Here is a 60,948-nt window from a genome sequence, read left to right on the forward strand (position 1 = left end):
TAGAGGTTCACAGACTCCACCTAAGGGAACTTAGAGCCTCTTTAAATGAAATGTTGAGGAATGCTAGGACACAGAAAAATCCTAGAGTCTTGTTTGATATGATTAACACTCTTGTTTCACCTGTTGTCCCCCAAATTCCTGTGTATTGTAAAGAAAATGAATTACTTCATTTCTTTGTGGAAAAGATCAGAGACATCAGGGGGAATATTTCACCACTGTCTTCTCTCTGTCTGTGTAATGTCCTCACCTTGCACTTGGTCCTCTTTTAACCCTGTGTCCTTTCAGGACATCACTGCTCTGCTCCTAAAAATGAAACCCTCCTCGTCTCCCACTCATGTTCTCGCTACTAAGCTGCTTAAAACAGTTTTTAATTCTATTGGCCCCTCTATTGTGAACTTGATAAATCTATCACTTTCAGCTGGTGTGGTTCCCAGCTTTTTTAAACATGCAGTTGTTGAACCAGCACTTAAAAAGCCTAATCTGGACCCATCACAAGCAAAAAACTATAGGCCAGTTTCCAAACTTCCATTCTTGTCCAAGATCTTAGAAAAAATAGCGGCAGAGGAACTTACAATGTTCTTGAAGGTAAATAATGTCTTGGATAAATTTCAGTCAGGTTTTCACAGAAATCATTCTACTGAAACTGCTTTGATCAGAGTTTCCAGTGACATTATGATGGCAGCTGACTCTGGTGAATACACGGTTCTGGTTTTATTGGACCTTTCTTCTGCTTTTCATACTGTTGATCACAGTGTTATGATGAACAGACTTAAAGAGTTAGGGTTGTCTGGTGCTGTTTTAAAATGGTTTGATTCTTACCTCACTGAAAGAAGTTTTAATGTGTTTATAAATCAGATTTTCTCTGAAACAACACACCTGACATGAGGGGTACCACAGGGCTCGGTTTTAGGGCCGATTCTGGTTTTATTCTACATTCTTCCTCTGGGACAGATAATTGGTCAGTTTAGGAATGTTTCCTATCATCTATATGCAGATGATATCCAGTTGTACTGCTCTTTCAAGGACTCAGAGTTATATAAACTGTCTTCCTTAATCAGCTGTCTGACTAGCATCAAACAGTGGTTAAGCGCAAATTTTTCTTCAGTTAAACAGATTAGAAAAAATCAGATCTCCCTTATTAGGCATCACATGGGTACTTCAGGCTCGTCCATCCAGTCGAGTCTTCAGAATCTGGGTGTTGTTTTCGACTCAGCTATGTCTCTCAAGCATCACACCAAAGAATTGGTTAGAAACTGCTTTTTTCAGCTGAGGAACATCTCTAAGCTGAGAACCCTGCTGTCAAAGGCGGAACTTGAGATGATCATTCATGCTTTTATTTCTTCCCGCTCAGATTACTGTAACAGCCTTTTTACTTGTCTGACTCAGAAAGAACTTCATCGCCTCCAGGCTGTTCAGAACTCTGCTGCAAGACTTTTAACTCACACCAGTAAAAGACACTGGTTTAAGCAGAACTACACTGGCTCCCAATTCATCTCAGGATTCATTTCAAAGTTTTAGTTCTTACTTTTGGAGCTTTAAACGGTCAAGCTCCTGCTTACATTTCTGAGATATTAAAATTGTATAATCCCAAATGTTCTCTTAGATCCTCGAGTCAATGCCTGCTGGTCATCCCCCACACTCATTTTAAAACTAGAGGGGATCAAGCCTTTCAAGCAGTGGCCCCCAGACTTTGGAATGCTTTGCCACTGTCTCTTCACACTTTAAATTCTGTTGAGTCTTTTAAAAAGCAGCTGAAGACCCTGTTGTTTAGACAGGCCTTTAGTTAGGTCTGGGTTCAAGTTCAGGTTCAAGTTAAGCATTCAGGTTATACAAGAATCTTGTTTGTTGCTAGATCACTAATCAGTCCCTCCAGGATGTTGTGATCTCTTTTGAGATGTTGCAGCAGGAAATGTCTCATTTCACTGGAACTTTCCTAAAAATTGTGTTACAATATTTTCGGATGTTTTTTTTTGTGCAGTGAAATTGCAAGGGAAGGCAAAATCGCAACAATGGTTATGATGCTGTCTCAGATTCAGAGTCTACGAGCATTTAATATGTACCAGCTGTTGCTGCAACTTGAAGCAATTTGATTTTTGAGCCGCTCTCCTCCTGCTCTCTCTGCCTGGTAAACATGAGCTAACACAGCAGCAGTGTTTAACATCCAACATTGAGCCGTTAAACTGTCCCAACATTCTCACTCTGACACCAACACGGCCTCACTCTGTCATTAAACCAGAGCTTGAAGAACCCTCCTGTGAACACTTGGCTGTATGTTTGTTTATTGTTCAGGTACATTTTGCTCCAAACATTGTAACATGGTGACATTTATACAGCGCTTCTATCCAAAGTGCTTTACACAGTGTTTACTGCTTATTCACACACTGAGACAGTGATGGCAGAGGAGGTGGGGATGGAACCACCAACCCTGTTATCAGTGGACGACCCGCTCTACCTCCTGAACCACAGCCGCCCCGGTCCAGATTTGGATTTACAATAAATCTTTCAAATCATCTGTGTTATTTAATAATTCAACAACAAAAGGAAATGATAAAAGACTTTGTGGAAAACAATTTTCTGAGTCTAGAAACTACTGATGAAGTTTAGTTAAAGGTCCTTTGACAGATCATATCAGCAGACACAACACAGGTTAGCTGTTTATCCACTGATGTAAATCAGATTTAAAAGCTCTTTAATGGGTTCATGAATCCTGACCTGAGAGTTTCCAGAGCACAGTGTGGACTCTGCAGTCCAACAGAAAGAAGCTTCACTCCTGAATCCTGCAGGTTGTTGTTACTCAGGTCCAGGTGTCTCAGACTGGAGGACTGGGAGCTGAGAACTGAGGACAGAGCTTCACAGCTTCTCTCTGAGAGGTTACAGCCACTCAGTCTGGAGAGGAAATAATGAACAGAATTGAATCAATCAGCAGCACATTTAAAGCACCATGAAATGAACAGAATCTCTACACACTTACAGAGCTTTGTTGGAGGCTTTGACCACTGGCAGCAGCCTCAGAAGAGCCTCCTCTGAAGCAGAGTATTTCTTCAGGTCAAACACGTCCAGATCTTCTTCTGATGACAGTAAGATGAAGACCAGAGCTGACCACTGAGCAGGAGACAGTTTATCTGTGGAGAGACTTCCTGAACTCAGGGACTGTTGGATCTCCTCCACGAGAGAACGATCATTCAGTTCATTCAGACAGTGGAACAGATTGATGCTTCTCTCTGCAGACAGATCCTGGTTGATCTTCTCCTTGATGTACTGGACTGTTTTCTGATTGGTCTGTGAGCTACTTCCTGTCTGTGTCAGCAGACCTTGTAGGTGTTTCTGATTGGTCTGCAGTGAGAGACCCAGGAGGAAGCGGAGGAACAAGTCCAGGTGTCCATTTGGACTCTGTAAGGCCTTGTCCACAGCACTCTGGTGGAGATGTGTGAGTTTAGGTTTGTTTCTGAAGACTTTAGACCTTTGGGATGTTGTTTGTTGTTCTTCCATCAGATTGACTCCAGAGTTGATGAAGGTCAGATGGACATGAAGAGCAGCCAGAAACTCCTGAACACTCAGATGGCAGAACACCTTGTCCTGGTACAGTCCTCTCTCCTCTTTAAAGATCTGTGTGAACACTCCTGAGTACACTGAGGCTGCTCTGATATCGATGCCACACTCTGTCAGGTCTGATTCATAGAAGATCAGGTTGCCTTTCTGCAGCTGATCAAAAGCCAGTTTTCCCAGAGACTCAATCATCTTCCTGCTCTCTGGACTCCAGTGATGATCTGTCTCAGCTCCTCCATCATACTTGATGTTCTTCACTTTGGTCTGAACCACCAGGAAGTGGATGTACATGTCAGTCAGGGTCTTGGGCAGCTCTCCTTCCTCTCTGCTCTTCATCACATCCTCCAGAACTGTAGCAGTGATCCAGCAGAAGACTGGGATGTGGCACATGATGTGGAGGCTTCGTGATGTCTTGATGTGGGAGATGATTCTGCTGGCCTGCTCCTCATCTCTGAATCTCTTCCTGAAGTACTCCTCCTTCTGTGGGTCAGTGAACCCTCTGACCTCTGTCACCATGTCAACACAGTCAGGAGGGATCTGATTGGCTGCTGCAGGTCGTGTGGTTATCCAGAGGCGAGAGGGAAGCAGTTTCCCCCTGATGAGGTTTGTCAGCAGCACATCCACTGAGGTGGACTCTGTAACATCAGTCAGGATCTCATTGTTGTGGAAGTCCAGAGGAAGTCGACACTCATCCAGACCGTCAAAGATGAACACAACCTGGAACTCTTCAAACCTGCAGATTCCTGCTTCTTTGGTTTCAGTAAAGAAGTGATGAACAAGTTCCACCAAGCTGTACTTTTTCTCTTTCAGCACATTCAGCTCTCTGAAAGTCAATGGAAATGTCAACTGTATGTCCTGGTTGGCTTTGTCTTCAGCCCAGTCCAGAGTGAACTTCTGTGTTAAGACTGTTTTCCCAATGCCAGCCACTCCCTTTGTCATCACTGTTCTGATTGGTTCATCTCTTCCAGGTGAGGCTTTAAAGACGTCTTCTTGTCTGATGGTTGTTTCTGGTCTGTCTGCTTTCCTGGATGCTGTTTCAATCTGTCTGACCTCATGTTCATCATTGACCTCTGCAGTCCCTCCCTCTGTGATGTAGAGCTCTGTGTAGATCTGATTCAGAAGGGTTGGGTTTCCTGCTTTAGCGATCCTCAAACACACACTGGAACTTCTCCTGCAGGTTAGATTTCAGTTTACGTCGACACGCTGGTACAACAGTTCCTGAATAAACAAACAACAAATGATATCAGTGAGTGGATCCTACAGAAAATCAGAGAATTGAAACATTGAAGTGTGTCTGCAGAATTTGTAAATGTAAACTCCTCCCATGTTTCCTCCATTTCCTCTTTCCATCCTGTTCAGTCTTTATAGAAATCCTCTTACTGCTCTGCAGACAGTCAGCCAGCTCCTCCTGCTTCATTCTCCTCAGGAAGTGCAGTGTGATCTTCAGAAATGCCTCTCTGCTGCTCCTCCTCCTCTGCTCTTCATCCTCACCCTCCAACACCTCCTCATCCTCCCTCTGACTCTCGAAGCATTCTGGGTAATCTGGACTCAGAACCTTCTGGATCTTCTTCAGCTCCTTCTTCACAAAAGTGAGGATGTTCTCCTCCAGCAGCTGGAACAGAATATTATATGAATGACACGCTCAAACATCAGATCCATGTTGGACACACTGACAATCCACTGGTGTAAAAAGTGCAGCATGGAGATGATTGTGAACAGAATAGATGTCAAAGTAGTTGTTGTACATGTACAGACCATAAATATGGAGTCCAGGTGTGTTTGATGCTGCTGGGCAGACTGACCACTGGGAACCTCTGAGCTCTCCTGGTCCACTCTGTGGAGGAACCATCAACAATCAGCTCACATTATGTCTGTCCACACAGAGACACTGTCCACACAGAGACACTGTCCACACAGAGACACTGTCCACACAGAGACACACACTGTCCACACAGAGACACACACTGTCCACACAGAGACACTGTCCACACAGAGACACACACTGTCCACACAGAGACACACACTGTCCACACAGAGACACTGTCCACACAGAGACACACACTGTCCACACAGAGACAGACACTGTCCACACAGAGACACTGTCCACACAGAGACACACACTGTCCACACAGAGACACTGTCCACACAGAGACACACACTGTCCACACAGAGACACACACTGTCCACACAGAGACACACACTGTCCACACAGAGACACTGTCCACACAGAGACACTGTCCACACAGAGACACACACTGTCCACACAGAGACACTGTCCACACAGAGACACACACTGTCCACACAGAGACACTGTCCACACAGAGACACACACTGTCCACACAGAGACAGACACTGTCCACACAGAGACACACACTGTCCACACAGAGACACACACTGTCCACACAGAGACAGACACTGTCCACACAGAGACAGACACTGTCCACACAGAGACAGACACTGTCCACACAGAGACAGACACTGTCCACACAGAGACACACACTGTCCACACAGAGACAGACACTGTCCACACAGAGACACACACTGTCCACACAGAGACACACACTGTCCACACAGAGACAGACACTGTCCACACAGAGACACTGTCCACACAGAGACACTGTCCACACAGAGACAGACACAAGGTCAATCATCATTCAGCTCATGTTTTATAAGAACACTGAATCAGATCATTCCCTCTGATAACCAAGTGTTGTTAGTACAGCTGATCCCACTGAGAATCCACCGTCTGGTCTGCGGCTCTCTGCAGCTTTTAGGTCATCGACTCCAGTTCAAACTCCTTCTCATCACATTGAAAATTCTCAGTGTCAGCACAGCAGAGATTGGGGAGTGATGATCCACTCCCTCCTCAGGGATCTTTGACTCTGAGTCTACAGTTACTGCTCAGTACTGCCAGGTAACAAACACACAACTTACTGCTTCTACAAAACAACCTCACACTCTGAGACAAAAGCTCTCACCTTCTCAGGTTTGTGACACAATAGTAGTTAAAACATCAGTGTTATATTCAGCTTACTGTTGTCCAGCTTTAAACCTAATAGGTCTATACATTGACCAGTCACTTTTGAAGGACACACAGCTGGGTGCAGGTGAGTCTGGTCTCTGATGGATCCTGAAGGACAAACAAACAAAGAGGATTTTTTACCTTCCAGCCACAGTAGCTTCTGGAGAAACTACCAGCTATCAACAAGAAAAGTATTTCAATCAGTGAGTTCAGACTTGGTGTGCAAACACCTTCAGTACAAAAAGGATAATATTGGATCAAACACCAGAGAAGAAGAAGAAGAAGAAGAAGAAGAAGAAGAAGAGCGATGCTAAAAATAAACATAGCGTTTCAAAAGAACTTCTCTGGATAAATAACAGTGAAAACATGAATCAGTAAAATTATAATGCTCACCTCTCTGCAGCAGAGGGCTGATGGACTTTAAAATCAATAGGTCTATACATTGACCAGTCACTTTTGAAGGACACACAGCTGGGTGCAGGTGAGTCTGGTCTCTGATGGATCCTGATGGACACATGAATTCATTATGAACACAACACACACAGAGAGGTTTGAGTGCTGAGCTGTGACATGGAGAAGAGTCATGGACAGTTAGAGATCCTCATCTCACCTCTGAGCTTTGGTCTGGCTGTCATGTTCCCACACAGAGTGGTTTTAGAGGGAGGGACTCCCTCCTCTCTGTCCTCACACCCATTCATGCTGCTCAACTCACACACACTTTCATCTGGAGAGGAAACACACATCATTCATCTGCACATCAACTCAAATCCTCCTTTACATCATTTCTCCTGTCAAAAGATCAGCTGCTGTTATTTTCTCTTTCATATCAGTGTCAGCTGAATGCAGTCACACAGCAGCTGCTCTACTTCTACTATCACTCCACTAGATGGAGTCATCCAGCTGCAGCCCAGCACACACAAAGTCCAAAGTCTTGTGAGCTGTTTAAACTTCACTGTTCTCTGTCACAGTTTGTCCATTTGGTAAAGCTCCAAAGTGAAGTGGTTTGAGCTCTGTTCATGTTGATCTGTCTTTATTTTCTACAGGAAAATTGATCACAGTTTGCCATTTGCTTTAAAAACACCTTGTAGAATCTCTGAGAAAAGTCACAGCAAATTATTTCTGATCACTGCGCACGTTTTGATGTATTTTTGTGAATGTCTTAGGAACGCTGTGGGCCAAGCAGTGAGCCCAATCATACAGCAGAAGATTGACAATATTAAGAAATAAGCCAGATGAATCATAAACAGTGTGCCCTCTGTTGCACAGCAGGACCCTAAATTATCAGAGAAATACTGAGTTGTTTTCCAGCACATTAAGCTGATGTCAGTCTGATATTCAGAGCACAGCAGGTCAGCTGAACATGATTCAGTGTGAAATTTACCTGCAAACATTTCAAACAATTCAACATATGAGAACATAAAGTTAAAGGGGACACACTGCAGGTGAACATGTAGATATCACCATGAAACATCCCAGATGATTACTTACCGTAAGGCAAGTTTGTTTTTGTTATTACAACTCTCACATTCTGTGTTTAAATATGCAAATGATGCATCATCTAATCAAACATGCACTCATTTGCATACATTTCCAAAACAAAAATCTTTACATTGGATGAAGTCAGGTTTAAAAATGTTGTTTCATTTTGTTGTCCCATTATAGTTAGATATTTACACAGAGTTACATTTGGATATCTCTTTTTATCACTCCATAAAGCAGAAAATAAAACAACAAACAAACAAACAGTGTTTGGCCATATTTTTAGGAAGAACAAGTTCTGTAAATCAGGCTGTGAATGATACATGAACAAACCCCTCGGTAAAAACCTTCAGGATGTAAAAAGGAATAACACTGGAAGCTTTGGTTTGTGTTAGTGACACTGAAGAAAAGATTTATTACTCAGAATATGATCAAAACTCATGCTGAGAAAATGGCCTTTAAACATATGTACTGTTAAGTTTCAGACATGTTTTAGACCAATGATAAGACACTAGTGTCAAATGTTTGACTGATAGTAGCAGTAGCTGTTTATTCAATCGTATATGCGCATGTACAATCAGACACCCAAAGAACCACACACTAATAGATTGACAAAGAGTAGGCTGAAGCTATCAAGCTTATATATGCCGACCCTTCAAAGCTATTACAATTTCCCCCGACAATAACACAAAGTCAACTCTACAGACACAAAGATACAACAAACACACACACAAAAATAATCCATAGAACATTACAAGCACTTGGGATGTAGGCTGCCATTCCACCAATCTGTCAGTGCAGCAAAACACAGAAATCAATCCTGTTTGTATTTTTCAATCATACTCTGCTTTAATTTATTTTTACACTGTGTGATACTTTTGCTTTGTTTAAGATCATCCGACAAGCTATTCCACAACTTCACCCCAGCAACACAAATACACACGCTTTTAAGTGTAGTATGAACGCTTGGTTGCTTAAAATTAAGTTCCCCTCTTGGTGCATATCGCCCATCTCTATCATTAAACATTTTTTGAATATGACTGTTATCAATACTTCAACCAGTGTATTTGGTTGAATCGATCTCTTTCCAAACACTATGAATTTGGTCTTACTAATGTTTAGAGAGAGTTTATTACAATCAAACCATAATTTCAGTTTACCCAATTCAACCGACACATCATGCAACAACTGGTTTAGATTCTCCCCAGTACAAAATATGTTGGTGTCGTCAGCAAAAACAACTAAATTTAATGTACTAGAAACTTTACATATGTCATTAATATACAATATGAATAATGTTGGTCCCAATATTGATCCCTGTGGCACTCCACAGATTATATCTAGACATGTTGACCTGTGCTCACCTATTTGTACAAACTGTTGTCTGTTTTCAATGTAGCTTTTGACCCAACTAAGCCCCGCCCCTCTGATACCATACCGTTCCATTTTTGTTCAGAGGATGTCATGATCAATCGTGTCAAAAGCTTTCTTCAGATCCACAAAACTCCTATTGCATAGTGCTTATTTTCTATTGAATTAGTTAGTTCCTCCAATACTTCCATCAGTGCCATTGAAGTACATCTGTTGGTTCTAAAGCCGTATTGGCTGTCTATGAGTAACTGATGCTTTTCAATAAACGTCCTCCGCCTCATACACACTAGTCCAATCCTGGGATATTAGTTCACTTCTAAGTGCCTTTATAGTATCTTCTGTTCTTACTCTTTGATATATTGTTATGTTAATATCTTTCTTCCTGCGACAGTCACATTCATAAATCACACAAACCGGCAAATGGTCACTTATGTCATTCATTAGTAATCCACTCACCATATTATTTTCCAAATGATTAGTAAATATATTATCAATAAGGGTGGCAGAATGGGAAGTTATTCTACTAGGCTTAGTTAGAACCGGATATAGACTCATGCTATACATAGCAGATGTAAACTCATCAGTTGATGAGTTCTGATTAGGATTTCATAGATTTATATTGTAATCACCACAAATGAATGGGACCTTTTGCTCGGTTCTTGCAAACACACCCTCCAATATTTCTCTAAATGTATCAACATTGGAGCTGTGAGCTCTATAAACACAGCTGACAAGAATATTTTTCTGTCTTTCCATGTTGATTTCAACGCTAATACATTCACACACATCATCAATAGCCTTAGTCATGCTCTCTACAATCTTATATTTGAAGGTTTTATCTATATAGATAGCCGTCCCTCCTCCTGCTTTATTTCTTCTGTTCATGAATTTAAAGTCATACCCATCCAGCTCAAAATCTACCCCTTCTCTGCGCTCAGCCAGGTTTCTGAAATTGCAACTCCACTAAAAGGTGTTTTGAACTGACTTAAATAATCTTTAATGTTATGAAAGTTACCGTAAAGACTTCTACTGTTGAAGTGGATGATTGATATGCCATTGTCTAGTTTTATATCTGTTTTAAACTGATCTTCACTATAGTAACAGCACTTATTGTTAACATTCTTAAAACAGTTACTCTCAGGATCAATGTCTAAATCCTGATCCTGCATATAGGAAACTGAGAGACCCGATTTCTCCCTTCCACCCTGATGACATCACTCACATATCTACACACACACACACACACACACACACACACACACACACACACACACACACACGCCCAACCATGATAACCAACACCACCCTCTGCAAGAAACTTTCTGCTCATACCCATAAAGCAAAACACAACAAATAAGTAACTGTCCACATGCAGGCTACCAGTCCCATTACTATGCATGCGAAGGAAGGAATATCACACTTTGTCCCGTGAACGCAGCATGAGGGCCTTGAACGCAACGTGATGACGTCTCTAGCAGCTGTTGGAGCAGCGCCACCTTGTGACGCAGTTCAACATTTACGGTGTGTGTTGACAAACCACCGGTTGAGTCCCTGCTAAGCTCCTTCCTGCTGTCTCCACATCAGTCCTGTAGTATAAATCTACTGACGGAACATTCACCGACACTAACTGCTGCTCTCAGCCGCCTTAAGAGGCTCAGACAGCGGCAGAGCAGCGGCTCGTCTCCGCCTCCTCCACACACTCTCTGTTAGACAAGTCACACTCGTGTTAGATTAAAGTCCTGCTGTCTCTAGACGAACTAAACTAACGGCAGCCTGTGTGAACGAGTCAAAGGCTTTTAAACGGCTTCTATTACCTTCAGCTGGAGGTGCAGGTGGAGGAAACAAGCTGCGTCACCACCATCCTTCAAAGTGAAAGTAAAGTTGACACAGGAAGGAAACAGTTGGAGAGGCGCGGGACTGTTAGACACGCGTCATATCCGTTAACAGTTTGTCTGCCAGCTTCAGTGAGCTGAAAACTAATCTGTAAAGGTTTGAAGAAGAACAACAAACACTGACATAGTTTACAGGTCCCACTGTTTATCCTGTTGGACACTTAATGTGTTTATACATGGACTCACACAGCCTGAGGACTTTTCTCTGAGCTCATCTCTGTGTTTGATTGGAGCACATTTGTCCACATTCAAGTCCCTAAATGTCTTTTTCCTCTGATTATTACAGTGTCTGCAACATGCAGATATTTAGTTACTGTGCAACACTTTGATCACATTTGATTTACACCTTCTTTTCTTTGTATTTATTTGCTATGTTTTACTCTTCCATGTCAGAGAGAGAGGTCTTCTGTCCAGAGTGCAGGAAGCCACTGATGCCGTCCAACATGGAGAGTGATTTTGAGATCAGACGACACTGATGCAAGTGACGGAGAGGCAGCCCAAACACACACACACCGTGCTCAGTGACAGGTATCGCTGGCTGAAAAATACTTTGATCACACCAGTGTGGATTGTTCTGGTCCTGATGTCACAGATGACGCAGTGTCTCTTCACACGCCACTGGAGTTTCAATACATGTTCAGTGTTCGTCTGTGGGACGATCACTGTCAGAGCCCAGTGTCCTCAACTGTATCTGTCTGCGGCCTGCAAGAGAGGGGCGTAACCTGTAGGGGGCGTGGCGTGTACTTACGTCACTGATACAGGTCACGCCCACTACACACGCTTCTTAAAGGGATATGAGCCCAAATAGGTGCTAATACAGTTTGACCACAGTCCAGCTGCACAAACGTCAGTGTTTTTGCTTACGCATTCTTTGCCCTATAATAAATGTATTCAAAAGCGTAGAAATATGATTATTATTATTCTTTTTTAAGTGGTAAAGGAGTAAAAAGGCAGGATATTATGAATATGAAAGTAGCCACATACATAAGCTGACATTACTTCAGACTCAGAAAACTTTATTGTCCGTTCATCTTACATGAGATGGAAAGTGAGCTGATTGTGGAATATTGTTATTATTACTATATACAGACTGTAATTATCTTTTGTACATTATTAATATATTTTAAGGATAAGCTACATGAGAATGAGTTGAGAAGATGAGAATTACTTTATTAATCCCCAAAGGGGGATTCATTTGTCTGGCAGCACAAAGCCTAATGGAGGCAGGTATGAAGGATCTTGTGAATATCTCCATTCTGCACTGAAGAGGAGCCACTCACCACTACTGTCTTTTGGTCTGTCAGTGTGTTTGTTGTTAAGTGGCTGATCTTATCACATTCATTTATTTTTACTGTACGAGGACTGTAGCTTTGTTTTTTTCTTCTGGTACCTTATGAATGTTTTTATGAATTCATGTCATGTGAATGGCTCTGTGAACTGTAGAAACTGATCGCCCTTTGAGGGTTAATAAAGTTTGTTTTCATCAGAATGTTTATTGATGTTATTTTACTTTTAGCAGCACATGCATACATTATAAAAATACAGTGTGTTGCAGCTATTTGTCCTCAATTTAGTGATCAAAAATCAAAAAACTAAAAGAAGACAAAATCAAATGAAACGGCCACTGAGGCACCTAGGGAATTCATTTACGCAGGAAAAAACAAAGTCCATTGTCCAGGCAAAAATGACGTTTCTTCGGTTTATTTTTCCACTGGCAAACAAACAAACAAACAATCAAAGAACAATGGCCTTTGCCGCCTCTCTTGCCCTGGTAAAAAACCATGAACCATGAGTCCACTGCAAACAGGAGCTGCTCACACATCACTCAGCTCACTGTGAATGGACACACTTCCACTAAGTGGAACACTAAAGCTTACTCACTGAATCCAGGGCAACACTGTCTCTAGGGCTGACCCCAGTGTTTGCAGCTCTAGCTGTTGCCACAGTGACTAAAAACCCCAAATACCAATAAATGTAGAAACAGTTAGTCAACATTATATCTTAGGGATAAGCATTCATTAATAGAAGTTCTTCTCAGACAGGGACATTTAAACTTAGTGATAGTTTTGTGACTCTGACGTGCTCTCATGTAACATCAGCCCCCAGCAGTGCAGCACTACTGAAACTGGGACAGTCTGACCACATGTGACACGCTTACAGACACGCTAGCAAAGTGTCCAAGATGTCAAGCGTCTGGATTAGTTTCTAAATTCGTAGAGATGATTCCCAAAAAGTCGAGTGCCAGATATGTCAAAGAAAACTGGCTCATCACAAATCTACAACCAGTTTGGCAAATCCTCCTGAAACCTCTGAGTGACAGCTTGATCTCAAAGGTTTCTTTTTACATTGAAAAAACCCTGCAGGCTGACAAGTGACAAGTTTTCACAATATTTTAGGGGCATCGACTGATGTCCTGTTTCTCTGTGTCTCAGTGTTTCTGGATGTTGAGCTTGAAGCAGTTCAGCGTATTTGATGAAGCTGATGTACTTGCAGTTTGCGGGGTTGTATCCACAGGGTTAAATGCTCCCACTGTAAGTCTCTTTGGATAAATGTGTCAGCTAAATAAATGCTGTGAGGCAAACTGTGATTTGTGATATTGGGCTTCATAAATAAAATTGAATTTAATTATTTAGTTTTGTATTTGCAAAAAAATGTAGTTCTGTATTTGCAAATTAAAAAATAAATGCCTGTAAAAAATGATAAAATGAAAGTAGAAGTACTCATTGTGACCCATGTCATTAAACATGTTGAGCTGTGTGAGAACATCAGTGTGATAAATGAACATGTTGAAGAAATGACTGGACACTGTTTGCTCATAAATGTCTTCATGTTTATTTTCCTGCAGCTGAGGACAAAAATCCTCTCTGTCTGTCAGTGTTGACATGATGCACATGATAACCACAGAAGAAGAAGAAGGTTTGCGGCTGCTGCATGCTGCCAGGCGTCAGCGACACACACACAGCTCACTGTGACACATGAAAGCACTGCAGTGACGGCAGATCAAGAGAAACACATGAGGTCATGCATCTGAAGGCTGAAGAGTTTCCTCAGAGGTCAAAGGTCAAGCTTCCATCTGTGTGGCACTCTGTGGCCCCCTGCTGTCCACAGGCACACACTGCTTCACTGGTACTCATCCTTGTTTATATACATATATATATGTGTGTGTGTGTGTGTGTGTGTGTGTGTGTGTGTGTGTCCTATGCAATGGCCACAGCAAACACACTGACCACACAGTACATGGTGCGGTTCTCCCATCTCACCGTGCAGCTTCCTGTAAACACAAACAAACAAACAAACAGGTGAGCTGAAGGTGGAGCGTTAACCTGGAACACTCATCATCACAGCAGGTGGGAGCTCCTCTTACCGTCCATGGCCGTGTCCCAGTAGCAGGAGTTAGCTGTGTGGAGGCCCGCTCCTGTTTTCTGCATCACAGCACACGTCACTGTGCGGAGAGACACACAGCAACAACTTAACTCCATGTTACACTCAGACGCAGCCACGTCTGTCACGTGTCATTTCACACACCACACGTACCGATGTACTTGTAGGGTTTGCCCTGTTTGACCAGCTGTGTGAGGCAGCGCTCCACCACGCTCGCCGTCCATTTGTTCACCTGGGCCTGGCTGTAGTCGTCGCCGCCCACCACGTTCTCGATACACTGAAACAAACACACACAGACACAGACACAGACACACACAGAGTCATGAGACAACAGCTGAGTGGTCACAGTCATGTGGGAGTCACCGGGTGCTGCTTCACCCTGAGGAGCAAACAACACTGTTCCAAAACTGAGCAGCACAAACATCAGGTTATGTTCTTTAACGTGCAGCAGAGAAGCAGCGCTGAAGATGAACCAACGCCACTAAATCCTGCTGAATCTGACACACTGCATCTTTAAAGCTGCTGGAACAACAGAGAACTTAAAGGGTTAACTTCACCTCTTTGACGATGGTCTCAGCTTCTTCAGAGTTGAAGGAGCCCTGAAAAATCATTGACACACAATTATGAGTCGATACAGTTTATACATTTAAAAACTACTGGAAAAACTTTAACTACAGTATCACTGTACACTATCATGGGGTCTGTGAATATATAACACCGTCCATAAACACACACAAAAAAAATTGTAAACTCACAGAAATATTTCTCAAATTTACAACTGCAAAAACAAATAAATTACACTTTTAAAATTTTGTTTGAAATTATTAATAGGAGGAAGATATTCTCTTTTTTTTAAATTTACTTGTAAATTAATAATGTTTTCACAGATATTTTAAGTTGTGTTTTTTTGCAGCTCAGTTTTATTTTTGCAAATAAAAACTGGATTCCCAAATGTCTTCTTTTAAAAGTTGTAAATGTTAGATAAGATATTAATTTGTAAGTTAATTAAATGTTTTCAAAGATATTCTTTTTATTCATGGCTTTTGTGAATTGCACATCTGTTTCATTTTTGCAAAATATTTTGGTTTACATGTTTTATATTTCTATATTTTATGTTTGCAACATATGTTTTTTTATGTTTTAGAGTGTTTATTTTATGTTTTATATTTAGAAATTTGTTTTATATTTTTTTATTTTTATATTTGCAAATTTTCTTTTTTATATGTCTTATATTTTACAAAATTATTTTATTTGTGTTTTATATTTACAAATTATTTTGTTTTTTATTTTTATATTTGCAAATTATTGTTTTTGATGTTTTATATTTTTATATTTGCAAATTTTGTTTTTATATGTTTTATATTTTCCAAATTATTTTGTTTTATGTTTTTATATTTACAAATTTGTTTTTTATCTTTTATATTTTTATATTAGCAAATTATTGTTTTTTATGTTTTATACTTTTGTTTGCAAATTATTTTGATTTTTATGTTTCATATTTTTATATCTGCAAATTATTTTGTTTTTAATGTGTTTCATATTTTTTTATTTGCAAATTATTTAGTTTTTTATGTGTTTCATATTTTTATATTTTTCCAAATTATTTCACTTATGTTTTATATTTGAAAAATATTTAGATTTTTATGTTTTATATTTTTGTATTTGCAAAATATTTCTTTGAAGTTGTTAGTGTTAAAAGATATTAATTTATAAGTTAAGCCATGTTATGTTCAGATATTAATTTTTATTTGTGTAATTTGTGAATTGCTGATGTTTTATATTTGCAAAATATATTTTTTTTAATTTTCCATTTTTTTTTGTCCTTGTGGAAATGGTTTTATATATTTACAGACTGCACATTTACACACAGACTCTTCACAGACATAATACACACACATGTATCTCCACACAGACAGAAGCCTGTGACGGTCACAGGGAACAAATGTACCTTTAATGCTTTAACTACATTTTCCTACAGTAACAGTTTAACTTTACGTGTAACGGAGTATTTAAACTGTCAGTTTTTTTTACTCTTAGCTCCAGTCAAGGCTCTGAACACTTCCTCCACTGACCATCACTGTGAGCTCAGGTTTTAGCACAACAATCTCAGTTTAGCATTAAATTCACGGGTTATTAATCGTCACTATGTCGCTTTCACACCTCAGGAAACACCATGACAATGCAGACAGTTAACTCTAAACATAATGCGCAACATTATATAATAATTTCACACCGAAAAAAAACAATCGCCGTTAGCATCAGAATTCCTTCAGGACATAACGTTAGGAGTGGCTAGCTAACGGAGCTAGCCGCTGTAAGCTAGCTCCTGTCTACCGTGATTTACCCCAAAATAAGAGGATTCATGGACAAACCTCGCTGCCGTTATGATATTCCTCCATCCTGTCATCCACCGCCGACACTAAGTGTCCTCACTCGTTGTTTTACCGTTAAAAACAGAGGGAAAGGTGAAGTTTTCCCGGAGAACAAAGCGCAGCCGGTCGGGACTTCCTGTGAGCTGTCAACAGCAGAGTCAACGACTACCACAATAAAGACCGGCGAAGAAGAAGAAGAAGGCGGTGAGCTCACTGCTGCCACCTGCTGTTAGCAGCAACACATGGCGGCGGTTTAACGGTAATTTACCGCATTTTTAACGTGAATTTGCCGCATTAATACGTTTATAACGCGGTGAGAAGATACATACAAACACTACACATAATGTGATGTGACAGGACTTTAACAATATCTCCTTAAACTCACCGCTGAGGCTGAAATGTGGCGTTAGTTTCCTCCCTCAGGTGTGATTAACAGCAGGTGTGCCAGGTTCGCATCCACTATCTTCTTCTCTGCTTTCTAACGACTGACAGCTGCTGCCACCTGATTGGCTGATTAGCTACGAGCAGGTGTACCTAATAAAGTGGCAGGTGAGTGTTTCTAATGTGACAGTGTCAGATGTTCATGCTGAACGTGTCCACAGTCCCTGTGAGCAGAACTTCAAATGAAGCTGCCGCCATCTTGTGGCGCTATGACGTCACTACAACACCCATGTGACTGAAACAGGACAACAAAGTGATCCAGAGCGACAAGGTGTAGAAAATAAAATTAACACGTTGTTAAATTAATTAAATCAAAGGAATGAACATACAAATTATACAAATTTATTTTATTTATTTTGAAATTCTGTAACTTAAATTTTGGGATGTAAATTGACCAGTTTGTTCATTAAAAATGTATTTAATTAATTATCTATTACTATCTTCTTCTTTTTTTTATTTTTGACACTTAATTTTTTGGATCTGAATTAGACCAAATAAATTTGAGTGGCCTGAATCTGTTTTTATTTTATTAATGACTGTTTTTATTTATTTTGAAATTCTGACACTTATATTTCTGGATTTGAATTTGACGAATCAAATTTGAGTGGCATGGATCTTTTTTTTAATTTTATTTTATTTTACTGATTTTATTGTAGTTAAATTAAGTAACGAATTTATTTATTTTGAAAATTTTGAAAATAAAATTATTACATTGTTTAATTAATTAAATTTAGGAAATTAAAATACAAATTATTTTATTTTAATTTACTTAATTTTATTTGAATTAAATAATCACTTAATTTTTGGGAAATTATGAAACTTAAATTTATCGAATTTAAGCAACTATTTTTTGTAAATTAATTAATTTATGAATGAATGTTTTTATTTATTTATTCTGAAATTATGAAACTTGAATTTCTGAATCTGAATATTTTGGATATTTTATTTCAATTAATTAAGTAACTAATTTATTTCTTTAAAAATTTTGAAAATAAAATGGTTATACTGTTTAATTAAATTTAGGAAATGAAAATACAAATTATTTTATTTTATTCATTTCGAAATTCTTAAACTTAAAATTTTGGATCTACAATTGAGCAAATTAATTTGAGCATCATGAATCTATTTTCCCTTCTGTCATTTTATTTTTTTATTTTGAAATTCTGAAACTAATATTTTTGGATCTAAATTTGACGGGTCAAATTTGAGCAACCGGAATCTATCTATTTTTTAAAAATTCAATTAATGAATCAATTGAAATATATATGTAATTAATACACAGCCCTCAATCTTTTTTTTTTTTAACTTCATTTAATTTCATTTTATTTCCATATAGTAATTAAGATTTTTATGTATTTCGACATTCTGAAATTACAATTTTTGAATCTGATTTTGAGTGGCCTGAATCTATATTTTTACTGTACTTAATTTTATTTAAATTAAATTATTACTTAATTTTTTGAAACTGTGAAACTTAAATTTTTCGAATTTGAGCAACTTTTTTTTTTTTTAATTAATCAATTTATTAATGAACATTTTTGTTTATTCTGAAATTCTGAAACTTAAATTTGTGGATCTGAATATTTTGGATATTTTATTTCAATTAACTAATTTATTTATTTTGAAAATGTTGAAAATAAAATTATTATATTGTTAAATTTATTAAATTAAAGTATTAAAAATGTACATTATTCTTGGTTGACATGCGTGTTTATCAGGAGTTTATCCACCGCTTATCCTCCATTTTATTTAATAAAATACAGTATTTAATTTTAACACGAAGCATCTGAAAACTGCAGAAACGACTCGTGTTCAGCTTTAATATCAAAAGGCTTTACTGATATCACAAAAGAGTTAAATGAGATTTTATCATGTCAGAATATAAAACTGATCACATTAAGAAAAGTGCAGATGTGCTCCACGTCACAATAAATAAGATTATTTACATCCTCACAGTTTAAATCTGACACACACACACACACACACACACACACACACACACACGTCGAGGCTCAGGTAGGAAATATGTGCCACACAACAAACCACGTCACACGTGAGAGTCAAAAAGGTCCCAGTAACACGGAGGCACTGGTCATACTGGAGGCTCAGCTGTAGGTCACTTGTGAACAGATAGTGGTTGATTTGAGGCTGCATCACACAGGAGGCGTGTCGCTGGGAAGTGTGACATCATCAGTCCGGCTTACTGATGCTGTTTAAAGGAACACTCCGCGTAAAATCTTCATCACAGCAGATACAGGGGCTTCAAACGGAGACACGGAGGGAAAAGAGTGCGTTAAAGTGTCTACAGAAACTTTTCTGGAGCTGAAATGAAGAATTATTTCAAAGATTACAACAAATAAAAAATTAATCTGCAATCAATCAACTATCTGAGTATTATTTAAGTACAAAAGACAAAATTTGCTGGTTCAAACTCTCAAATGTGAGTAAATAATTAATTTCAAGACGTCTCTTTGGGCACTTCACTCGGAATCTGATCTGTCTCTACGGAGCTTCAGACGTGTTTTACTGCTGTGAAAAACATTTTCAGTGAGTCATTCCTTGAAAGAGTCGTTCATGGAGCAAATATGAGACATAAATATTTGAATTTTAGCAGCAGCTGGAGACTTAATGTTGACACAAACACCACTGGATTCATTTCAAGTGTTTCACTCTGAAAACCATGCGTCTGAATTTATTTGTTGTCAGTTCATCTTTTCAAAATTAGACGAAGTTTCTCGATTTGCGATATCAAATGCTGAATTTGAGGTTGTTGTTTTTTCCAACGTTCACTTGAGTGTTTAGATTCTAAAATTCTGACACTAAAATTTTCGGATCTGAATTTGACCAAATGAATTGAAGCAACATGAATCTTTTAATTTATTTTATTTTTCATTTTTATTTTTATTATTGATTTAATTTAATTTATTCATTCTGCAATTCTGAAACTTAAATTTAAAGCCACCTGTATCTATGTTTTGGGGTTTTTTTGGTCAAAAAAAATGTTTCAATTTTTTTTAAACAGAATCTGACCAATTCCGTTTGAGTGGCCTAAATCTCTTTGTTATATATATATATATTTTTTTTTTATTTCATAAATTACTTTATTTATTTAAAATTCTGTAACCTGAATTTTTTGACGTAAATTTGACTAATCAAATTTGAGCAACCTGTATCAATTTATTTTATTACTTTTTATTTTATTTTATTTATTTATTTAAGCTTAAACTTAAATTTTTTGATCTGAGTTTTTTGAATTTGAGTGGCCTGGTACTATTTTCTTTTTTTTTTTTTTTTTTTAAATTGTACTCATTTTACAGTATTTTTCATTAATTAATTAGTTAATTGTTTTATTTAGTTTGAAATTCTGAAACTTAGATTTCTGGATCTAAATTTGACAAATGAAATTTTAGCAAACTGAACCTTTTTTTTAAATTATGAAACTTAAATTTTTGGATCAGAATTTGTAAACATTGAAAACAAAATCCAGAAATCTAGATAGATGATTTTTAATAAAATATTTCAATGCTATGAATTTAGTGGTGTTTAAATGTCAATATCAAGTATTCAGTGGCTGTTCAAATGTAAATATTTGTCCCTTATTTGCTTCCAAACTCATTTAAGACCAAGGGCTACACCGCCCTCTGTTCCACCTGTACGCCACTGCAGCAAGGTGAGACAGGACACCACTGCAGATCAATAAAAACAAGACTTCCTGTTCTCAGTTTGTCTCTGTGGTGGCTTCACTTTGTGACTGAGCTGCATGTTTCAACACCACAGAGGAGCTGGGTGTAATCTCCGAGGGGAGGCGCCTGAACACTCAGTTAAAGGTTCCCTGTGGAGCTTCAGACCTGTTGTCAAGACATGTGCCAGCAGAGGCAGAGAAGGAGACAACGCTGGATTTAAAGGGACAGTTTGGATCTTCTGAGGTCAAGGTGTGTGAGGTACTGATCCATAGATGTTAGTCAGCGTCCCCCAGTTTGGAGAGAGAGGCAGGAGTAACACCACAGAAGAAGATCTACACAGTCAGCACAGTTTCAAGATTAGAGTCACCAATTCAGTATCTGACCAAATGTCTCCCCTTCTGTTCCTGAGATATGACGTTAAAACATGATGATGTCACAGTGAAGTTGACCTTTGACCTTTGACATATGACCACCAAAATCCAATCAGTTCATTGTTGAGTCCAAGTGGACGTTTGTGCTAAATTTGAAGAAGTTCCCTTGAAGCGTTCTTGATAAATCATGTTCACAAGCATCGGACGGACGGACGGACAGAAAATTAAAATGTTCTTGTCGACTTGAAGTTCATAAAATTCCAGTCATAAATTCAAAATGTTTTAGTCGATGCAAAGTTAAAATTTTGGTTGATGAAATTTTTTTTAAATGTTTTAGTCATGAAAATTTAAAACATTTTATTTGACGAAAATTTGAAACATTTTAGTCGACAAAAATTCAAAACGTTTTAATCATCGAAAATTCATAACATTTTAGTCGATGAAAATTTAGAAAGTTTTACTTAACGAAAATTCAAAACATTTTATTTGACAAAAATCTAAATGTTTTAGTCGACAAAAACTCGAGATGTTCTAATCAGCAAAAATACAAAACATTTTCATTGATGAAAATTCAAAATTTCTTGTCGACTAAAAATTCATAACTTTCAGTTAACGAAAATTCAAAACATTTTAGTCGACAAAAATTCAAAACGTTTTATTTGAAAAAAATTCATGATGTTTTTGCCATCTTTTCGACATTGTGTTTTCACTATGTGTTTTTATCCCTAAAGTAATCGAGTAATCCTGGTGTCGACTGTTTTCTGAAGTATACCAGCCTGACGCTCACGTGGCGTTTGAAGATAATTACAAGCTATTCTCGGCTTTCAGTGTCCGATAGTCCATTACAGACATTTTTGTCACGTCTCGTCAACGAAAGTGAAACATAGATTTCGTCTTAGTTTTGAGAATCAAGGTCTATGTTTAGCTCGTCATTGTCTTGTTTTCGTCATGGAAAAAAGGTCGTTGACGAAAACTTTGAAACAGTTTTCGTCAACAAAACTAACACTGCCTCAAACAACCCCACCTCAAGAGATCCAAACTGTCCCCCTGTTGCTAAGTAACACTGAACGTAAACTCCACAGGGCTGCTTTAACTCCACCTCTCTGCTAATGAACCTTTCACACTTTGGTCTGACTCTTAAGGATCACACGAGGCCACCTGAGGGTTGTGATCACAGCACGGTGCAGGCTCCAGAGCGAGGGCCCCGGGCTCCAGAGGCCAGATCTGATCTGTGCTGTGCTCTGCCTCTCTTTGTCTCGGGCTGGCTGCTCCCGGCAGCAGCGGCGGTGGTAGAGGAGGGAGGCTCTCCCCGGACGACTGCATCCCCGAGGATGGCACCCTCCGTTGGGGTTAGGTCCCTGTCGTTGGTCTGCTTCGACCTGGAGAAGGACAGCCGTCTGAAGAGGGAGAGCTGAGGGGACAGAGAGTTCATTTAATGACGTCAGGTTACCTTGCCATACGTTTATCTTGAGCACAGTTTTTGTACCTTTTTGTTGGAGCCTGATTGGCTTCTGGCGTTGCTGTCTGCCGTCCCATTGGCTGCTCTGATGCCATCACCTGTCTTGTCTTCACCCGTGGTGTCGAGGTGCTCGGTGATTTCAGCAGCTGTCGATATCAGATGTTCGTCACAATGTTAGTCCAGGTATGTCTTTACTTTTTGGACGCAGGTTTTATCATCACAGCCTTTTCAAATATCTACTCTGACTTCACTGCCCTGAATAAACAAACCTCCGTCACCTCTCTGCTCTCCGTCAGGTACAGATGCTTCTTTCAGCTCTTCAAGTTTCTGGAAAGATGAGACGTGACATTTTCGTGTCAACAGGACGAACGAATGAATGAATGTCAGATATTTAACCCAGCTCTGTTCACTCACAGCACTCTGACTCGTCTCTGTCGACTTCTCTGTCGGGTCGTCCAAACTCGTGGACGGTGCCTCCGTCTCAGCTGACATGTCATTAATCTCTTCCTCCTCCTCCACCTCTTCTTCGTCAACATTGTCCTCCTCTACTTCTTCCTCCTCTTCTTCACCTTTGTTCAACGACTGAACAAATCCCTTCGGCACATCCTGACACACACACAGTGAATTAGTATCAGTTTTTTTTGTTCGAATTAAAAAATACTTGAAATATCTCAGCGCACTGGTCGAGACGAATAAGAAAGCTTTAGTTTGCTATCACACTAAATGATTTAAGAGGATTTTCATCAAGAGGACAGGGATTTAAGATAAAGAGGAAAGAAGGAAACTGTAGCAGGAAAGGAAACAAGGTGGGACAGGCTATGGAGACTCATTCCAACCAATGTGATGAAGACAAATTATCCTGTACGTCAATGTAATAAGAAACTTTCTCGAAATACTGACTTAAGATCTCAGCGAGTAACTTTATTAAGATACTGACGTCATATCTAAAAAGTGAGGAAGAAAGTGAAATTTTCGCTTCGTATCTCAAACTAACGACTTCTCGAAAGAATCACGAAGGATCGATCTGAAAATAATGATAAACTTTCTTAAAACAATGATTTAATATCTTACTATATAATGACGAAAACTGTCTGTGTGTGTGTGTTCCACGTTTTTCTCCTCACTGACTTGGTCAATCCATGTGAAATTTGGCACAGTGGTAGAGGGTCATGGGAGGATGCCAATGAAGCAATGTTACAGCAATTGGCCAAAGGGGGGCGCTATAGCAACCCACTGAAATGTCAAACTTTGAATGGGCATATCTCATGCCCCGTATGTCGTAGAGACATGAAACTGGGTGAACATAATCTAGGGAGCAATATCTAAAGTTCCCTCTTGGCAAAAGTTGGAAAACTTCCTAAAACTGAGCTTCTATAAGGCAATGAATATTGCGGAGGGCGTGGCTCATCACATAAAGGTGTAGAACATCTCAAGGGTTTCACCCATCACCACGCAACTTTGTAGGCATATGACCACACATAATCTGAGGGGACCCCTCCATTATTGAGCCCATCAAACAAAATGGGGGCGCTAGAGAGCTCATTTCTTATCTAGGCCTAACTGCCATATGGATTTTTACTAAACTTGGTAGATATGTAGAACAGGACGCCTCAAGGTGACTGGAGAAATTTAACTCTAATTGGCAACTGGGTGGCGCTATAACAACAGAAAAATGCTTCAAAATGGCTAAAATGCGACCGATCGCTGTGGCTCCCCCTGTGGACCAATGTTGGTGTTTTTATAGAAGACTTAATGACTTATTTTACAATAGGGACTTGTTTATTTAGAAATAGTCACTCAGTATCTCAAAATATTTAGAATTTTCCTGAAAAAAATACTTGTTTATCTTGAAATTTTGACATAATATCTCAAAAATATATCTCAAAATAATGATTAACTTATCTCAAAGAATGACTTAATATCTTAAACTTATGTCAAACCTTCTAAAATAATGACTTTGTATCTCAAGATATTGATAAACTTTCTAAAAAATTACTAATTTATCTTAAAATTTTGACCAAATATCTCAAAATGGTAAACTTTCTTGAAATAATGACTAAGTGTCTCAACATATTTATGTAATATCTAAAATTAATGACTCAATTAAAAATATTTATCTCAAAAAAAAAAAAGATTTTGCATCTCAAAATAAGGAGAAACTTTCTCAAAATAATATCTTAAAATATTGACTTAACATCTCAAAATAAGTTAGCCAGAGAAAGTTGTGTCATTATTTTGTGATACTAAGTCATTATTCCGGACAAATTCCTTTCATCACATCGGCAGAATAGGTATACATAGGCAGGGAATGATGGGAGGGGACGACACGACGGATTAGAAACACAGAGACGTGACAGGAAGTAAGAAAACAGGTCCCACCTGATCCTGACACCGGCCAATCAAACACTAAACAAACTGAGATGACAGACGTCAGAGTTTATGGACATTTGATTTGATATTTAAGTTATTGTGTCTGTTTTTTATCTTACTTAAATAAATATCTTTGAATTATGACGATGTCACGTTGGATTGTTGGGAATTCATTATAAACACTACTCTGTATTTTCTGACATTTTAAAGACAAAAAACAATTAAAAGGAGGAAAAATACAGAGATTAAATAAAAATTAAAATAATAATTAGCTGTAAAGACGTCAAAGTTCAAATAAAATACCTGCGTAATTTTTCCAATTTTTTTCAATTTCTGGATTCGATTTGATGAAATATCGAGTCTCATCATTCAAAACGTGACTTGTTTTTAATGTTACACCCTCCGTCTCAAACTTTTCTTAAAAGTTATCTCTCTTAAAAAAAAACAACCAAAACAAAATGAATGAAATAAATATCAATATTTATTACAAATACAGAAATGAACAAAAACAGACAAAGAAAGTAAAAAGCAGAAGATGAAATAAAATAAAAATGTAAATCTTTAATCAAAGCAGCCTGTCTGGAGAATAATAAAATACTGGCATCTTATTTTTTATTTACCACTGATGTTTCCAACTCCTTCTCTTCACTGTGTCTAAAATACTGAACCAAAATAAACTAAAAACTTTCCTTTCTTTTCCCCACATGAACCATTTCAAGCTGCCACAGAAAGACGTAAACACACTCTTTAAAAGCAAAGTTTAAGACGAGCATTATAAAAAGCAGTTGTGAATAAAACATGAAGACGGAAACAGAAATGTGTCATCACATGAGAAGTGAATAAGATGATGAGATAAGAATGACAGGAATATGAGCAGTAAAGGCACCGTGAGTGAGACGTTCAGGGACCTGGTTCGTTCCCAAACTCTTATCCTCGTGTAGCTTCAGATTCATACAGACTGGCTGGCGATAAACACTCTCACGTAATAGTTTGTAAACAGGAAGATTTATGGAGAAACTCACTTTGTAACATCGGCCAAAGGGCCAGAGACACAGTTTTAGTTTGACCTTGAAGATACGACTTCACCTGGAGATCAACTGTCGCTGAGACGATGAAGCCGCGGGTCGTAAAACTTTGAGCTAGAAGAAGATCAGGAGAGTCGTACAACTGCTGATGATACTTTGTCACTACGAGCTCTAATGATCTGATCCATTGTTAAAGCTACACTCAACACTATGCTAATGCTAACGGCTAATATCTATGGAAGCCCATTTGTGCCATTTTGAACCTTGGGGCGCATTCACACCAGGATAGTCCGAGGGACTTGGTTCAATTGGGCGGGGACTGCCGAAAAATTTCACACCTTCATTTGGTTCGGTTCATTTTCACACTGCATTTTTTAAAGCGGACCAAACCGCCAGGACAACGTCACGCAGTTATAACAGCTGTACGTTTGGGGGCGGCATTGCCCGAACAGCAGCAGACCGGGAAGAAAAAAACACGAGGAAGAAGAAAACCTCTCGCTAAACAATTTAAAAACTGCTTCTCCCGGGTTGCACTGTTGGCTTTGTTTTTTTTTCCTACCCAAAATGCACTGTGCCCTATGTCACTTGCTCTCTTTGGTTCACTTCCTCTGTTTGGTTCACTTCCTGTCTTTGGTTCACTTCCTGTGTTTGTTTCACTTCCTCTCTTTGGTTCACTTCCTGTCTTTGGTTCACTTCCTGTCTTTGGTTCACTTCCTGTCTTTGGTTCACTCCCTCTCTTTGGTTCGCTGGATAGTCCGTTTGCATTTCCCACTGTAAGCGAACCGCACCAGGGTTCACTTGCAAGTGAACCGAGACCCCCAGTTTTTTAAGCGGACCAGGTTTCGCTCGTTTGGTTTGAATGAGCGTTCACACCACTCCAAACGAACCGAACTATCTGTGGAAGCGGACCAGGGTTCGTTTAAAGTGGACCAAATAGCGCCGGTGTGAATGTATATGTTTGAAACTGGGCTCTGTTGTTTCCTGATGTTTCACAGATAAAAATATTGATCGATGGTGAAGATGATCATGTTGATTATTAGAGTTATTTCAGGTTGAGGTACTGCGGCAACACGTCGTCCCAAAACTCCTCTGACTCGTCTGCTGCCTGACCTTTGACCCCTGACCTCTGTTTACCTCTGGACTTAATGCTTCTGACCTCAGCTGACTTCTTCTTTTTGACAACCTCCTCTTCCTCTTCTTCTCCTTCTTCTTCTTCACCCTCCTCCCCCTCCTCTTCTTCTTCTGCCTCCTCATCAGCCTCTTCCTCCTCATCCTCATCAGCCTCTTCCTCCTCAGCCTCCTCGACCTCACTATCTTGATCCCCCTCCTCCTCTTCTTCTACCACTTCCTTCTCACTCTCTTTTTCCTCAGCACTCTCTTCCTCCTCTTCCTCTGCTTCCTCCTCTTCCTCTTCATTTTCACTCTCCTCCTCTGCTTCCTCCTCTTCATTTTCACTCTCCTCCTCTGCTTCCTCCTCTTCCTCCGCTGCACTACTCTCCTCCCCCTCCTCTGCTTCCTCCTCCTCTTCTCCTCCCTCTGTCTCACTCTCTACCTCACTCTCCTCTTCCTCCTCAGACGACTTAGCAGACTCACCCTCACCTTCCTCCTCCTCCTCACCCTCACCTTCCTCCTCCTCCTCACCCTCGCCTTCCAAATCCCCCTCTTCTTCTTCCTCACCCTCCTCCTCCTCATATTCAGACTCTCCTCCTTTGCTTTCCGTCTCTTGACTCGACCCTTCCTCACTTTCCTCCTCCTCCTCTTCCTCTCCTGCATCACCTCCTTTGCTCTCCTTTGATTCAGTCTCGTCTTCACTTTCACTTCCTGCTGTCACACTTGCTTCCTCTTCCTCTTCCTCCTCCTCTTCCTCAGCGCTGTCTTCCTCCTCATCCCCACTTGCCTCCTCACCTGCTTCGCTTTCCGACTCATCCTCTGGTTGAAGAGTGCTACTGTCTTCGTCATCTTCGTCTTCTTCTTCTGTTACTTTCTTGATGTGACTGACATCCTCCTCTTCCTCTTCCTCACTTACATCTGCACTGGTTCTCTGCTCTTCCTCATCTTCATCCTCCTCCTCCTCCTGTTTGACCGTCACAGAGTCCTTACTCTCCTCCTCACTTTCATCCTGACTCGTGTCCTTCTCATCCTGACTCGTTCTCTTCTCATCCTGACTTGTTTCCTCCTCGTCCTGACTCGTTCCCTTCTCGTCCTGACTCGTTCCCTTCTCGTCCTGACTCGTTGTCTTCTCGTCCTGACTTGTTTCCTCCTCGTCCTGACTCGTCCTGCCTTCAGAACTATCAGGTATGATGTTGATGCTGACGGCGGACTTGTTGCTAACATCCACAGCGCCAGATTCGGACTCCTCGCTCCGTGACGTTGTCATACTGTCTTTCCTGGCGCTATGGCTGGTCTCGGACAGCGACGGCGAGCTCAAACGGCTTCTGGACGCCACCTCATGCACTAACACCGACCCTGCTGCGAGCGAGGCCGCTCCGGCAAGCAGGCCGAGCTTCGACGAAGTTTCTTTGTTTGATTCTGCCTCTTTTTTGTTTTTCTCGTTCTTGGCCTTTTTAGAAAAATCTGCGTCTTTAGATTTCTTTCTAACCTCGGAGAGACGTCGACCTGAGCTCTCGTCATCCAAAGCGTCACCCAGGTGAAACCCGGGTGAGCGTGGCGAGCTAGCTCCTGCACTTCGCACCGCTATCGGTTTGCTTTTAGGTTTCGACGGCTTCACTTTCTCTGCGCCTGAAACAACCGTCTTCCTGGTTTCAGGACTTTGTTTAGACTCCAGCTTCCTGCCGACCTCTATCAGCTGGCTCTTCCCCTGAGCTGGCCTCAGCCGCTGCTTGGACGCCGCCTTCCTAATGTCCCCTACACTCGGTTTGTTCTTACTGGGCTTCCTCTGCAGCTCCTCCATGGTCAGATTCTCTTTGTTGGTTGTTCTGAGTCTGAGTGGGCTCTGAGGAGCCAGAGACCGAGCGCCAGGGCTCCTCAGGAGCTCTGTGGGTAGCGGACTGCGAGGAGACACAGCCTTGCTGCCACGAGACGGGGAAGTGGAAGAGAAGCTGCTCTGCTTCAGGAGCTTACTCTCCTTCACTGGGTTCTCTCTCAGCCCTTTAGTGGTCTTACCGTGCTTACCCTTCCTCTATCCCCGGCGCCAGACAGCAAGCAGAGAGTGAAAGAGAGGCATGCGTTAGAGAGGACAACAGAGGCATGCAGGAAAAATTAAAAGAGACAAAAGAAAATGTTTATGAGAGAAAAATGTCACAACTCTTCTTTGTTTCTGACTTTCATCAAGGTGGTTCATGAGGTTATTTCTATTTTTAGTCTCTTCCTTAAATATGTAAGAACTGAGAAAGTTATTTCACCAACAAGAGGAAATTTAAGAGGAGCTGCTCCTGGAAGAGAAGGCGACACAACAAACAGACTTTTCTAGACACTTTTTCTTAAATAATATTTGTTATATTTTCTGGTGAGTTCTTTAAGTCTTAGAATTTCATCTTTTTTAGTGCAAGTTTGGCACTTTTCCTCAGATTAGGTACCCCTACATGGGTGTTTAGTAGCAGCTTGTCATTGTTTTGCCAGCAGCTTTCAGGCCCTCAATATGGGTGATTTTTAGCAACTTGTGGTTTTTCCCGGCGGGATTTTGCGCCACAAACTTGGGTGTTTTTAGTGACCTCTCGCTGTTTTTCCAGCAGCTTTTTAGGCCTAAAATGTGGGGGTGTTTCACAACCTGTGGCTGTTTTTCTAGCGACTCTCTGGGTCCTAAACATGGGCCATTTTCAGTGACGAGTGGATGTTTTTTTGGCAGCTTATGGACCCCAAACATCAGTTTTTAGTGACCTGATACCTTTTTTCCAGCAGCTTTTAGGCCTTAACCGTGGGTGTTTTTTTAGCGACTGGTGGCTGTTTTTCCAGGCGCTTTCTGGGCCCTAAACAATGGTGCTTTTAAGGGATCCATAACTGTTTTTCAGGCCCCAAACATGGGCGTTTTTAGGGACCTGTGGCTGTTTTTCCAGCAGCATTTTAGGCCTGAAAGGTTGGTGTATTTTCACAGCCTTGTGGCTTTTAAGACCTCTAATGTGGGTGTTTTTAATGACCTCTGGCTGTTTTTCCAGGAGCTTTTTAGGCCCCACACATTGGTGTGTTTTTGGGTCCTGTGGCTGTTTTTCTAGCTGCTTTCTGGGCCCTAATGTGGGTCATTTTCAGCAGCCCATGGCTGTTTTCAAGCTGCTTTCTATGCCTTAAACAAGGGTGCTTTTAGGGGATCCATAGCTGTTTTACCAGCAGCTTTTCAAGCCCCAAACATTGGTGTGGTTTTTGGGTCCTGTGGCTGTTTTTCCAACAGCTTTTTAGGCCTAAAATGTGGGGGTGTTTCACAACCTGTGGCTGTTTTTCTCTGGGTCCTAAACCTGGGCCATTTTCAGTGACCCATGAATGGTTTTTTTTGGCAGCTTATGGACCCCAAACATCGGTGTTTTTAGCGACTTGATACTGTTTTTAGGCCATAACCGTGGGTGTTTTTTAGCAACTGGTGGCTGTTCTTCCAGCAGATTTTAAGGCCTCTACATGGAGGTTTTCAAGAGATTTGTGGCTGTTTTGCCAGCGGCTTTTTCAGCCCTCATGTGGGTGATTTTCAGCAACCCATGGCTGTTTTCAAGCTGCTTTCTAGACCCTAAACAAGGGTGCTTTTATGGGATCCATAGCTGTTTTTCCAGCAGCTTTTTAGGCCTAAAATGTGGGGATGTTTCACAACCTGTGGCTGTTTTTCTTGTGGCTTTCTGGGCCCCAAATGTAGGTGTTTTTTAGTGACCCATGGCTGTTTTTACTGCCAAGTTTTGTGCCACAAATAGTGGGTATTTTAAGCCAGAACACGATCTTTTCCTAACCATAACTATGTGGTTTTTATTGCCGAAACCTAACCACACATTAACCGCAGCATTAGCATATTTGCTGCATCGTAACATACAAATGTAACATATTGATGGTTTGCAGAAACACATTGCCAACATTTATTCTGGTTATTGAGTTGTAGTTTTCTGGATGTTTCAGGATGTTCTTTTTTATATTCCTCTTGGAAAGTCTACTTGATGAGTTGCATTCAGACTTTACCTCAGTAAAATTATGTAATTAGTAAAATGTACTTAGTTACACTCCATCACTGGTTTTCTATATAAAAAACAACCTCAGGTATGGACCTGATGAAGAGAAGTGAGTGTAGAAGAAGAGTTGTGTGTTGGAAAGAAAGACGATGAATCAATAGTTAATCAGAAAACATTTAGAAAGCTTACCTTTTGAACTGGAGACAGAGTGAGTGTTTTATCACCGGGGTGCATCTTCATCACGTGTGTCTGTCAGGATGAGGAAAGGAAACAAAATGAACACATGTTCCACCTGTCACACCTCACTCAGGGCGAGTTCACTGATCTCTCACCATGTTGAGGAAGTCTGTGGTTTCTCCGAGGCCTTTAACGCTGTCCGTGTCAGTCAGGCTCTCCACAACGCTGTCTGTCTCGCCTCCTGTCTGCTCTGACGAGGGAGAAAACAGGACGCCATGTTAGGTTCAAGTTCTGAGGGAAGGTCAGAGAAAGAATACGCAGGAAGATCTGCTCAAAATCAGGAGGACAGGAGGTGGAGGTGTGGTGAGGTAGGTACCCTGGTGAGTGCCATTGAGCACCTTTCTGTGGGTCAGCTCAGGTGGAGGCAGTCTGGGCGGGATGGTGTGGCTGGAGACGGGCAGCGGCGGGTGCAAGTAGCCGGGCGTCATGGCGGGCAGCGTGTGGAACATGGTGCCGAACTGGTCCGGAGATCTCTCCTGTGGAGGGAAAGGTGAGGAGAGTCACGACTCATTCTCCATCTGTGGAGGAGGATGGAGGAACCAGCCTCTGTGCTCTGTACCCACCCTCTCCCTCCTGCGGACCCGAGCAGAGAGGCTCCTCTGCAGGGTGGAGGGGTCCGTTGTGTCCCCCAGCAGCTCCACATACGGCTTCTCCAGGTAATCTTCCGTCACGTCGTCTTCCTCCAGAGTGACGTCAGCGCAGCTCGGATCCCGCGGCCGAGCCAACACGACCATGTGGCAGCCGCCGCACGGAGCCTGTACACAGACACAGCCCATCAATTACTATCCAACATCTAAAAAATATTACAAACTACTGTATTACTCACAAAGAAATCAAAATATGTTCACTGTCATTGATTTTAATAAGTACAATAAACATAAAATACCTACAAATAAATAAAATGTTTTAATTTCTTAATTAACAAAAAATTAAAATGTATTCAAAAATATATTATATAACTATATATATATATATATATATATATATATATAATGCAAATATCAGTGTCAAATTTTAAATTTAATTATATTAAAATGTTACATATAAATAAAAATATAATATAGAAAAATACAAATATAAAAATGTCAAAATATAAATTTAATTATATGAAAATATTTCATAAGATGATTAAAAATATATATATATATATAATACATATAAAAATAAATATTAATAAAAAAACATATATTAAAAAAACTATAATATAGAAAAAATATATAGAAAAATACAAATAAAAATGGCAAATTAAAATACAATATCAGGGTATATCATATATATGAAATAATTATACATAAAATAAATAAAATATTTAAATCTGATTGTTAAAATATAGAAAAATTAAACACATATTAAAACATAAAAAGGTAAAAATAGGAAATTTAATAAAATATTTTATATAAAGATAAATACAGTTTTAAAAATAGTAGTATTACAAAAAAATAAATAAATAACTCAAATGAATTTACGAAACAATAAAAAATGATAAATTACATGAAGAAAACTCTTTTCTTTTATTTAAGAAAGAATAATTATGAACATTATGTGAGAGACGTACGGCCTGAACGTTGTACTTGAGGAAACGTGGACACAGAGTCGGTTTAAACTGGTTGGTGAAGTTTTCTTCTCCCAGGCCCAGTTTCCCATGTCTGCCGTCTCCAAACGTGTACAGCAGGCCGCCGTCTAAAAATAACAAGCATACGTTTAAAGAAAGTTACGTTCATCAAACCAGTGACACACTGATGAAACTAAAGATGACATCAAAGAGGCAGCATGACCTGTGATGACGGCAGTGTGGTTCTCTCCACAGGTCACCTGACACACTCGGCCTCTCTTGAAGTGCTCGACAGGCCGCGGCAGCCGGGACTCGAAGATGAATGTCCCGTGACCGAGCTGGCCGAACTGACCGAGACCGAACGTGAACACGTCGTCCTCTGAGAGAGAAAAACAAAACCCATCAGCTAAATAAATCCATCATGTCTGACCTCTGTCAGCTAACAGGACATTTTCTCTCTTATATCTGCACTCGTCATTTCCACAGATAATATTGTTATTGATTGTTTATATATATATATATATATATATATATACACATATACAGTATATATATATATACATACACACATATAATCAAACATTTTATGTTTATATTTTACCTATCATTTGAAAATCTGACACCTATTACTAAAAATTACTCACAAAAAAATCAAAAACATTTCTTGTTATTAATAATGAAAAATAAACATAAAATATCAACAAATAAATAAATAAAACCTTTAAATATAAATTAAATAAAAAATATGTATTAATAAAAATAGAATAAGCAAATACAGTGTGTGTTATAAATTTAAAAAATAAATCAAAATATATTGTAATTAATTTAAAGTCAAGTATATAAAATAAAATATACACATTAAAACAAAAAACAAAATAAATAAATACAATAAATGTAATAAATTCAGAAAATAAATCACAATATGACTAGGTTAATTGGTGACTCTAAATTGTCCGTAGGTGTGAATGTGAGTGTGAATGGTTGTCTGTCTCTATGTGTCAGCCCTGTGATAGTCTGGCGACCTGTCCAGGGTGTACCCTGCCTCTCGCCCGATGTAGCTGGGATAGGCTCCAGCCCCCCCGCGACCCTCAAGAGGATGAAGCGGTTAGAAGATGAATGAATGAATGAAATCACAATATATTGTAAATAATCAAAAGTCAAGAAAATGAAATTAAAATATACATGGTAACACAAAAAAACAAAATAAAATTATATAGTGTATGTAATAAATTTAAAAAATAAATTAAAATATAATTTAAATAATTAAAAGTCAAGAATATGAAAATAACACCAAAAAACAAAATAAATAAATATATGTAATAAATTTGAAAATAAATTAAAAAATATTGTATTTTATTGAGAGCTAAGTGTACAGAAATAAAATATATACATTAAAACAAAAAACAAAATAAATAAATAATATACTTTATGTTATAAATATAAAAAATACAAAAAATATTACCTAAATAACTTATGTCAAGAATATAAAAAATAAAATATATAAATTAAAACAAATAACTAAATAAATAATATACTTTATGTTATACATATAAAAAATACAAAAGAATGTAATGTAAATAATTAAAATTCAAAAATAAATAAATAAATAAAATTATCATAATTAAAATATTAAAAGAAAAAGCAACAAAAAACAAACAAACACACACAAAAGTCTCTGTTTGAAAATACAGGTATTAAAGTACAAGACACTTGTAATGTAACTTTAAGTCAACAAAATGAAGCATATCTTGCAGTACCGACCTGTGAGTGCCACCGTGTGTCCTCCTCCACAGGCCACCTGAACCACGGGCTCCTTGACGCTCTTCACCAGCTGAGGGACTCGGTGTCGAGGCAGCTGGTCGGTGCCCAGGCCCAGTTTGCCGCTGTCACACTCACCAAATGTGTACAGAGCTCCGTCCACTGAGACACACACACACAGAAGAGTTTCACACAACACATACAGCTCCATCATTCTTTGCATCACGCTGTACCTGTTTCCGCCGTGCTCACCTGTGACGAAGGCAGAGTGGTAGTACCCACAGGACACCCAGCTGATTGGTTGCCCCACGCTGACTTCCTGTGGCGACAAGGCGTGGCTCTCCTTCCCCAAACCGATCTGACCCTCCGTGTTGTCGCCCCACATGAACAGTTTACCGCTCTCTGTGACAGGAAGTACATCCAGAGGTTGTTTTTATTTTCTAATTGATTTTATTTTCTTTTGTTTTTAAATTCTGCTCCACTGCATTTCTTTAACATGTCTTTTCTCCGTCTTGTCTTTCAGCATTTTATAAAACCTACAGGATGTATAACAGCGCTTACGTTTTTTTGAACAACTGAAAAAAAGGTGACAGTATTTAATTAAGTGAACTTCTATTCACACTATAATGTAATTATTCTACCCATTTTATTAATATACCCTGAAATGTTTTATGCATTTACACAAAACTGTATTTGTAAACAAATTTGTTTCTGAAGACCACAACATGTTGAATTTTGAATTTTTTTTTTTTTTTTTACTTAATTCAAAAATCTAGTTTACTACTTTTAAACACAAAAAAAATTTTAAAATCTAATTTACTAAAAAAAAGAGATCAGAATAAAAATTCAAAATAAATGTCAAAATATTAAAATGTAACTTTAAATACTTTTTACGTCTTTTTTAATAGAAAAAAAATCTAATTTAATGAAAAAAAAGAGATCAGAATAAAAATTCAAAATACATGTCAAAATATTAAAATGTAACTTTACATACTTTTTACGTCTTTTTTAATAGAAAAAAAATCGAATTTACTTTAAAATCTGTGACAAATTTAACATTTAAAAAATACATTAAAAAAAATCAAATTTACTAACAAAATACCAAAACTAAAAAAGTAATATTATTATACATTTTAATAACATTTTAAATGAAAATTCATAATTAAAAACTTGACTATGCTGACAAAATTTTAAACTTAAAAAAGGCTAATTTTAATTTCATACTTATTTATATTCAGTAGTTTTATACATTTAATTACATTTTCAAATTGAACTTAAATTTACAAACAAAGAAATCGGAATAAAAAATTCAAAATATAACTTTAAATACTTTTAACTTCTTTTTTAAATAGAAAAAAAATCTAATTTACTTAAAACATCTGAAAATAAATCAAAATTTAAATGGCTCTTAAAAAATGACATTTAAAAAATCCAATTTATTGACAAAGAAATTTGTAGTATTATTATTAGAAATTTTAGAAAAATCTTTAGTAAAATCTAAAATTTGACAAATCTAATAAATGTAATGTAAGATATCTAAATTTAAATAAATGGTCAATTTAGAATTTTAAATTTAAAACACTACTATCCAAACTGCCATGTGAGCTCACAAGCTGCTGTGATGCCTCATTAATAAAGAAAAGAATGTCTGAATGTCACCTGTGAGAGCGGCTGAGGTGTTTGACCCGGCAGCGAGCATTTTGATTGGCCCTCGTGAATCGAAGAACGCGACCCTCTGGAAGGCCGTCCTCTCCTCGCAGTCGCCGAGCCCCAGCTGACCCTCACTGTTCCCCCCTGCGGCGAACACCTTCCCCTGAGCTACAGAGAGGGAAACCACACTGACGGCTCATCGTTCAGAGGAGGTTCAAATATAAACTGGTCCTCAGAGAGAGACGCTCACCTGTGGAGATCAGAGTGTGGTTTCTCCCACAGGCCACGAACTCAACTTTCTCTGACTTCAGGGCTGAAATTAGGCAAAATTCATCATTAGTGATGCAAATAAATGTGTGTGTGAGTGACTGCTGTGAAGAGGCGAGCTGAATTAATTGAGCGACCAATCGTCTGCCTCCAGCCCTCTAGATTAACCCAGATTACAGACTCTCCAGATTGGGATTATAGTGGAGACAGATCTGTGGGTCTCCCCTCCAGCTCGGCTCTAACACCTCTAATATCAGGGGATTATTCCTGTTCATATTCTGGCGTTAATATAACAGCTTCCTGTCCAGGCCCGAAGGAGGCGTCTCCTCGAGGAGGCGGAGGACAGCTGTCAGTGGCAGTGCAGACACAAACAATGCCCTCCCTCCTCTCGGGGGCTAAAACAGGAAGCAGAGAGCTCCTTTAAGGACCGACCTTTGACACAAGTGGGCTTGTTCACCGTCACTTTGGACCCCAGACCCAGCTGGCCCCAGTTGTTGCTGCCAAACATGAAGAGTTTCCCATTTTCTGTGGAGACACACATGGACGCATCATGAGACAATGAGGTCCTGGGCACAGACATGCAACATTTTGTGTCTCTTTGGGGTCATTTTGTGTCTCTTTGGGGTCATGTTGTGTCTCTTTAAGTTCATTTTGTGTCTCTTAAGGGTCATTTTGTGTCTCTTTGAAGTCATGTTGTGTCTCTTTGAGGTCATTTTGTGTCTCTTTGGGGTCATTTTGTGTCTCTTTGGCTATCATGTTGTCTCTTTGGAGTCATGTTGTCTCTTTGGGGTCATTTTGTGTCTCTTTGGGGTCATTTTGTGTCTCTTTGGCTATCATGTTGTCTCTTTGAAGTCATGTTGTCTCTTTGGGGTCATTTTGTGTCTCTTTGAGGTCATTTTGTGTCTCTTTGGGGACATGTTGTGTCTCTTTGGGGTCATTTTGTGTCTCTGGGGTCATTTTGTGTCTCTTTGAGGTCATGTTGTCTCTTTGGGGTCATTTTGTGTCTCTTAAGGGTCATTTTGTGTCTCTTTGAAGTCATGTCGTGTCTCTTTGGGGTCATTTTGTGTCTCTTTGAAGTCATGTTGTCTCTTTGAGGTCATTTTGTGTCTCTTTGGGGTCATTTTGTGTCTCTTTGAGGTCATGTTGTGTCTCTTTGGGGTCATTTTGTGTCTCTTTGGGGTCATTTTGTGTCTCTTTGAGGTCATGTTGTCTCTTTGAGGTCATTTTGTGTCTCTTAAGGGTCATTTTGTGTCTCTCTGAAGTCATGTTGTGTCTCTTTGGGGTCATTTTGTGTCTCTTTGAAGTCATGTTGTCTCTTTGAGGTCATTTTGTGTCTCTTATAGGTCATTTTGTGTCTCTTTGGGGTCATTTTGTGTCTCTTTGAGGTCATGTTGTCTCTTTGAGGTCATTTTGTGTCTCTTAAGGGTCATGTTGTGTCTCTTTGGGGTCATTTTGTGTCTCTTTGAGGTCATGTTGTCTCTTTGAGGTCATTTTGTGTCTCTTTGAAGTCATGTTGTATCTCTTTGGGGTCATTTTGTGTCTCTTTGGCTATCATGTTGTCTCTTTGAAGTCATGTTGTCTCTTTGGGGTCATTTTGTGTCTCTTTAGGGTCATTTTGTGTCTCTTTGGGTCTCATGTTGTCTCTTTAGGGTCATTTGTGTCTCTTTGGGGACATATTGTGTCTCTTTGGGGTCATTTTGTGTCTCTTTGGCTATCATGTTGTCTCTTTGAAGTCATGTTATCTCTTTGGGGTCATGTTGTCTCTTTAGCGTCATTTGTGTCTCTTTGGGGACATGTTGTGTCTCTTTAGGGTCATTTTGTGTCTCTTTGAGGTCATTTTGTGTCTCTTTGGGGTCATGTTATCTCTTTAGGGTCATTTGTGTCTCTTTGGGGTCATGTTGTCTCTTTAGCGTCATTTGTGTCTCTTTGGGGACATGTTGTGTCTCTTTAGGGTCATTTTGTGTCTCTTTGGGGTCATTTTGTGTCTCTTTGGGGACATGTTGTGTCTCTTTAGGGTCATTTTGTGTCTCTTTGAGGTCATTTTGTGTCTCTTTGGGGTCATGTTGTCTCTTAGGGTCATTTGTGTCTCTTTAGCGTCATTTGTGTCTCTTTGGGGACATGTTGTGTCTCTTTAGGGTCATTTTGTGTCTCTTTGAGGTCATTTTGTGTCTCTTTGGGGTCATGTTGTCTCTTTAGGGTCATTTGTGTCTCTTTGGGGTCATGTTGTCTCTTTAGGGTCATTTGTGTCTCTTTGGGGACATGTTGTGTCTCCTTGGGGTCATTTTGTGTCTCTGTGAGGTGATTTTGTGTCTCCTTGTTGTCACTTCCTGTCTTTCTTGGTCAATTTGTGTCTCTTAGTTTCTTTCTGTCTTCATTTTGTGTCTTTTTGTGTTTGGTTTATGTGTCTGTGGTTATTTTGAGTCTCTTTATGGTCATTTTCTGTGTCTTCATTGTCGTTTAACATCTCTTTGTGCTCACTCTGAGTCTCTCCCTGGTCTGAGTAACATGTTGCAGATGAAAGCCTGGAGGGTCCCTGACATTTCAGCCCCTGAGCCTGTGTGCAATAATCTATCCACTGAGACAGAGGGCTGATTTCTAAGGTGGTTATTTTGTTTTCTATGAAACAGTTTCAAAGACATACAACAGTTTTTGAACTCAAATCTTCCAGCTCAATAAAAAACTAAATCTCACTCAGCATGAAACAGGATCAGAATCACAGTGATGAACTTCAGTGTCAGATATCATCAGAGTGTCTCTTACCTGTGATTAAGGCGGTGTGCTCGTCCCCACAGGCGATCTTTGACGGGACATCGTTTTTAAGCCAGAATTTACTGGGGACATTGTCGGCGAATTTGCTCTTTCCAAAAGTGAAAACTGCTCCTGATTCTGAGCCAGAAGAAGAACAAACAGAATCAAATACAATCAGTCAAACGGAAGATACATTTAGGGCAAATCTGATTATTAATCCATCACATCCATATGACTGAATTCATAAAGCCAACTCAAACATAAGCCTCTGATATCAATATGAAGACACCGTACTGATATTAAAACACAGAGCACGTGTCAAAGCGAACTTTTTAAGAAGTTTAGCAGCACAGAAACGTATAAACAGCTAATAACGTCACACATAAAGCTAGTCGTGAGTATTAAATATGTAGAGTATATTTATAAATGCCAGGCTGAAGCGGTGAAAGTGATTCTAACGGTTTATTAACCGTTAGCCAGCGAGCTAAAGCAGAAGCTAAAGCTAAACTCGCCGATAAGCTGCCGGAAATAATCATTGTTATTGATCAATAATCATCTTAATAATCGATATTCCATCACTCACCTGGTATCTCGTCCTCGGACTCCCCTGCCATGTCTGCGGCGCTTTAATCCGCTTTGCTCGGTGTCCGTGGGCGTGCTGCTGCCCCTCTTGTTTTCGACTGCCACAACCCGGAAGTAAACACAACTTCTCCTAGGTTACGACGCTGACGACGTGACTCTTAAAGGGACAGGACGCTTGTTTTGATGCTGAGAACCCACGAGTGTTTACATGGTTTTGTTTTACATGTGTGCATGTTTCGGATGTTTTTGCTTTTCGTGATCATTTTTTAATACAAAAATGTATATGTTTTAATTCTATTTTTTTTACAGAGCATTTCAAAGTAATAATAATAATTATTATTGTTATTATCATTATAATTTATTTCTTTTTTATTCTATTCCACTTTATGTTATGTTATATGCTGTGGAAGCGTAGTGCTCTCACGTCTGAAAGAAAGAACAAAAAAGAAGGATCAGTTTCAGGTGATAATGTAGAAGGTTTTTTTGTTCGTTTGTTTTTTCCATAACAAGATGTTTTTATGTTAAAACAAGAAATGGGACTCGGTCCATCAGGACTTGGCTCGGGAACTGGAGGGTCGCCAGTTCAAGTCGCCGTACGGACCGAATATGAAGAGTAAACTGTTAGCTTGAGAGGTGTCAGTTCACCTCCTGGACACTGCCGAGGTGCCCTTGAGCAGAACACTGAGCCCCCAGCTGCTCAGAGCACCTGTCCAAGGCAGCCCCCTCCAACATCTCTCCATTCAATGCATGTATAGGTCTTGTTTGCGCATGGGTGTGTATTTCGGAGTGAAAAAAAAAAATAATAATTACCCTCGGGGATTAAGTATATTAAAACTCGCTCTTTGATTTTCTCGAATTTTTTTTTTTACCTATTTGTACCTCATCATATCTTCTTATCATATCTTACTGTCTCTTATTGTATCGCATCGCATTATAAGTTATCGTCTCCTATCCATGTCGTATTGCACCATATCGTATCGTATTGTATTGTATCATCTTCTATTGTGTCGTATTACACCATATTGTATCGTAACATATCATCTCCTGTAGTGTCGTATTGCATCATATCGTATCGTATTGTGTCATATTGCACCATATCGTATCGTATCGTATTGTATCATCTTCTATTGTGTCGTATTACACCATATTGTATCTTATCGTATCGTTATGTATCGTGTCCTGATGTGTCGTATTGTGCCATATCGTATCGTATCCCATCGTACCATATCGCATCGTCTCCTGTCATGTTGTATTGCACCATATTGTATTGTATCGTATCGTCTCTTATCATGTCGTACTGCACCATACTGTATCGTATCCTATCCTATCATACCGTATCGTATTGTCTCCTATCGTGTCGTATTGCGCCATATCTTATCGTATCGTATCGTCTCCTGTCATGCCGTATTGCACCATATCGTACAGTATTGTCTCCTATCGTGTCGTATTGCAACATATCGTATCGTATCGTCTATCATGTCGTATTGCACCATATCGTATCGTATCCTATCGTATCGTCTCCTGTCATGCCGTATTGCACCATATCGTATCGTATTGTCTCCTATCGTGTCGTATTGCAACATATCGTATCGTATCGTCTATCATGTCGTATTGCACCACATCGTATCGTATTGTCTCCTATCGTGTCGTATTGCAACATATCGTATCGTATCGTCTATCATGTCGTATTGCACCATATTGAATCATATCGTATCGTATCGTTTCCTATCATGTCGTATTGCAACATATCGTATCCCATCCTATCCTATCGTACCATATCGCATCACATCATCTCCTATCGTGCCGTATTGCACCATATCGTATCGTATCATATCCTATTGTGTCATATTGCACCATATCATATCGTACCGTATCGCATCGTCTCCTATCGTGTCCTATTGCACCATACTGTATCATAATGGTATTGTATCATCTCCTATAGCGTCGTATTGTACCGTATCGTATTGTATCGTATCGTCTCCTATCGTGTCGTATTGCAACATATAAATAAAATATAAATTCTGAGCTTGATGCGCGACTGTCTCTAAAACTGTTTTCTCCTTCAAGCTCAATCGAAACAGACTTTTTGGCTGTTAATTAATTAATTAATTGAAAAAACATTATTGTATCATTTTTTCAGCTTTTATACTTTGATGTCTGAATGTTATACTCATAAATAAAAATTCTGCAGAACCCCAACAAGTTTACAGCATATCCTCCATTTCCTCGTTCTAAGAATGAACTTATGTTTACTTGATAGTTACTTTATCTTTTCTCGTTAATTACTTGCTCTGATTCTTGATTTTTTATTCCGTCCCTGCCTTCATCAGATGCTGAGGATTAATGACACAACACACAGCTCATTTCCATATAATTTAATTTCAAAAATAAATCTTTTTTAATATCTCTTCACCCACAATAACTTCATAAACATTATTGGATTTCTGTAAACAAATAACACTTAAATACACTCTATCATTTATTCTAGAATCTTTGTATTAAAGCAGTAAAGTTACATACAACACAACATCCCTGTGGACTCCACTATGAAACTAAATCCCTTAAAATTTTACCTTAAATATCCCCTGATTCACCCAATAAATCAGGATATCTTAATGGGTTTTAATGGGATTGTAATTATTGGCTTTGTAGGCTGTAAAACACCTTTAAAATTACCAATAACTTTCCCCTTAATTTACCATATTACCATTTTTGTTTTGATCTAAGGTGTTGTAAAGGTTGGTTCATGCTCAAGTGCAAGTAAGTGATATTATAAGGGATTCTGATATAGGTGTTTAAAAGGTTTACCCCAGATAGAAGATAAATTAACTGATAAATGTACTGTACTATATTAAGTTAAGTTAAGTTAAGTTAAGTTAAGTTAAGTTAAGTTAAGTTTAAGTTATAAAGGGTTTTCCGTTCGGATTAAGGGTTGTTTAAGGGATAAATTAATTTACAGTGTACCTTAAAAGTGCCTTATTTTTTCATTCAAGTTGAACATGTAATGAGAGCTTTAATGCCATGTTAAAGTGTTTTTTAACCACTTAAGTCCACTTGAATCTGAGAGAAAACCCATTAAAATACCCTCAATCCATTGATGACTGCAACATATACCCAAAACAACCCATTAAATACCTGAATACTAAATAATAATCCCTTAAAACATCAGTACTTTTTTTCTCGTTTCAGATCATTAGATCCCAACCTTAATAACACCTTACGATGACAATTAATGTGTAAAGTAAGGTGTTTTTAAGAACAGATTAAGGGTTAGTTGAGGGGTAAATTAATTTACAGTGTACCGTAAGAGTGCCTACATTTTTGTCATTTAAGCTGAACATGCAGGGAGGGTGTTGACGCCATTTTAAGGTGTTTTTTAACCACTTAAATCCACTTGAATCCTAGAGAAAACCCATTAAAATACCCTTAATCTTTTTATGTCTGCAACATATACCCAAAATAACCCATTAAATACCTGAACACTGAATAAAAATCCCTTAAAACATGAAAATGTTTCAGATCATTAAATCCCAACCTTAATAACACCTTACGATGATAATTATTGTGTATAAAGTAAGGTGCTTTTAAGACCACATTAAGGGTTTTTTTCAGGGTAAATGAATTTACACTGTGCCTTAAAAGTGCCATAACTTTTCATTTAAGTTAGACATGCAGGGAGTGCTTTAACACCATGTTAAGTTTTTTTCCCCACTTAAATTCAATTGAATCATTGAGAAAACCCCTTAAAATACCCTTAATCCATTAATTTCTGCAACATATACTCAAAATAATCCATGAAATACCTGAATACTGAATAAAAATCCCTTAAAACATCAATACTTTGCCACCGAAAATGTTTCATATCATCAAATCCCAACCTTAATGACACCTTATGATAATTAATGTGTAAAGTAAGGTGTTTTTAAGAACAGATTCAGGGTTATTTAAAGGGTAAATAAATTTACAGTGTACCTTAAAAGTGCCTTAATTTTCCATTTAAGTTGAACATGCAGGGAGGGCTTTAATGTCATGTTAAGGTGTTTTTTAACCACTTAAATCCACTTGAACAGATAGAGAAAACCCATTAAAATGGTACTTTGCCACTGAAAATGTTTCAGTTTATTAAATCACAACCTTGATGACACCTTACGGTGATAATTGATAGGTGAAGTAAGGTTTTTTTAAGGGTAGATTAAGGGTTTACTCAGGGATTGTTAAGGTATTTTTGTTTCATAGTGTTTTAAAGGATAAAGGTGTCACTTAAGTCTTTTTCGAGCTCATTCTGACTCTGAGTGCTCTTTTATTTGCTGTGTTTGTGATTTGGGGAGAGCTCGTCTGTGTCAGTTCACAGCTTCCTCTTCCCGCCATGTCACACCAAAAGAACTCCCATCATGCCTCAGCAGGAACCCAGACGTCTCCCGTGGCGTCAGGCGGTCCATCCCAGTCCGGAGCAGCTCTACAGGTTTCAATCTGGGGTCATCCCAGTGCACAAAATGAGGGGTTAAGGTTCCTTTGTGGTTAAAGTGTCCTCCCATGTGACCTCTTCCCGTCCTCACCTGGCGTCCTGAGCCACGCCCAGTGGGTGGAGGCGTCCTGAGTCCAGCAGCATCCTCCCCAGCCAGTGTAAAAGCTGCGAGTACCAGTGGATCCCATCACCATGGCTCCCAGTGGATCCAGTCCAGCTGTGGATGAGCCGGAGTGGTGAGAAGGCCCAATGAGCCAGCCAGTGCTGGTCCACCACGGCGTAGCAGGACGCCACCACCCCGTCCACCACCACCGTCCCCTGCTGGGTCAACGGTGCAAACGCCCCCCTGCTCACCCTCATGCTGACCCGGGTGATGCGAGACAGACGCCCCCATCCCGCTTTCCCCTCTGACACCAGCACACACTGTCCCGGCTGGGTGTCGCTGGCGTACACAGTCCTGAGGGCGCCGCGGGCCGGCAGCGCCCCCTCTGAGCAGTTCCCCTCAGACACAAATATCAGGTGGGCGGCGGTGAGCGACAGGCGGGCTCCGGCTTCTGTGTGCAGTGTGTAGAAGAGCTTCCGGGTGACGGGGTCGCGGTCCAGGAAGAGCAGGACTTCACTGTAAAGCAGCTCCCCGCTGCCGTCGCTGCCCGCCGACGCCAGGACGTGCTCACCCGGGCGCAGGTCACTGATGGGCTTCTGAGCGCCGCTCGCCAACGTCACCAAGGCCTCGCCGGGGAAACAACCTCCAGATTTAGCCGCCACGGAGTGATCTGAAAGACAGATGGAGGGACAGAGACAAGGACGTCAAACAGGATGTTAACTTTCCTGAAGTACGGAGGCTCAGTGGTGCCAGGAAAAAGAAACAGGAATGATAAAAATAAAAATGCTCATAATAAGTTAAAAACAATTCAGATTCAAAACTATGATGAAATATTGACATAATTCATCCAAATTTTACCACAGAAATATTTTTGACTCAGTAGATTAATTCAGTTTTAGATAGTCGAATTTTTAATCATTTTAAAATTGACTATTATCTTACAATTATTAATATAAAAAGGCATAAAAAAATTAGAGATGATAAATTAGATTTTCAAATGATGATTTTCATTTAAAATTTTTATGAAAATTTATAATAATAATAATTAGTTAGTAGTTAATTTTGTCAATAAATTGGATTTTTTAATGTATTTTTGAAAAAGTCATTTAAATGTTACCTTAATTTCAGTAAATTAATTTTAAGTAAATTTCATCTTTCTTTTTCTATCTAAAAAAGAATTTAAAAGTATTTAAAGTTACATTTAAATTTTTTACATTTATTTAGAATTTTTATTCCTATTTCTTTTTTATTTTGTTTGTCAGTAAATAAGATTTTTAAATGATTATTTTCATTTAAAATATTACTAAAATGCATATTAATTATACGTTATATAAAAATTTACACATTTATTTATGAATATAATAATTTTTCTACTTAAAAAAGAAGTGAAGAGTATTAGTATATATTATATTTAAAAAGTTTTATATTTATTTTGAATTTCATTCAGAATTTTTTTGTCAGTAAATTCAGTGTCTAAAATTTGATTATTATCTTACAATTATTGACTTAAAAAGTTCAAATTTTTACACTTTCTCTTCTATTTTAACCTGCTATTTTTATCTTTTGCATTAGTAAGTCACAATCATGACATTGCATTTCATAATTTTGATTTTCAAAATTACAGTTTTGATTTGATTCAACATAATAACTTTGTAGCTTATTAATTAACTGACTAATTTCATCTTTGAAATTATTAAACAATAATTTAACTTTGTGGATTTTTAGGTCAACATGATGAGATACGTTAAAACTGCAAATGTTTATAATTAACCAGGAGTATTTCAATTTTTCATCAACATTCCCCTTTTGTTGTTCTGGCATGAATGAGCCTCCATACAACAGGACTTGAGCACACAGTAAATCTTTTGACCTCCCTGTAGCTAAATATTGACTCTTTTCTTTCCTCGTCTGGACATAAAAGAACAATAAGCAGATAAAAGCTGCTGTTTGCAGCGCTGAATAATGACACGCTGCGAGTATACATCTGCACACATGTGAGTCCAGGCTGGATTGTGACCGAGACAAAGCGCCCCAGCACTCGAAAGTGACACTCGAGGACCTTCTCAAATCTATCTGGGGATAAATATTTGGGGAAGGCAGGAAAGCCAAGGCCAGGTGATAAGATAAGTCACCTGAAGGAGGAAGGAGCAGAGCAGGAAAACCAGTCAGCGGGTTAATCATCTGACAAACGGACACCAACACATGACTCCAGGTCAACTCCAGGACGCTCAAAATGTCTCGTCCCGGTTTAAATACGCAGACTGGAGGATCTACGGTTTGGCATTGAACATAAATTTGACCATTAATTAAAAACAGGAAGTTAGGAATCTTTAGTCTTGATATATGTATCTTACTTTTAAAAAAATACACATATGTTTACATTTTTATTTATTTTTTATTTTATTTATTTTTATTTTATTTTATTTTTTTAAACAGAGGCCTGCAGGTATCAAGATTCAACAAGAAGCTAAAAATGTTGAACTACAAAAATTAATTTATGAGAAATTCTGACAAAAATGGTGCCAAATTATGAGACCCTAAAGTCAGACTTTTTCATTGTCAGAATTTTTCATTTTGACTGTTTTGTATCAATTCAGATTTATCTAGCTATTTTGATTAAGCGTGACTAATAATATATTCGTCATTCCTCGATTTGTTTTTGGTTTTCAGATACCTGGACATCATAGACGTAGATTTTGGGGTGGGACTCTCTGGCACAATACTTAAGTGGTTTGATTCCTACTTAAAAGACAGGAGTACATTATTTCTGTACATCTGAGCCTCCAAAAATAATGTGGAGTTCCCCAAGGGTCCATACTGGGGCCTCTTCTGTTTACGTGCTTCCAGTGGTTCTGATTATGGAAAAAAACTAAATATTCTACCATAATTATGCAGATGGATTTACATAACAATGTCACCAGGGGACGGTGGTCGACTACACGTGTTGACTGGGAGCACTGAACAAATCAATAATTGGATGTGCCGCAATTTTCTTCGATTACACAAAGAAAAAACGGAGGTGATAGTTTTTGGAGCCAAAGAGGAATGATGAAAAGTTGGTGCTCGTTTATTCATTTCTTACACTGCACTGTAACTTTTATTCTTGTATCTTATACCTGTCTTAGTACATTTTGAATTTTACTTTCTATTCTCAAGTTTTTTATTAAATGTCCTTTTGCTTTTTTGGTCCACTAGATGGTGCTGATGTTTTTTTTCCCTGGTGAGGTCAGCAGAGGTCAGTCAGCGGCATTTGGCAGGAAGTTCACCAGGCCACGTCATTTGTGTCACTCACATCACATCAGCCGCCCTGCTGGAATTCCTGTCTAGTCGCGTCACTCGTCATATGTCCCAGGAGGATCTCAATGCTGAATGACTATCATGACGCGAATTGGTCGCTCAAGTTCAGATTTTTCAACTCTTGTGAATAAACATGTGACTTGCTTCATTCATGCCGCTCAATTCACATTGCTGTAATAGTGCCATGAAAAGCGATTGTTTTTGATTGAGACATCACTGTGTTTCCTGCCAGGACAGCACCACGAGAGCAGAATGCGCATCTAACTGCATCTTTATGTTGACTTTAAAGGTAATGCTTGTGCGACTTGTTTTATTCGTGCCTGGTGTGATCACAACTGTACCAATGGTGGGCCACATTTGGCCCAGGGTCCATAATCTGAGTATCACTGATCTGATCCATGTTGGTCGGTCATTCCTTTGCAAGATTGGTGGATTTAGAATCTAATCCTGGAACATAAGCTTCGCCACACAGACACTTTTCTTCATTATCAAACAAAAAGCACCAGAAACAGGATAAAACTCAAAGTATTACCTTCCTAACTCTTCCTGGTTCGATCACAGAAATATTTCTCGTCTTGTTGATGTAAAGCAGCAGAGGTCTGAGGTCAGCGTTAATCCCTGTGTGTTCAGTCCTTCACCTACAAGGTCCTGGTGCTTTGCTGCCCCCTAGTGGTTGTTTCCTCTTGTTGACTACAGTCCAGCCGCCCCCCTTAAAGCGCCTTTAACAAGGATTTAAGGGGGTTTGTTGGCTTTTTCTCAGCTGGCTGGATTTGTCTTCCCAACAAGTGTTCGTTTCTCTTTTCTTTGTCTTGTTTTGAGGAATTTTGAGGAAAAACAGAATAAAAAAAAACAAAAGAATCAAAAACATGAAAAAAAAAATACCAACTTGATTGGTTGCCCTTCTGATCAAGTCAAGGACTGGGCCCTCGCAACCCGATCTGGGAGGGAAGGAGAGAAACAGGAAGGGGAAAGAGAGATACAGTAGGAAACAGGACAGAGACAGAGGGGGAAAAGAAAAAGGAAAATCTCAGTTACCACTCAGTGTCAAATGTGTCGAGGGGATGTTTAAACTCTGCACACTGTGCGACTTTCAGCACTTCTGTGTGTGTGTGTGTGTGTGTGTGTGTGTCCACGTCAGGGTCGTACATGTGTGTTAGTTTTCATGCTGCTGCACATTTGTGGTTATGAACAGACACCAAGAGGAATATGTGGGACCTTGATGTGAGAGTGACGTCAAAAAGACAATGTTGAAATTTACGTTTCTGCAAATAACGAATACGTTACATTTGCATGTGTCATAGATATCACATCAACGTTTCTGAACTGACGTAGTTTATGAGCTGACTTCAGTTAGTGCCACAAAAAGCTAACATTTTTTCTGAGACATGGCTGCATGTCCTGCTGGGATAGTGCAAAGAAACCCGGCTAAGAGACTTTGCTGCATTTTCTGTGTTGATAGTGCCATGAAAAGTGATTGTTTTTACCTAGATGTCACTAGGTTTCCTGCCGGTAATGCGCCAAGAAAAGCAGCTGTTTTTTACCGACACATTGTCGTGGTTACTGCCGGGATAATGCCACGAAAAGCACCTGATTATTAACGAAAATGCTGTTTTTCCTGCCAGGTTAGTGCTGCAAAAAGCAGTTCTTTTTTACCGAGACATTGTTGCGTTCCCTGCCAAGATAGCACCACACAAAGCAGCTCTTTTTAACTGGCACGTCGCTGTGTTTCCTGCCAAGTTAGCGCCAAGAAAAGCGGCCATTTTGTTACCGACACATCGCTGTGTTTCCTACCAAGTTAGCGCCGAGAAAAGCGACCGTTTTGTTACCGGCACGTCGCTGTGTTTCCTGCCAAGTTAGCGCCAAGAAAAGCGACAGTTTTGTTACCGGCACGTCGCTGCGTTTCCTGCCGGTATAGTGCCAAATCATGATCTCCTCTTAAACATAAAACCTAACCACATGTAACCACGTTGCTGTTGAAATGTCAAGTTTCAACAGACCCACTTAATCATAACCTACAAACGTAACATATCCGTGCTTTGCAGAATCTTACAATGCGTTGTGTCCTGAGACTTCAATACCCATGAGCCTCAGCTGGTGTTAACTTAGAGAAGAAGCTAGTTAGAGCAGCAGCAAAATAAAAATTGAAATGGGAATAAAACCCAGCACCACAGCCCCCACATTCACCCAGAACTGACTCTGTTTCTACAAAATCAAATCTTTAGCTTTAGCTCCCCGTTAGCGGCACATTGTTCCGAAGTTCGTAACTCTGTGATTGGATGTTTGATAACAAAATGCACCCTGGGAATATATTCTTTATCACCACTCTGACGTTTTAACAGTAAGGAACTAGAATTTTCTCATGAAGTTGTTTTCCACATATGATTTAACATAGAGAGAGTTTAACATCTATTAAAGCCGAACTAGAGCTCCAACTGTCAGTCAGCGACACTTGTCTTTTTCCTGACCGCTGGACGGATGAAATGCCTTCCTCCACAGGTGACTCGGATTTTCTGCCTCTCACAAAGAGTCAGCACTGAGTGCTAAACTGTGGACTTTCAAAACGTCCCATCAGCCACACTACTTACAGCCTAGTTTTCCTAAATAATTAAAATTTGTGACAATGGCAAAAAGCCACAAACAGCTCACAGAAACTAAATTTCAGACGTGATGTTGAGCTGAGGAAAGGTGGGGTGAGTGGAGACAGATGGAGCAAAGAGCTAGAGGCACCCAGACAGTTAAGATGCAAGCAAGAGGACAGTCAGAGACCAGGGATCGACGACGGGAAACAAATGTTAGAAAGGAAAGACAAGGCAGCGGAAGCAGTTCCCGACTAAAGCTAAATACGAAACCACTGGAGTCCCTGTGACGCAAAATTCAGCTGAATTTAGTGCGTAGTGTTCAAAAGTTTGTGAAACTGGTGCCGATATGATACCTGAGGTTGTGTCACCACCTGCACTGCTGCAAGCTAGATGTAGCCACGCTGCTGCAAAGCCTCCGTCAGCTGGATTAGTAATAGAGAGTCCTGGAAGCAGCACCAGTTCAGTCCCAGTACACACTCAGCTTAAAAGTACCAGCAGAAATATTCCTTTTATTGCCAGCAGTGAGTTTTTCACTGTGACACGCAATATGTCAAAATCGCCACCATGTTGGAGAGGGCAAGACTTAATAAGTTTAATGCCATATATATAGGTTTGCGCTAATAACGTTAGCATGTTGTATTTGTTTTGAAAACGTGTTTAGTATAAGACAGTTGTTTTGTCAGTGAACTTTGTGAGCTGTAATGGAGCCAAATTATGTAATGTTACCTTTGGTAAAAGTTGCTGTTGTCCCTGGTTTTATATGAGTAGAGGAAAAGTCTGCTAGCTGCTAGGCTAATTTATACAATGTAAAATGCCATAGGCTTGTGCTAATAACGCTAGCATGTTGTATTTGTGGGGAAAATGTGTCCAGATAAAGACAAGTGTTTGTCAGGTCAGTTTCTTGACTATTTCTTTTTGGTGGTTGAACTGGTTGTTCTCTTTCTTTGTGTCATCAACCCACTCTCACTCCGAAGTCGTCAAACACCGGCACTTGGTCGGTGACTTCCAGTGTCAGACACCGACGAAAAAGGCTGTGCTTTCAGGTTGGCATGATACGCGGCCAGTTGTTGTTATTCTGTATTCTGATTCCACCTAATTTGAGACAAATGTATATTTTCTACAACACGTAGATAATAAAGCCATGAATATAAAAATGACTCACTGGAACTGGGTGAGAATTCTAAACGTTATAGAGCATTTAACCCAGAAAGACCGCAGCCTCTCTGTTTACTTGCATTGATCAACAGGCCAGTCCTGCCCTCTCCAAAACGGCGGTGAGGTTGAGCAGCCAATGAGGCGTCCATATTTCTATATCTATTAGCTTTAGGATACAAAACAGAGAGCTTTCCTGTACCTTAACCAAATGCCACTTACCTAAAGACCTACCTAAAGAAAATAAATCTTAAAGTTTGGTGTAGGTTCAGTAGGAACATGCTGGAACCCCTCTGTGAGACTTTTGTTTCCTCAAAGTCAGAAAGCCTCAGCTAACAGTCGTCGCATTATCGCACAGTTAGTCTCTGGAGCCCACTGAGCCCTTTACTTTGACGTGACTTGGATTCCACCCTCACCACTTTCCTCTCCTCACCTGACTTGACGCTGCAGTGGATGTGGGCCTTGGACTCGTAGTAGACCCAGTCGAACCCGGCCTCCACCGCCAGCCGCGCCAGCATGGCGTACTTGTTCCTGTCCCGGTCCGACGTGGTGATGTCCACCGCCCGGCCCTCGTAATGCAGCGACTCCTCCGAGTGGTGGCCGTCCTCGTCCCATCCCTCGGTGACCCGCAGCCGGACCCCGGGCCACAGGTTCATGACTGAGATGGCCAGAGAGTTCAGCTTGTCTTTGCAGCGCTGCGGCAAAACGGAAATCTGTTTCACACATATGCTCAACTGAAATATGGAAGCACACACACATAGATACGTTTGTAAGTCCCGCCCACCGCAGCTTTTAAACCAATCAGACAGCAGCAGAAAAGTCCCCCATCACACCCGCTCACCCCTCATCTGTGGCTTCAGCCTTCCCACAATGCACCCCTGCTGTCCCGGCCTGATGTTTGCTCTCTGTGGTGAGCGGAGCGAGGCTATGTTAAGGATGGCTGGAGGGGTGAAGGGGGTGAAGGGGGGACTGTGAGGTTATGGGGTGGTTAGGTGACGGTGGGTGGAGGGGGGGGGGGGGGCTGCTACATGAACAAGAGGTCCTCAGCGTCCCTCTAAACCTGGAGTCTGGTCAGGGTGAGCAAACACAAGGTGAGAGCGCCGATTGAAGGACTCATTCAACTCCCTTCAGCTGCCGCAAATAAATCCTCCAGTCGGCTCCGTTAATCTAATCCACACCCAGGCCGCATTGTCAGGGCGACTGGGGGGGGGGTCGAACCGGATTCATCCATTGAAATAAATCAAAGGATACCTCAGACACACCTGATGTGATTTTTAGAAATTAAAGGGGAAGAATTTGTTCAAAAAACAAACAACATTTGTGCATTATTATGTCCCAGATTTAACTTTGATGAAACTTAACATTTCAACATGACTGTGACAGACATGTGGTTATGTTCAGGCACAAAACCACTTGGTTATGGTGAGAAAAACATCGTGATATCGCTTAAAATACCCGGTTTTGGGGGCATGATCTCTGCTGGAAACACACAATGTCTCAGAAAAAACTGGAAAAACAGTTTGGGAGCTAAAGCTACAAGGAAACAGTCACTGGTAGCTACAAACACCCATGTTTGAGGTCTGAAAAAAACACTGAAGAAACAGCCATGGGTCACTACAAAACAACCATGTTTGGGGGCTAAAGCTGCAAATTATCAGCCATGGGCAGCTACAAACACCCATGTTTGAGGTCTAAAAATCCACTAAAAAACGCCTACATTTGGGGGCTAGGAAGAGGCTGGAAAAACAGCCATGAGCCATTAAAAAAAACATGTTTGGGGGTTAAATGCCGCTGGAAAAACAGCCATTGGTTGCTAAAATGACACCCATGTTTGGGGGCTAGGAAGAGGCTGAAAAACAGCCGTAGGTCGCTACAAACACCCACATGTGGGGGCCAAACAGCCAAAGATCACACAAACAATCGTGCTTGGGGGCTAAAACCCCCTGAAAAATAGCCATGGATCACAACAAAACACCCACGTCTGGGAGCTAAAAAGCTGCTGGAAACACAGCCACCTTTGAGGTCTAAATATCCGCTGAATAAACAGTCGTGTTTGGGGGCTAAAGCTGCGGGAAACACAGCCATGGGTTGCTAAAAAGACATCTATGTTTGGGGGCCAGGAAGACGCTGAAAAAACAGTCATGAGTCACTGAAAACACCCACATTTGGGGACCATGGATCACAGCAAACAGCCACATTTGGGGGCATAAAAGTTGCTGGAAAACAGCCTTGGATTGCTAAAAAGACATCTATGTTTGGGGGCTAGGAAGATGCTGAAAAAACAGCCATAGATCACTGAAAAACATCAAGGTTTGGTGGCTAAAATGTTGCTGGAAATACAGCCGTGGGTAGCTACAAACACCCACATTTGGGGGCTTAAAAGCCACTAGAAAAACAGCCATAGGTCACTAAAACGACACCCATGTTTGGGGACTCGGAAGTGGCTGAAAAAACAGCCATGGGTTAGTAAAAAACACCCACATTTGGAGTTCACGGATCACAACAAACGTGTTTGGGGGCTTAAAACCTGCAGGAAAAACAGCCTTGGATCACAACAAACAACTGTACTTGGGGGCTAAAAAGTTGCACGTTTGGGGGCTAAAGCTGCAGAAAACACAGCCATGGGCAGCTACAAACACCCATCTTTAGGGCCTAAAAATCAGCTGGAAAAACAGCCATGGGTCGCAATAAAAACACCCACGTTTAGGGGCTAAAAAGCCACTTGAAAAACAGCCACGGACCACAACAAATAACCACATTCATGGGCTAAAATGTTGCTGGAAAAACAGCCAAGTTTGGGGGTTAAAGCTACAGAAAACACAGCCATGGTTCGCTAAAAGGCGCCTCTGGTTGGGGGCGAGGAAGACGCTGGAAAACGGGCTGGGGGCGAGCTGCCATTTACTCAGCTTGTTTCTCTGATAACTTTAGATCCAGACACTCAGGAGGTTTTAACTGTTTCTCGTTATATACCAGTGTTTCTCTGATGCTGTTCGGCTCATGGCAGAGGAGCTGCTCGCCCAGCACCTGCTGACGTGAGCTCACCTGTTCTCTCTGATAACCAATCAGAACAAACTCATTTAAAGCTTGTTGCTTTCACTGAAAGAAGAATCTAAATAATACGAAACTTTCTGAGCAAACTGGAGCGAACAAGTTGTTTTATGTGTCATTTTTAAACTTTATTCCAACATAGTTTTACATATTTGATTCTTAAATGTCCATGTAAACAGTTTAATTGGTTGATTAAAGGCGAAGATATGAAGCGTCAAAGACTGCTAATGTCTGAATTAAGCCCAGAGTTTCATCTGCAGGATTTATTTCCCCTCACTGACAGATGAAATTGAAGAAATCTAAATTAAGGCTCCTGGAGTCGCATGACTACAGGAGGTCCTGTATTGCCCCTGCAGCCTCTCAAAGCATCTCGTTTCATGACTCTCGGCCCATTCAGGAGCGAAAGTGGGATTAAACCCCATAAATGTCTCTTTCCATGTTGGCTGTGATAAGAATAGCTCGTGTCTCGGGTGGCCACAGATGCCTTTTCACGGTGTTCACTGTGGATTTTAACGTCTTGTGTTTTCTCTGCGGTCGCAGCAACGAGCTGGACTTCATAAATCAGACGATACATTTTGTTGGTTTTCCTTTCAAGGTATACAGATCGACGGGGGTTTCTGTAGGAGCGGTTGGAGCACTAAACCGCTGGCTGCACAAACATTGGACGCGCGGGGCTGACAACACGCGCCTATGCACACCTTTTTACGCTGCAAAAAAAAAAAAAAAACGGACCTCTGAGCAGGTCACCTGGTCACATGTGGCGCCTGGGAGTCTTGTTTTCACGAGATGCAGAGACCCAAAGTGTCTTCTCTTGGTTCCAGTGCGGCTGGATTGTTTTGGAGCGATTTTTACGCGTCGGGAAATCCGAGAAATCAGAAATAAACTGGCACTTTTGCGCCCATTTACATGCACGTTACAAAGAAACTGAGCCTAATTTAAAAGCCCACATTAAATATGAATACTGAGACTTTCTGCAGCGTGTCTTCACCCCTGAACAGTCGCGTCTGTGTGCAGCGCAGCGCCCCGGAAAAAGCGAATAAAAAATAAAGAGGCGAGAGGAGGAGGAGGGGGGAGAAAAAGAAATCCGTATAATTAAAGCTTCGACACAAGCGAAGCTATTTCTGCACATGTGCGCTGCGAAAACAAACAAAAAGTAACACGGAATAGTAAAAGACAAACAGGAGGCTGTCTCCTGCGGCTTGGAGCCCATAAATTGTGTGCAGGTCTGCACCGCGCGCTGCAAGAAATGTCCACTTTGGAGACGTTTGGCGCAAATAAAGTTGGTCTTTCTTGGCTTTCGGAGTTTTTAGGAGTAAGTTTCAGGGGGAGTTTGAGCATCTGGGGGAACATCAGACCATTGAAATGATTTTGATTTGATTTTGTAACTTCAGACTCATCTCTCTTTGCTGGTTTCCCATCTTCACTTCGAGGACCTCATCTTGCCCGTGTCTCCCGGTAAACCCAGCCGAAGTGAGCGGCACCGGCGGGTATTTCTTGCAGTGCGCGCACCGAGGTGACAGCTCCAGACTGGAAGTGCGCGCTTTCATTCCCCCCACGTGGGTCTGTGGACATAAGCGCTGCAGCTCGCGGAGAGAGGAAGCCCGCGGTCACAAGAGCCAGATATAAATACTTTATTCCCGGGGAAATTGGGAGTCAAATAAATTCCACCCGGGGCCCACATCAATGACGGTGTCGTAAAAATTTTTGACAGTCCAAAAAGGCGACTGTTAACTCTGGCCAGTGGGGCTTAAAAAAACGCAAAAACGGTAAACATCAGTCCACGCTTGACCCCGGGGCTCTAACCAAATACGACGTTTGGCTGTTTTTTCCACCAAAAAACATGATGTAAAACAGAGGACATAGTGTTTTAATTAAGAGCGACCGCTTTTCCATACATTTTTAGACGGGGTTGCCCTCGTTTTACGCACGAGCTGCCCACAGTGAACCTCTGAGAGTCGGTGTGGAGGCAGGAGAGCAGAGGAGAGCTCTGATTCAAGCGTCCACAAGCCAGAAACAAACTGTGTCAACAGCTGCGGGGGGATTTTAGGAACTGACTGAGGCAAGAGTTGCGCAAAGAGAAAAAAATCCACCTTAAAAACATCCAAACATGTCAGAAAGAGTCTAGTTTTATTCAAAGTAAACTGACTTGTGGCATTTATTAAGCATCACTAAAAAAACCCATCTTTTGTTAGGTTTGATCCAAAGTCTGAAGAAAAATGTGAGTTGTGTTTGTTGAGGCAGATTTTTCCGCAGTGCCGAGCCTTGAGTCAACAAGACACGCGGAGAAAGATAACAGTGTCCACGCGTTTAAAGACTGGGCAAAGTGCACTTAGTGAAACAACTCCTTACTGAAAAAAACAAGTTTAAAAGGCTCTACGGTGTCCGAGAAAGGTTACCTGCGTCATCATGCGATCTGCACCTGTGTTCTCCTCATCCTTGAAGATGATGTCGGGGTTGTAGTTCGGGGTGAGCTCCTTGAAGCGCTCAGAGTTCCGGGTAATTTTCCCTTCGTATCTCCCGCTGGCCCCCAGAGTCTTCTCGGCCACGTTGGGGCTGAACTGCTTGTAGGCGAGCGGCGCGAGCTTCCGCGGCGGCCGCCTCTTGCCATAGCCTCTACCCGGCCCGCAGCCCTCGCTGACCGGCGAGAGGAGAAAGGCGCACCCGGCGAGGCACGTCACCAGCGTCGGGAGCAGCATTCCGCCCCGGGGCCGGTCTGTAGCCCCCCGGCCGGTGGCCAAAATGTCACCGCTGTGTTTCCTCAGATGTGTGTCACCCCACTTTGTAATTTTAGAGTGGAGGTAAGGCAGCAGGACTCACTCCCGAGTCCCCAAAAGTGGCCATTCCCGGCGCGTAAAAGTGGCCAGTGCGCCGCTGGAGACGAGCTGGAAAGATAAACCTGTCCCTGTGAGCTGCTGACACCCTCCTGTCCCGAGTGCACGCGGAGGCAGGGGCATAAATAGGCGAGGTGAGTTTATCTTGGCAGGCAGGTTCAAAGCTGTCTCTCTGTGTCGGAGCTGTGAGAAAAGGGGCTGCAGACAGACACGGAGGCGCGCGGTGCGTAAGTCTGGCTGCGCCTGTTGGGCACGGCGGTCAAAGGGTGTCCCCGCAGCGGTTTCTGCCTCTCGGGTTTGTTCTCAATGCGTCCCTGTGGCGCAGGGCTGTTGGCAGAAATGGAAATGGAAGAGATCCTACTACAGCACAGATGAGGTGCCGCGGGAGAAGAAGGAGACCGCGCCCTGCTGGACCTGCCCTCTGCTCCGTCCTCTCCTCCCATCGGGGTGGCACAGGCCCCGCGGCCGCCTTCATCTGCTTATTGTCAGCCAAGAGGACACACAAACACCGAGCCACGAGACTGTCCGGGCCGGCGCGCGCTCGCCCTCTGTCCTTTGGACCCTCGTGTCCAAGTTCAGACGCGTGAGCAGGAGCGCAGGTGCGCGCGTTAAAACTCTCCCACCGCTCCTCTGGAAGGTTTAAGACTCAGTGACGTAACAGTCTGTGCTGGAGGTGAGACATTAAACTGTCACTCAGGTAATCAGGACCTCCAGGGAAACCCTTAAGGATCCCCTTAAGCGCCCAGGACCCTGACTTGGAAAACCTGAACATTTTAGTGATTGTTTGATGCTCAGATTAACTCTTCCTGAACTTATTGTTTCAGCCTCACTCATTCTGGAGATCTCCTACATTTCCCAGAACTCCCATTAACAGAACCACCACAGACTGGACTGAACTTAAGCAGTGGTGGGAAATGAAGAGACAGATTTCTTCAGGTGTTTTTTATTTGTTTGTCTTGAACAGTGGTGTGCAGCTTGGCAGACCAGAGACAACAGACATCCAACACTCAGCCCTCTGCTGATGGCCAAACTGGGGTCTGAGGACCTCCAGGGGCCTTTAGTCAGGCTTTCAGGGGCCCCAAAGTGAACTTAAGAATACTTAAAATGTTTTTTATTCATGGGATTTCAGGACCAAGACTCCTGGATCCTTTCTGTTAAAACCTGCAGATGTGTAGTCTAATGGGATTTCTTTGGGGTATTTTTCAACCTGGACCCTATTTTCCCCATGTTTGTGTCACTTTATGTCCGCTGAAAGTGTTTGTTTTTGTTACTGACAGGCTCAGATTGTTATTCTGAGTGTCTGACAACATTATGGAAAGAATCCCTACAGAGATAGAGCTTTGTGCTAAAGAGTATGAGTAATTTTAACATTGTGCTGTCAATTTAGGTCCACTAAAAGTGTTTGTTTTTGTCACTGACAGGCTCAGACTCTTATTCTACGTCATGGGTAGGATCCCTACAGAGATAGGCCTTATTGTTAAAGAGTAAGATCCTTTTTGTTTAACCAGAAACAATCCTGAAATCACCATCACCAAACCCACCAGACTCCATTTAAATAAACAGTAATTTTATCGTTGTACTAACAATGTACATCCCATTAAAGTGTTTATTTTTGGCACTGACAGGCTCAGGTTGTTATTCTAAGTGTCTGACAACATTATGGGAAGGATCCCTACCGAGATTTTTGTTTGTTTGTTTGTTTGTTTTACAAAGTTTTATCATTGTGCCACCAATTTATATCCACTGAAGGTGTTTTTGTTTGTTTGTTTTTGCCACTGTGAGGCTCCGATTACTATTCTACATTATGGAAAGGATCCCTACAGAGATAGACCTCTTTGCTAAAGAGTGCGAGTAATTTTAACATTGTGGCACCAATTTCCAATAAGGGTGTTTATTTTTGCCATTGAGAGGCTCAGATTGTTACTCTACATTATGGAAAGGATCCCTACAGAGACAGATGTTTTTGTTACAGAGTAAGATCCTTTTTGTTTAACTAGAAATAGCCCTGAAATCACCATCACCAAAACCCACCATACTGTTTAAATTAACAGTAATTTTATCGTTGCACCAAAAATGTACATCCCATTAAAGTGTTTACTTTTGTCACTGACAGGCTCACATTGATATTCTAAGTGTCTGACAACTTTAGGGAAAGGATCCCTACAGAGATTTTTGTTTGTTTGTTTGTTTTACAAAGTTTTATCATTGTGCCGCCAATTTGTATCCACTGAAGGTGTTATTTTGTTTTTTGTTTTTTTTTTGCCACTGTGAGGCTCTGATTGCTATTCTACATTATGGAGAGGATCCCTACAGAGATAGACATCTTTGCTAAAAAGTAAGAGTAATTTTAACATTGTGCTGCCATCACCAAACCCACCAGACTCCATTCAAATAAACAGTAATTTTGGCGTTGTACTATTAATTTATGTCCAACAGAAGTGTTTGTTTTTGTCACTGACAGGCTCAGATTGTTATTCTGAGTGTCTGACAACATTATGGAAAGGATCCCTACAGAGATAGAGCTTTGTGTTAAAGAATAAGACAAAGTTTATCATTGTGTCATCAATTTGCATCCACTAAAGGTGTTTGTTTTTGCCATTGAAAGGCTCTGATTGTTATTCTACGTTATGTAATGATCCCTACAGAGATAGATTTTTTGTTACAGAGTAAGATCCTTTTTGTTTATCTATAAACAGCCCTGAAATCACCATCACCAAACCCACCAGACTCCATTTAAATAAACAGTCATTTCATCATCATAACATACGTCATTCAAAGTCGACAGAAACAAAATACAACACACAAAGTGTGTCTTGGTTCAACCTTTCGCTTTTCCAACAATCACCAGCTCTGGTTTGGTTGAAATTAACCCTTAATTCACTCAGTTAGATGCGAAAACATGCTGCCTCTATACACGCTAAAATTACTGTTTATTTAAATGGAGTCTGGTGGGTTTGGTGACAGTGATTTCAGGGCTGTTTCTGGTTAAACGAAAAGGATATTACTCTTTAACACAAAGCTCTGAGCCTGTCAGTGACATAAACGAACACTTTTAATGGATATACAATGACGGTGCTCAATTGCCCCATTGACATTACATTGCAGCCTGTTTTCGTGGCTGTCGTCTGCAGCGCTCTCTCTCAATAATAGATTGATTTCAACACCTGTTGA

General features: G+C 40.3%; 3 protein-coding genes and 1 pseudogene across 3 annotated transcripts; all 4 read right to left on the reverse strand.

The window, feature by feature from the left end:
- LOC125884815 (NLR family CARD domain-containing protein 3-like) overlaps positions 1-11,331 on the reverse strand; it is a 16,843-nt pseudogene extending 5,512 nt beyond the window's left edge.
- Positions 11,332-14,118: 2,787 nt separating this feature from the next.
- LOC125884863 (dynein light chain Tctex-type 3-like) lies at positions 14,119-17,239 on the reverse strand. The gene is made up of 5 exons (XM_049570126.1): positions 17,064-17,239; positions 15,249-15,290; positions 14,845-14,968; positions 14,675-14,752; positions 14,119-14,581 (listed from the first exon to the last, which is right to left on the reverse strand). Exons 1-5 carry the CDS (start codon positions 17,088-17,090, stop codon positions 14,508-14,510), a joined length of 345 nt encoding a protein of 114 aa, XP_049426083.1. The 5' UTR covers positions 17,091-17,239; the 3' UTR covers positions 14,119-14,507.
- Positions 17,240-25,238: 7,999 nt separating this feature from the next.
- On the reverse strand, positions 25,239-40,425 carry LOC125884866 (X-linked retinitis pigmentosa GTPase regulator-like). Its single transcript, XM_049570130.1, has 14 exons — positions 40,304-40,425; positions 39,733-39,858; positions 37,405-37,497; positions 36,956-37,018; positions 36,715-36,873; positions 35,308-35,457; positions 35,059-35,217; positions 33,521-33,676; positions 33,301-33,425; positions 32,309-32,500; positions 32,062-32,221; positions 31,841-31,935; positions 31,698-31,757; positions 25,239-29,551 (listed from the first exon to the last, which is right to left on the reverse strand). The coding sequence occupies exons 1-14, from the start codon at positions 40,332-40,334 to the stop codon at positions 27,455-27,457; spliced, it is 3,666 nt and encodes a 1,221-aa protein (XP_049426087.1). The 5' UTR covers positions 40,335-40,425; the 3' UTR covers positions 25,239-27,454.
- Positions 40,426-44,400: 3,975 nt separating this feature from the next.
- Positions 44,401-60,183, reverse strand: LOC125884842 (indian hedgehog B protein-like). The gene is made up of 3 exons (XM_049570093.1): positions 57,343-60,183; positions 52,332-52,593; positions 44,401-45,540 (listed from the first exon to the last, which is right to left on the reverse strand). The coding sequence occupies exons 1-3, from the start codon at positions 57,640-57,642 to the stop codon at positions 44,855-44,857; spliced, it is 1,248 nt and encodes a 415-aa protein (XP_049426050.1). The 5' UTR covers positions 57,643-60,183; the 3' UTR covers positions 44,401-44,854.
- Positions 60,184-60,948: the final 765 nt, after the last annotated feature.

This window comes from Epinephelus fuscoguttatus, linkage group LG24, assembly GCF_011397635.1.
Source record: "Epinephelus fuscoguttatus linkage group LG24, E.fuscoguttatus.final_Chr_v1".
NCBI lineage: Eukaryota > Metazoa > Chordata > Actinopteri > Perciformes > Serranidae > Epinephelus > Epinephelus fuscoguttatus.

Coding starts and splice junctions, on each gene's coding strand:
- LOC125884863 (XM_049570126.1), bottom strand. CDS start 17,090: ATGGAGGAATATCATAACGGCAGCGAG. Junction 15,291..17,063: donor AATATCATAACGGCAGCGAG/GTTTGTCCATGA, acceptor ATGATTTTTCAG/GGCTCCTTCAACTCTGAAGA. Junction 14,969..15,248: donor CTGAGACCATCGTCAAAGAG/GTGAAGTTAACC, acceptor TGTTTGTTTCAG/TGTATCGAGAACGTGGTGGG.
- LOC125884866 (XM_049570130.1), bottom strand. CDS start 40,334: ATGGCAGGGGAGTCCGAGGACGAGATACCAG. Junction 39,859..40,303: donor GTCCGAGGACGAGATACCAG/GTGAGTGATGGA, acceptor CTTCTGGCTCAG/AATCAGGAGCAGTTTTCACT. Junction 33,677..35,058: donor ACACACGGTGGCACTCACAG/GTCGGTACTGCA, acceptor TTTCTCTCTCAG/AGGACGACGTGTTCACGTTC.
- LOC125884842 (XM_049570093.1), bottom strand. CDS start 57,642: ATGCTGCTCCCGACGCTGGTGACGTGCCTCGCCGGGTGCGCCTTTCTC. Junction 52,594..57,342: donor CAGATCGCATGATGACGCAG/GTAACCTTTCTC, acceptor GTTTTGCCGCAG/CGCTGCAAAGACAAGCTGAA. Junction 45,541..52,331: donor CCACTGCAGCGTCAAGTCAG/GTGAGGAGAGGA, acceptor TCTGTCTTTCAG/ATCACTCCGTGGCGGCTAAA.